The sequence below is a fragment of the Atractosteus spatula genome, chromosome 14 (genome assembly GCF_055471065.1).
Source record: "Atractosteus spatula isolate fAtrSpa1 chromosome 14, fAtrSpa1.hap1, whole genome shotgun sequence".
Classification (NCBI taxonomy): domain Eukaryota; kingdom Metazoa; phylum Chordata; class Actinopteri; order Semionotiformes; family Lepisosteidae; genus Atractosteus; species Atractosteus spatula.
Window position 1 is genome coordinate 28,910,538 of NC_142719.1, and position 72,089 is coordinate 28,982,626.

A 72,089-nucleotide genomic window follows, 5' to 3' on the forward strand; every position below is an offset into this window, starting at 1 on the left:
GTTGATGTAACAGAGCTATAACAACTACACCAGCTGTGCACATTTCAAGTCCTCTGAAATCCAAAAACAGCAAGAGCTGCTGCTTGCAGACAGTGCTGACTATTAGTATTCAAATAAGAGCAGGACACTGTTTAGAAGAGAATATCAAACACAAAATGAAAGAACATTGCTGTGTCCAGACTGAATTCTTTTGTACTACCCTTAGCAAAATTATATATTCAGTTTTCCCTTTGCCATAACAAATTGGTCTTACCTCAGTTTTCTGAGTATTTGTTCAGAATCTAAACTAGACATTCAAGGGCAGGCTAGGCTACCTCAGATAGGCAGCCCATTCATATTACAGTGTGATGAAACAAAAAAACAATCTTCCGTAACAACAGCAAAATAGTGACATGCACTGTAGCTTTTATTTAAGGACGAAGAACTATTTCTATTCTAGGAGGGAGAAAATTTGTATACATTCAGATAAAATCATGATGGCAAACTAAGAAAAGAGTTCACTTTTATAGGTTAAAAAACCTAAATGTTCCCATTTTGAATTTTAATTATATTAAATGCTGCATCGACTAAAAATAAAAATATTAATTATGCTTAATTTCTTTTTTATTTGCCTTTGTCTTAACACATTCTGTTGTCTGGTTCAAACACAGAATAACCCAGATAGGTTTTCTGCCTGTAAGGAGGAATGATGTTTTATTTAATTAAACTTTGTAGCTCATCTTGCTTCTGAAAGATTCCCCTGCACTGAAGGTCATTCAATAAATTACATGATCAGACCTGAATCTAATTTTTAGGATATGATCACACATTGGTAAATAAAAACAGGTACAATAATAAAAACCTTAGGGCAATTGATTCTGCACACCAAAATCATGTAGAACGTACTTTAAAAGGTGAAACTCTATACTTAAAACTTTATGTGGAAATTACCCAGAATAGGATCTTTCCAACCATATAATTACAAACTGGCCTTGGGTGCACAAGCTGTACATTTAATTAACCAATCAATTTAAATCAATGCCTGCTGTTTCACTCAGTCAGAACAGCTCAGAATTAAAACAAAGAGGTGCTGGGTGATGTCCTTTATTTCCAGAGCTTTGCTGAAAAATAAATTCATATTGCAGAGAGAGCTGTCATACTTAATAGATAAAAATGCAAGTGTTTTTTGTTGTCTATCACTGAATGTTCTGATTGATTGGAGTCACATGCTGATCAATTTTAACAGGGTCTCTGTGTTCAAATTACTGTGAATAGCTGGGAATCTGGATTATTGGTTGGGCCACCTGTATAAAAGGTTTTATAAACCTCCAGACTGGATGGGCATGCTGAGAGGTTAATTGAACCTCCACTGCGAATGAAGCAATGAGAGTGGTGCAAGCACTGAGCACTGACAATTTGTGAAATACCATTTGGACAAAGCAGAAGCTGACTGTGTCACCTTCACCGTAGAACCCGACTTTAACTGTAGTGGCAGTTAGTTCAGTTAGACCTACTGAAGAGATGTTATGAATACAGTACATATGTGTCTGAGAATTAAGTATGGCCTCCTTAGTGAAACAACCAATAAAAGCAGTCGCCCAAGTGTAGGTTGAGGTTTATGATTCAGCTGTTACGTGTTGGAGATTAGGTTATGTCATTGGCCTGTTATTGTTGTTTTATTTGGTTGAGCAGTTTCAAATATTTTTGAGTTGTGTGGAGTTCTCTGTTTCAGTGTGTGGATGGGTTTACGCTGATGTGACTTGTTGTGTTTTCTGATTGGTTACGGGGACAGTGTGACTGGAAAAGAGGAAAGTTCAGGTAGAGAGAGAGGGAGAATGCAGCAGGTGTAATGTGACTGTTCAGTAAAAAACTGTAAAAGAATATCCATCTCCATACATTTCCCATCCTCACAGAGTGTTTAATCACCAACACGCATGAACCCTACAGTTACACCAGGATTTTCCAAACAGCAGTGCACGATTGGCTGAGTTCTGCCAAAAGAGGAGGGTGGGATTTGTTGGCCAGGGCTGTCTGTCTTGAAGGGCAGAAGTGCTCTCAGTGAGGGACGAAGAACCATCTGTACAGGGCTGCGATTTCTGTGACGTGTTAAAAGACAAATGACTCAAAGCTGGGCCAATCAGGAATTCAATCAGGATTTTTTGCCCTCATTGGGAAGAAATGATGAGGAAAGAAAGAAAAAGAAAAGAAAGAAAGGAGGAAGAATATTTCGTCATACTCCTTTGTATACAGTTACTGCACTGCAAACTGAGATGTGAAAAAACATTATTAGGTACTCAATTCACAATTGGCAATTATGTGTGTAAAATGTAATAGGATGTACATGTAAGTTCTGTTTAGTCATGAGATGTTGTACATACAGTAGGTTGTGCATCTGGAGACTGTCACACACTCACATAATCAACTGCATAATTCGGATAAATGCTGGCACATTCCCACAACCTCTGTCAATCAGACATCAGCCCGATCCAATTCCCAAAAACGACAATGTACAGGCTAATCATCCCATCACGTCTCTCACTTCCCACTGCACCTGCTTATAATTGTCTTCTGTTTTCATAGCTCCTACCTTTTGAAAGCTTGCGATTCCCTTTTCCTTCAAGCCTCCTGGAAACAACACTGATTGCCTACCCGACTACGTCTTTGTCTCCCCCTTTGGATTTGTCGCACTCTCTTGACAGCCTCTTGGATAACGACCCCGCCTGCTTACCCGACTACGTCTTCATCTTGCTCTTTGGATTTGATCACACTCTCTTACTGCCTCTTGGATACAACCTTGCCTGCATGCTTGACTCTGTCTTCACCTTGCCGTGACAGAGACATTGTTGATCTACTGTATGCATTTTTCTTGCACGTGCATGACTATAATTTACTTACTGTATCCATTATCCCTTGGAAGGTAATACTGGTTTTAAAATACATCTTGCACAGTAAACTCATAAATAAGATTCACAACTGGGGCATTACACATACTTTCCGTAGTAAACTGAAGTGTTGGAATTTAGACATTGTGGCAGCAGCTGCCAGAAGGGAATTGCAGTTCCTAGACACCTCAGAGGTCACCTGATCCAACATAAAGAAAGAAAATTCATACAGGCATTAAAAAAGGAAGTGAAATATTTTCAGATGCTGTCATGGGCATGGAGGAAGCCCTCAATCAATGTTTGGGTTCAAAGAGAGAGACTGAACGTCTTACTTAAGGCCTGGGGAGGGGGATCTCTGCAACAGCTGTCAAAAGATGAAAATGAGGGAAACACACCCCACTGAAAGAAGACTGGGAACAGAGAACGCAACAGACGAAAAAACAAACAGGTAAAGTGCTGGCAAAAAATGTCTAAAATGCTATTTTGTTATGAAGCAGAATAGCTGCCCACCTATGATATAGAGAGAAATGCTAGCACTCAAATAGTCCATGTTTTTTTGTTTTATTTATTTTTGTATAATTACTACTTGTAAACAAACACAGTTTTAGTAGTTCATGCCTATGTTAGCATGCCTTAGGTACATTAGACCATGTCTTATATCACTATTATCATCATCAGCCCAGATGTTTGGGATGGCTTATTGTAGAGTTGGAAAACAAAGTACATAAGAAGTAGATGAAACTGCAGAGATTTGATTCTCCCAGGCTAGGACTGACAGAGCTGCTCAGGGAGAACAGACAGAAGTAGTGGGAGCCATGCTGGTAGGTGACAGGAGACTAAAGCAGAACGGAACAAGACAGCCAGCAGCAGGACACGACGGGACTCAGGATAGGGATGGAACACAAAACTTTCATGTCAGAACAGAGCATTGCTAAGAGCAGCTCAATATCCGAGCCTCTAGCAGAGGTGCTGTGGCGGTTAAATACAGTGTTAATTAAAAGAAGTTTTTGAGCGGCAGGGCTGCTAAATCTGGAGCCTGGAGCACTGGGTGGTGTCGAGCTCTTCGTACGAAAGTGACTTGTCTGGAGTTAAGTCCAACCCTGGGTGTAATAGTGCAGTATACATGTATGGTGCAGAATGTGGGTACAGGCAGTGATGTCAGGTCCACAGTTAAACCAGTTGTGGAGAAACTACTGTAACAGCTGAGACAGCAGCAAGAGAAGAGGCGGTGCGGTGGATCTGCGTTTGTGGCTGGAAGGTTTTGCTGGTTCATATCCTGCGGCCAGTAGAGGAATGCTACTCTGTTGGAGCCCCTAAGCAAAGCCCTTAACCCCAACTGCTCCAGGGGTGCCGTATAAATGGCTGACCCTCTGCTCTGACCCCAAACTTTTCTCCTTCTTACTGTGTCTCAAGGAATGGGGTATGTGAAAAAAGACAAATTCCTTATACAAGAAATTGTATATGGCTAATAAAGTGGTCTTATCTTATCTAGAAACATCCCTGCTCTTGCAGAGATTGGGCTAAATGAGAGTACGTGTTTTATCTGGGAGAAATAGTGCTTACTATAAATAAATTATTTTTTTAGTGGTTTATGCCTGAGTCAGCATGCTCTCACATTAGATCCTGCCTGATACTAACAGACTCAGACATCCTTTATCCTACGGACACATGCATACCACTTTCTTCTAATTCTGTGTTTTTATTAACTCATGAAAGAAACAGCATTAAATGACAAATCAAGAAATATATTTTCAGGTATTTAGTTAGCACATGTTCAAGTAGGTAGTTGTGTCTGCATGCATAGGCTGCATACAGTAGGAACAGATAAAGGTTTATTCCATACTGAAGGGAAAAGAAAATAAATGCTTTTATTCAAGATTTGAATACAATATTAATTAAAAAATGTACAGGTTTCTGTATATCATTCTGTAAATTCACAAAATGGAACACTATAGGAAGGGTCTTAATAGTTTTGCAAGGCATTGTACCCATTTATATAACATCTTGGTCTAGTCAAAGGTGCATGTCCTGTTGTAACGAAGGCCAATGTATGACGGACCATTATCAAGGACTAACAAATTATTTTGGAGTAGAGAAAGTGTGTGCCCTGTTGAATTAGTTACTTTTAGAAATTTTCAGTGCAGGGTGTGAATTATTTCTTTGTTTTGTTAAATGTCCTGTACAAACAGCATTAGTGCATTGTATATTTTAAATGCTTTGAAAAACTACCTAAGCACAAGCAAGCACAAATAAAAGCATTAGTACTTGATTATGTTATTAAAAGGACATGGGGACAAGCCATGCTTAGCATCATTAACAGATGTATAATATTTTCATAATTACTTCAGTCATCAAAAATTTACTTGTTGTTTGAATTCTCAAAGGGAATGCATGCACATAATACTGCTGGAAAGGGAAAAAACTATGCCCGATATTTATTCATCTCTGTGATGACTTAATTTTATTTTGATGTCAGAGAAGGACTTTATTTCTGTCAGAAAAACTGTTGAAACTGTTGATCAAAATACTGAAAAAACACAAGTCATGGTTAGTTAATGTCATGGGAAACCAGTTCTCTTCACATAGGAAACACAGGGAAAAAATATTGAAAAACATGTCATAAGTACGAGAATCAGCTCACTTAAGCCTGTTCATGCAAAAAGGTTTACTTAAGGCACAGGGAACCAAAAATGCCAAAGAAATGTGGGGAAGTTCCTGGATTAATGAAGACTTGTGCAATCCCTGCCCAGCTGTATTGCAAGCTGTTATAACACATGGAGAAGGATTTGAATTAACAATGCTGCCCATTTCCTTGCTTGTTTATCTCTCTCATTGCAGCTTTAGCAGGGCACTGTTAGGTTTATCGTTTCTGGGCTTTAACAGCCATGTGACCTCAGGAAAACCATTCTTTATTAATCCACGAGCTTCTTCTATTTCGATGCAGTGCATTGGGAGGATGGAGTCACCACTAACCTTCCCCCTTCTGGTATCACTTGTATTGAAGAGTCTTCTGCTATAATCATTCTTGAAAGTTTACATTGTACTGAAGATAAACGTAGTGTTTTCACATGTGTTCACAATGGCTTGTTTTGCACACACAAGCCAAGAAAATCAGCAGATCTCCAAGACTCTCCCACTATTTTGCTGTGGTTTGTCCTTGGATGTTCTGTAGTTTCCTATGGTTGTGTGATGTCAGCCGGCAGCCATATCTCCCAGCAACTCACTATTGGCAACCCACTGAAGCTAAGCAGGTGTGAGCCAGGTCGGTACCTGGATGGAAGACCTACTGGGAAAAACTAAGGTTGCTTCTGGAAGAGGTGTTAGTGGGTCCAGCAGTGTGCCCTCACTCTGCGGTCTATGCGGGTCCTAATACCCCAGTATGGTGACGAGGACACTATACTGTAAAAAGGCGCAGTCCTTCGGATGAGACGTAAAACCAAGGTACTGACTCTCTTCGGTCATTTAAAATCCCAGGGTGTCTCTCGAAAAGAGTAGGAGTGTAACCCTGGCATCCTAGCCAAATGTCTCATTACCCATTCCCTTACCAATCATGGCTTCCAAATAATCCCCATCTATGAATTAGCTTCATTACTCTGTTCTCCTCCCCACTAATAGCTGACAAATGGTGAGTGTTCTGGCGCACTATGGTTGCTGTCGCATCATCCAGATGGAGGTGCACATTGGTGGTGGTGGAGGAGTCCCCATTACCTGTAAAGCACTTTGAGTGAAGTGTCCAGAAAAGTGCTATATAACTGTAAGCATTTATTATTATTATTATTATTATTATTATTATTATTATTAAATATGTCTTACTACATAACAAGCGACAGAACTAATGGCATGGGAAACATGCTGAATCACAAGGTAAATATCATGACAAACTGTAAGAGAAGCTAGGAAGACCTATGCTTTGTAACACTCTATATATCAAGTTAACACATTATTATTATTATTATTATTATTATTATTATTATTATTATTATTGCATGGCAAGGTGAGGTACTGGTTAGCCCTGCTCCTCCATAGCTGCTAGTTTCCATATTCAACATTCAATATATTCAACATCATCCATGCTCATTCCGTGTTTTTGCGTGTGTGTGTATACACCGCTTGCATCCCACCAGAGACAGTACAGGTTCGGTGTGATTAGCTTCTCTAATACCTTGGCTATTCTCCATACTCTGTTTAACCTCACTTCATCATCTGACTATGAGTGGAGTAACTGTGGTCATCTGTCTCTTACAAGAAGTTCTGATTATGACACTACACAGTCACACTTTTTTTTATTCTTCATTTTCAAGCGAAGCCCAGGAGTTGAAGTGTACCCTTCAGTTTGTCATTTGGATCAGCTACAAAAAGGTACTGATAAAGCCTGAGACATGGCTGAAGGACAGAGTGGCTCCGGGTTGTCTCTTCCTCTGAGTGCCGGTGTGCCATCAGATGGAAGGTATGATATATTGTGGCTGCATTCCTCTCAGGGGTGACCTGGAGAACAGATGGACTCACACTCAGGAGTTGAGATATTCATTTAGCACAAAGCATCTGAGTCTTTATAGACATCCGAATGTCATCAAGCAGGTCAGAGAGAAGGACACAGAGAAGGATTAAGCATTCTGCCAAGATATTGTTACCTCTGTTGTCACTGTATGTTCAGGTACAACTTCTAACACATATCTATCCCACACACTCAATTTGAAATCCATTAGGAGAGGCTGCAGAGTGCTTATCAGTTACATTTCTCCCTGCACTCCTCTCTGGGTGCCTGTGCTCCAATTTGCTTGAGGGTATTTTTTCACATTGTTGTCGAGTGTAATTTTAAATGAAAGACACTCAACACATAAAATTGAAACATGTTTTTGTATGACTTTAGAAACAAAAAGGAGGTTAAGCAATAAAAACCATTGTCAGTAGATTGACAAGCTATAATCGGGTGAGCAGCACTCCATCCCTTTCAGAGTTTTTACTATATGTATAGAAAAAAAAGGAGACTGAAATTGTGGGTGGAAGTTGATTTATGTCATAAATTATCAGACTGGAGTTTATTACTCACTTTGTCTATGAGAGAAGTCCTCAGCACAATGACCATTTATTTCAGTACCTTGACTGTACAATCAATCAGTTTTTGTAGCATCCTATTGCAGCAGTTCTGGAAAATCAGTTCCACTTTATGGACAGCTGTATTGGGTTGTGCTGGCATTTAAGAAACCTTAAGAAAAAGGACTTCAGATTACTAATTTGCTTGTGTTTTTAAAGGAGTACTGTTATGTCCTCTAGTTTTGTGTGGCAGAATGGTATAGCAGAAATATTGTTGTTGTGCAGTAATTGAATTAATCCATTTCCCATATGCTGAATGTCCTTAAATCAATTTTAAAGATACTAAAGTTCTAGGTCTTCTCTTGCAATTTACTGTAACTGTTAGAAAAAGGTTGAGTTAAGGATACAAGGAAAAGAATAACACGATTCTTCATGCTAAGTACTGAGAAAAGCAGCGTTTTTTCATCTTTATTTTATAGTGTGAACTCTCAAGACTCATTAAATCCAAACTTTAGTAGTTTGGTTAAATTCTAATAAAGTTACAACAAGCTGATGAATATAATAGGACAACATACCTAATTATTTGGCATTAACTGGCATTAACATTAACCAAGCTATGGAAAATAACCTACCTCACAAAGAATGAACCAGGGAGGCAGCTGCAAAGGTTAAGGGAGGAGAGCTGGAAAGATCCATGCAGCGTTGTGGACAGGCAGTGAACATTTATACATACAACAGGAGAACAAGATTACAATTTGACCTCCGGAACTCAGTCCCCACTCCCCTGACCAAGGATCCATGCCTATTTTGCTGACTTATCCTTGGTTAAGCATTATCCTTGCTGGAGTCTTTTCCACTCAAACTTGTCTGGTAACTAGGTGAGAGCCGTAACTACAACAGTCCTCATTGCAAATGCTTCTGTTCCGAGTTAAGCATGTGAAGCTGTGAGATTTTGTTATATTGGAAGCTTTTATTGCCCCTTTAACTATAAGTCATTATTATGGGACTGGCTGAATTATTGATGCATCTTGTTAAATCCTCTCATTGGAAGGTGTTTTATAGTTTTTCCTCCTGGCTGATTTTCTTCATATAACTTCCATGGAAATGCAGAAAAAGATCCAGAAGGCAAATTATAATAAGGCATGCTTACTAGTGTGTTGTTTTTATTTATGTGGATGAGGAGTGGGTTACGTTTTACATTGACTGTAAAATTTATTGTGCTTGGTTTTCTTTTTAATATGTTGCAGTGACTCTACAATGAAAAGAGTGAACAATTTGTTCAATTAAGTTTTTTCAGCAGTAGAAAGCTAGTGAAAAGTAGAGATCTCTACCAGTTGCAATGTAGCAGATAAGCATTAGCTCCTGCTTGTGTGAATTAAAGGTTATTGGCATTTTTTCTGTTGTAACAATAAAGGCCTTCAAGAACTTGCTCTTGCCCAGGCAAGATTATACTTGTCGCCTGAAATATGTTACTGATGAACTTCCATAAATTGACAAGCCAGTTTTATTCACATGGAATCCTTCCAATAACTGAATGGCACTTTGGTTGACATAAATAAAACATATGGAACCAACACTGAATAAAATGTTGTTTTTCATATGCTCCTATGTGTGTTATATTTTAAAGATATTGAGTTCTGTTGTCTGTTGTGTGTGGCATATATATAAAGTGTTTTTTGTTAAATAAATTATTGCAAAAGCATTATTTTTATTTAATTTAGAAATAACTGGAAATCATGAAAGATTTTTTTTTATAAAATCATAAAACTGACACATAAGTGTATTCTGTGGCTCTGCTGTCTCACAGAAACATAGAAAATGGTTTTAGTGATGCTGTTGGGCTTTCATTAGACTGTCTGCCTAGATCAATTTTAACAGCTCAGCCTGAAGCTCCTGTATGAAACCCAGACACATTCCTAAATAATTCAGTCTTTCTTTGTTCTTTAAATATTGCACACACTGAAATAAAAATGTGTTCCTCAGCACGTTAGAAAGGATTAGTGCCAGTCCAGCAAGGCAACACTCATAACTGGTCTTGTGAAAGTAGGCCATACTTAAATTACTTCCAACTGACTAATGTTCCTGAAGGGATTCAACAAGCCCCATGCTAAAAAAAAGACAGATCTCCTTAGTAGAACTGATAAACCTGTAGCCTTTCAATCCCCAGTTGGTAATAGCCAAAAGTCTTTTGCTCCGACTGCTACATATGCCATTTGCTTAGGAAGTGGAACACTACTCTTGTGCCAAAGAAAAGGCGAAGGAGCAGCGGATGGCCAAGTCGCGAGGAGATACTTAAAGGTATGAACTGTAATTCAGACAAGTGTCTGTGCACCCGGTGTGCAAATGTGAATTATACGACAAAGAACACTTACTGTAAACAACAAAAGAAAAATCATCCTGGAGTTGCTTAATTGCATAAAATTGTTTGGTTTGTAACACTTGGATACCAAAAAAGAGGCATCCCCACTTAAAATACTTCATATTATACAGAAAAGGTATTGTCTAGCTAACTCTTACACATCACTCTCAAATCTGTGTAAGTTACAGTGTCAGCTGAAAAAGGTGAAGTCAGTAGAATGTGTTTCAAACCAATTAAAATTCACTTGCTGTTGTCTGCTTCTGTGCCCGGATTTCATATCAGAATGATATTTAGTCAATTTATTCAGCAGCACATTCGATGGCAGGTTATATTTGCAAAGAAATACATTTGGGGATTTGCTTACTCGACTGTGCTAATGCTAGAGCTCTCTTAACAGGATGGGGGGAAAGGGAGAATGCATATCTCTTCCAGGACAAAACAAATGCAAAGTACAGTACATACTGCATATTGTGCATCTGCTGGTGTAGTCTAAACTCCCATGATCCACATTAAATGGAGTTTGTAACAAACGTTAAGGGGGTGTAGCTGTTGGCAACCAAATTACACTATATCTTTACTGGTCTTATTTGTAATAATTCATGGCGCTGATTCCCGAAATGCTATACAAAAAGTCACAGTAAGCCCCTCTCTTCCTCACATTAATTTTGTTTGATTTCCTCCTCCACTGCTCATCTCCACTTAAGCAGCTGCCCCTGGTTAATTTCCGCCTCTGGGGGGTACGATTTCCTTGTCCTATGGCCAGGTGATGGGCACTCAGCCAAGCCCGTTAGCCAGAATTCTTTATGCCTAGCTTTTTCAATAAACATTCGTAACACATTTTTCTGATTGCATGTGGTTATGCCGCTTGGACTATGTGATCTGACCGCAGCAATGGTATGAGTTTAGTCTCCCCTAAGACCACATCCCCTTTCTAAAACGGTCATACAGTTTTCCCCATTTTAATCACTTGGCCTGACCTTCATAGGGGAGAAACAGGAATTTGCATACGTGTCTGACTCCATCTCACCATTCAGATGCTTAAAATGCATAGAAAGTGAAACATATGAACCTGGAAGTGGATTTTGATTCTCAGGTGATGATTATGAGCAAATGTTTTTACCAGACATGGAAGGCCAAGTAGCTGAAGGATTCGGGATATAGAGCAAACTGAGGAACTGAAGGATTTGAGATATGGAGCAAACCAAGTGTGGCACAGTGTCAGAGCATCACCATAGCACCCTGGGAGAATGACTGAGGCCTGCCCTCTCAAGATGGGTGTATGTAATACTGCAGACTAAATGTTTTATTCCAGACACGTGCTACGCTGCACTAGAACAAAATCAGCCCTGGAGAAGAGATTCTCTGAAGCTGAAATATCGGTACTGGAGTCTCAGATCTTGCAATGCATTATGTAAGCTGACATGCAGAGAAGACAGTGTCATAAGGAAGAGAAAGGGCAGCAGCAGAATTATTGCACTAGCCATTTGCAGACATGCATCAGTGTGAGCAGTGCTCGCTGCAGTAAGGGTGTCACCACATATCACTGAAGAAACTCATAAAATAAATCTCATGACAAAAGGGAAAATTCTTGGACCAAAATAACCACATTAAACAATTCATTCTTATTTAAAATGCAGGAGACAAAGATCTTCCTTTTTTTGTAGAGGGTTTAAAGGTATTAGCCATGTACTTACTTTCACTGTACTTGTGTTTGTTTTACTGTACTGTCTGTACACCTGTAATTCACAGTGCAAGCTGATGTGATGATTACATTTTTTTTTTAGTCTTAATAAACTCTCATGCTCACCAGGTTCAAGAATAACTTGCCCTGGCAAAAAAGCAATTGAGTCAATTAACAGTGCCTATAGGACCATGCCTTGCTAATTTTGAATTAAAATGTCAGGTTCCTGAAAAGATACTGGACTTGGAGGGAAAAAAATGTTTTTTTTCTTATAACTAGGAAAATAATGGAATAACTAACAATGACTCTTAGCACAGAGACAAAAGCCCATACATTCTCATTACCTCTCAGCTGTCTGGAGAAGGCAATAGTTTTCCTATTAAAAATAATCATTTTTGCATGTTTTATTCTGATAATTAATTTAAGAGCATTTCCACTATGAAGGAAACAGAAAATGACCCTGACACATTATAGAGATATAATTCTCCTTCACCTAAGGGCTTTTGTCATATTTGCTCATTTTCAAATTGCAAACCCATATGCACACTGCCTGACACAGCATGTCAAATTTGTTGAGTCGTGCCTTCACTGACATAATGTTGCTGCCTCTGATTAGACTAAAGCATAATAATATATGAGCTCTTTTTTGAGCATGATTAATCACATGAAATAGATACAATCAAACTTGTGAAATGGAACAGAATATAATGCAAGACAGATCAGTAGAGTTTTAATTAAGAAACATACATTGTTCATTCTGTGAAAAGGGCAATGTCAGCATGCTTCAAACTGATTTGTTCATGTTTGTGTAAAAAACATTTGACTTCTGGATAGTGTTTCGTCTATAAAAACAGGAACCATATTATTCAATAAAAACAGGAAATTATGATGTTATTGCAGTGAATAGAATCACACATTTTTTTGCCTTTCTTTGTGTGAAAATGTCAGTAAACCTTTTAAACCCATATTAAAACAAGCTTAGAAAACAAAAGTCAGACACAACTTGCTTTATTTTAGTTTTGTCCAAAAACTAATCGAAGCACACTCAAAAATACTCTAGGTTTTGCTAACTATTGACAAAATACACCACAAAGATGTAAAAAGTATGTTGTTTTTACAACTGATGAAAAAAAGACATTCTGAAGGCTTTTCATTATATTTCTTTTTAAAAAAAACAACAACAAAGAGTTTGGCTGCAATGGAGACTAATGAAAAAGTGTATCTACACATCACATATACAGTGCTTTGGCAAAGCCTGGGGAACAAGATGTCCACTGAAATCCATATTGCCATCTTATTTTTTTAGATTTTTCAAGTATCCATATGAACTTCAGCAGGTCTCAAAATGGCAACATAAAAAATTACTTATTTTGTGAATGGATCTGGCAGCTCTAGTCACACAAATTCCTCCAGAAATAGATAATATTTTAAGATAAACTTCAACGGTAGCTTTATGGAATGTATACAAGTTGGCTTTAAATCAGTTGAAAATGAGAATTTCATCCTTTCATTATTGTATAAAGTACAAGAAATCAAGTGCTTCTTTTTTCAACTGATCATTACCTGACTTACTATACCAAGGTATATTTCAGAGTGTAGTAATTTTATGTAGTGTATAACATCTTAATTTTCTTGCATATTTGTAAAAAATGATAGTAAATGATTCTGAACCAGTCTTGCTTTTAAATTACAGACAGCTTTTCAGCAGGACATTTATGCACAGCGAATTGACACAAACTGCACCAATATAATGAGCATTTTTTTCCTGAATCCAAATATCTTTTTTTATCATTAGTGCATTCCTTTAAAGCATGTACAGTAAAACCGTCAAATCATGAGTAAGTCAGCACTTGCAGACTCAGTCTAAATTGTATCCAAAAAATGGTTTTAGAACATGAATTTCACCTACATTGATCATGCCTTTGTACAAATGCTTTTGATCATCTCAAATACAAAACAGCAATAACAAGGAAACTGAAAACATGTGTCAGACGATCTACGAGATCATCTCACTTCTTTTTGCCGCTAGAGCGCTGTGGATATGAAATAAGAAGCGGGATTTTTTTAAAAAGAGTATCTTTCGGGTTGACTCAGTGGCCCTCGGTGTTGGGAGGCTTGGCATCATGGTCCACAGTTCCTGCGGGGAGCCAAGGCGAGACGGAGCGAGAGGTGGTCTGCTTGGCCATGCTGTAGTGGCTGATGACAGTGTAGAAACGCCCCCGTGAGCTGGAGTCCTGGGCTGAGTAATACGCTTCGAAGGAGGCAGGCATACAGCGCTTGTGCTGAGAGGCAAAAATTAAGAAAAATAATACTGTGGTGCAGGAGTTTCTAACAGAAGTTTGGAAGGAAGGTTAGATCCTAATCTTACACATATCAACTAGGTCTATAAGTCTAACACTCGGGTCTTCTCTTCACATATCTTTCTTGCATCCTGCCCTCTCCCCATCTACACTCTTGCAGCAGCTCCCTGGCTCATTCCTCACAATAGTGATGGGAGTTTGGGGCAACATGTCCTCAAAGCCCGGCTGCCAACCACTCAGCTAGGGGAGTCTCTATACATATTTCATCTCTCTATCACATTCATTACTGTTTTAGGGGGATTCTGGTTTACAGGAGTTCAGTCATAATACCCCTGGTGGTAGTAATTTTGGTGGTACCAAATTACCACCATTTTGATGGTAGTAATGAATGTGTTTGGATCTAACCAATTCATTGTTTGTGTAACCAGCATACTACAATTAGTATGATTTTTATACAGAAACAGAAGTATGGGGGGTATCATTCAAAGTAAAACCTTGTTTCCTACAAGTCTTTCCTTTGATGACACCTCATTTTGTGATTTGTTGCCACCATTTAACAATCTAAATGTTTCTAACTATCCATTTTGACATTGTATGCTCTACCAAGATTTTAGGTTTTCTTCCAACAATAGTCTTTAACTTGAACTGTGTTGGTACCCTTCTGCGGCCCAGCTTTGGAAAACATGGCTGCTCACCTACCTTGTACACAAATCCATCTGGGCAGCTGTGGTCATAGGTGAAGGCCTTGTATACCACCAAGAACACTATACAGGCAAGGAATGCAAGGGCCAAGAAAATAAGAATAGTGACCTGTGAATGAAAGAGAGAAACAGTCATTCAGCAATCATAAACCCGAGGGGAAACTGAGTTCCAAGTTTTAGAACTTGTATTTTCTACTAATATCTTAACTGCTTCATTGTCCTTTTACAGTTACCTTGTTCTTGCAGAGCAGCTCCTATACCAGGTTGTCTTTTTATTTTAACAAGCAAGTACACGATGGCAAAGCTGTCTTCTCTGCTCTCTCCATTTGAGCTCAGTTCTTTCACACAGAGAAAAACACTGGATTTGACAAACATATTTATAAATAATTCCCAGTGTTTTAAAATGCAGAGCAGGATGGAAACAGTAATTTTTCTAGTACAGTCTATTAAAACAAACAATTATACTGTATACCATTTCTGTGTCCCAGCCCTTGTTTAAATATGAAATGCTTTGACTTTCAAAGGGTCTCTTTATTTGGATTTCACTGTACTAATTACAATTTTCTAGGTATTTTCTCCAGAAGGACACTGCATTAAATATTTTGAACAGGATTAATATCCATTTCTCTCATTGTGTTTTGGGCTACACAGTGACTAAATATTACAGGTGGAAACGATTCCTTCCAGCTGCTCCTTGGTAAAGTGCCTCCCTGGGGAACAGAGCTGAAAGATTTTTAAATTGCACTAGAGAGTTACTGTAAGCATGGCAACACCACTGTGGCCTCTTTCCTAATGTGTTGAGACAAGAAAGGCAATTGCGATACAAGCAATCATTTATTTGGTGATCACTCTAAAGTGTTTAATCTATATAAGCCAGGGGAGCCAAATCTATTTCTTGAAGACCAGAAAGTCATCACGTGCCCTCAGAACGAGCTGCATGCAATTACTATAAGAATAAGAACTATGCCCTTCCTATTCACAATGTCAGAAGTGAATATAATCCAATACAAAACTCTTGTTTGAATGTTGTACTTAAAGTAAGTGAACATGTCAGCATTTTTAGGTATTAACTGGCAGAGCCAGACTCATTTGCTGTCTTATCCTGTTTCACAGCAGCTGGCATGACACGGCCGCTGGGGTGTTGCTTTTTAGCTTTCCTATCTTGTGTGAGCTGAGCGAGGGTTGATTTCGGACAGCTCAGTGCAAAGCGGACCTTGACACAGGCTGTATAAATGGGATATCAGGTGACGCCCTTTCGTTTCTCATTCCCACTGTTCCTTGTGCATGATCTTTAGCTAAAATGTAAATCTAAATTCGAGGCACAGTGCCACACTACACCCAGATTATACTCTTCTCACTGAGGGATGATTTTCTGAGGAACATTATTTCTGCTTTGAGATTTTTAGAATTAAAATAAAATAAAAAAGAGAACAAAGAAAAAGAACAGTTGTTGCATCACACAAAAACCAAACAGTTAAATGTTTTTCAGGATAAAATGAATACTTCGCCCTATTTTTACTCTCTATCAATCGATAAAGCTCTTTCATTGCCAAGACCTCCAAGGGCAAGACATAGGCTAGTAATTGCTTTAAAAGCCCATAGAGAAGCTTCTCAAAGGCAAATACATGTTATTTTAACACCATTAGAAATCTTGCTCCAGTCTCTTGCAACATTTTTTTTACATCATTAATGTGTTTTTTTTTTCTGTTTAGGCCACAGAAGAAATTATCTGGGAACAGGTCCCGGTGACCTTGAGAGGATAATACAGCTTCTTCTTCTTGTTTTTTTTCTTTTCCTGTTGTAAAATCAGACAGTAGCTACTGTTTCTTCTTTTTAAAATGACTGAAGATTTAACATATGAGGACCAAGGCTCAGAAGTGTTTTTTTTCTCTCATCTTTTTGATTATAACAAAAAAAACTCTTAGCTTGCCTTTCTTTATATGCGAATGAAACAAAAACTTCTGGAGGTACAGATGGTCTTTCATGATGTCTAAAGCACAAGGGCATCTTAAAGGCTTTAGAAATTATGTTTTGCGTTTATCTCTGAGAACATGTCTCCGTTTTTGGCTGCCACTGCATTTTAGGACACAAAAGTGCAGTTTTTGAACAGGAACTCAAAGAATTCTACATATTTTCTGGAACCACAAATACAACAGCATATGAAGTACTTATTTTATTAACAGTGTAGATCTTGGCCTAAGACAACAAGTTCAGCAGAATAAGTTTTCCAAAGAAATCCTCTTTAATGATACTAATGTATTTAAATTTTGTAACACCTACCTGACCCCCTTTAGGAAATATAGCAGTTTCAACTGCAACAAGACATTCTGCTAATCCAAAACTGAAGCATAAAAAATAAAAAGAAGAATAGAAATCCCCTCTTTTTACATTAAGTAAAACTCTTAATATTAATTTAGAGCTTGAAGATATGAACTGCCACATTAGTAACAATCTTCCCCAGAGGATTGCACAGAGTTTTCTTCAGAATAATTTCAAAGATCAAAGGACAGATTACTAATCTTTCCTCCAAGACCAGATTTTAGTTCAATTTTTTTTAGAAAATTAATACCTACATACAGTACTCTTCAGCACTGAATAAAATGTTAATTTAAAAGAACTGCATACTCTGATTGAGATTTAAAGCTCTTTATCTGCGGATTTTGAGCTTCATAGCACGTTTTTCTCACAAAAGTTGGTTGCAGAATTGTCTTTTTTCTGTATAACCTATAACCCAGCTTTTACCAGCCACTCTTTAAGCAGACTCTTTGCTACATATTCTGATAAGGCTCTCTAAAACTGGAATTATTTGGAAATAGCACAGTGAAGCCAGAATATTTAAATATGAAATAACTGACTGAGAAGAGCAAAGAGAGTTATAAGAGTAAAAGCCTCGTACAGTAGAAGTAATAGAGAAATCCAGTTTTAAATCCTAAATATAAGGACCTGGGCATGGTATGGGGCACAGGCACAGGCTGGAGTATGGGGCACAGGCAGAACCGCTGAAAAAGCAGAAACTAAAGCAAAGATCCCTGACGTCCGGTATTTGCTGAGACTGAATGAATGAGGAATGATTCCAGGTGGGGGTGAAAGCTGGGTGTAAGGACTGGTTGGAATGTTATTGGATGGGAGGTGAGACTCATCGTGACCAAACCGCTCTGTAAGTTGGTAGTGACCACCAGGGGTGGTGCAGGCTGCGAACGAGTCCACAAGTCAAAACGCAGCACAGACTGATGCTGTGTGCTCGTGTCTATGGAAAGAGTGAACCTCTGCAGCTGGTTTGTTTTGTTCAGGGACAACAGGAATGAAGTATTGAGGAAGAGAGAGCAACAAAGCACCAGAGGCAGACTGGGGCCAACAGTGCTGTGGGTTGGACACCCAATGGTGAGATGGAGCTGAAAGAGGGGAGAGCAGAACAGGGAATTCAGGAAGGGGGTGAGAGGAGGAAGGAGTGGCCACAGTTTTTCTGGAGCTGGCATCATGGAGGCTGTGGAGAGCCTGTTGTTGGAAAAAAGTGACTCCAAACCCTGCTTGGAGAAGGAGAACAGTGGTCGAAGCACAGAGACCAGTTTGGCTGGAAGCTGACGAGCATGAGGAGAAAATGGGGTGGGAGTGTGGGGGATACACAAGACTGGCATACAATGAAAGGTCTGGCCTCTCCCTGGCAAGAGCTAGCACAGAGAAGGAAGTGCAAGGGGGTGCTCAGCAGGCAAGATTTGTATGCATAGGAAACTTGATGCAGACAAGAACAGACATTTGACATTCTCCTGAAATTCTGTTTAAAAACACCTGGAAATGGAAGTATATACTGTATATGAGTATTTTGCAAGAAATAGCCAGTATGGCAATAGTTTTCTAACCGTTTCGTTCAATTCAGGGTCGCAAGGGAGCTGGAGCCCATCCTGGCAAGCAATAGGACAGACAGATAGACACATGCACATGCTCACACCTAGGGACAGTTTTCCCAAAAGCCAGTTTGCCTTCGGACTGTGGGAGGAAACCGGAGCACCCGGAGGAATCCTGTGTGAACATGGGGAGAACACATAAAACCTACACACAAAGAGCACCTCAGGTCTGGAAATGATCCCAGGTCCTCATTGCTGCAAGACAGCAATGCTAACCACTGCGCCACTGTACTTCTTGAAGATTTTTTGTAAATTCGGTGAGTGAAGGTCAATTTAATTTTTTTAATTTAATCCTCCTATTTTTTGGGTTTTATTTTTCTTATTTTGTCATAAAAAGGACAAAAAACCTTAATGGTGACTGGTGAGGAAGGCCCAGCTTGGCTAATGTGCAGGGGAATTAGATTATCCCCATATTGCTGCTGTTGTTTTTCTCTTTCTCTCAAAGGTACAGGCTGAGGTGTTTACGAAGTGTACAGCCAAAAAGTAAGCCATTTGTCTTTTTAATGGAGATCAACACCTCTCACCAGGTAATGTGTGAAAGATGAGCTAACACCATAGTGAAAGATCCCTGCTGTAATTGCTCTGAAAGCTCCAGAGTGCAATATGTCTCATCTATATCACTCTAATGCACTTTAACAAGTGTGAATTGCACAGCCTCAAAGGTGTGCCGAAGGAGAAGTATTATAAGTAATATGAGTGAGGTTCCATTCTTCTATATGACAGCAAGTCAGTCCTCTCCTCAGCGCTGCACTTTATAAATTACATGCACTTTTAAATGCATAGGGAAAATATAACAAAATAGTGTCCAAATAATTTAACATTCTTTTCTACACCCATTCTTCTACACAGAATGTCAGCAAATTGCAGGATGTAGACACATGGTCAATTTTAGGCATCTGAAAATCGATGCACATGGAGAAAACCCTTATAGGCACAGGAATAACATACAAAACCCCTCACCGAAGGTTTGGAATTAACCCACGAGCTACAGTAGCCGGTGGCGTTGCTCACTGCCAGGCCGCCACACTGATTCAACCGTTCTTTGGTTCAAAACTGGAAAACGTTTTTTTTAAAGATTTAAAATATGTTTTGCAGTTAGGCAAAATTTAATTTGAATGAAATACCTTTGTCTTTTGTTAAGGGTGGTATTTTTCTTTTGATGTAAATACAATTTTGCATTATTAAGTACAATACTTTTATGTATATATTTCCATAGATTTATCTTTGATATCCATTCCATTTTCTAAGAGCTTCATCCAATCCATGGGTCGTGGAGGATCTCAACAAGCAAAGGCACAAGGCAGAGTACTGTACACACTGGACAGGAAGCCAGTCTATCGCAGGGCATTGTCTTTGATATGTACTGTATTACTAGAATGTTTTGCCATTGTTTTTATTTTGTTTCTATTTTGGTATTTGGAAACCAAGCAGCTGCCAAGCCTCTGCTTTGTGGCACTATATCAGAAAAGGAGCACAATTCATATTCATGATGTACAGCTAACAAGACTACAGCATATTTGTAATACCTTAAGCTGCCTCTGCAGGAAAGCACTGTCATTTATAATTCTACAAGCAAAATGGCTTAAAGAGGAGAATTCTGGTCTGAATCTGGAGTTTAGAGGGACGCAATACTGATTGGTAAGTTGTGTAGTATTAGAAATTCCAATACAGTGCAAGTCTGCTACAAATTGGGCAACATGCATTTGTGATTTATATTTATACAATGAGTGTTTGTAGACCTCAGTATTACATATTGAAGCCACTGTCCTGTTAGACAAAAGAACAGAAAAGTGGATCTTAATAATTTACTTTAAAACAAGGCAAACTGAAATGGTACAGTTCATAGAGTGTGCATACAGAGATCTATTACATATAGTTACAGACTTAACCACTGTAACTACTGAAAAAAAACATGCTTTTCAGTACAATAGACTGATTTCTTAAAATAGATCTCATGTCAGCTTTCACAAGCTGTAAAAGCGACATGCTTTTCATTGCAACTGTATCCGAACTGAGCACAGTCACTTTTCTTTATCAACTCACTTGCCACAAAAAGGCCGCTGAACATTAGATGTCATTTCAATATGCCACGCAATAGAAAATGGCACCCCTAAAGGTAAACTGGCTTTGTCTGTAAACACATCGGTTGCTCACAGACCAGAAACAAATACAAACACACACACAAAAAAGAGTCCAGGCTTTACATAATATTTACATTTCCAAGAGGAGCTGTAAAGCTTTTTGAGTTTCTCATGTCTTCCAAAAGTGAGAGCCAGTAAAAATATTTTAATAAAATGTCAACCATACCTTCTAATAGATGGTTGTGTAATTAATCATTTCAAATGGCAAGTTAAGCTACTTACTGTACCTTGTTAAACCTCCAACTTTGAGTATTGCTAGCACAAATGACTATTGCTGAATGTTATTTTTTTCCCTCATCATCTCTGCTGTGACAAAAGTGTGTTTATATCTATTGCAATTAATCTGCACACTTCATAGAACCAATTTTTCATTTGGGGCTGCCTGTAGCAAAGATCTGCTGCCTCAGACTCAACTGCTGAATTCTGAGCCACTTCAGATAAACAAATCTGGTACAATGCAGGGAGTGTCTGGTGTGGGGGGCGGAGCCCCGGATTAAGGGAGACGCGTTGCCGTGGAAACCACACCTGACGTGAATAAATGAATGAACTGCAGGTTTAGAAGTGGTTTAAAACTAGCCTGAATCCGGAGGGGGATTCAGCTGGACCTCGGTCTTGCGGTCGCTGTAGTGGTGAGAGAGAGGACAAATGCGGAGTCTCTGCTATGAGAGAGCCGGTTGAAGCATGACAGTAGCGGGTGTGAGACGCTACTAGTCGGGGCGATGTTGGAAGAGCGTGTCGCAGTGCATGAGTGAGCAAAGACTTGATTAGCCGCTGTAGAAACCCCGTGAAGGGGTGGAGAAGAACGACAGTTCCGGAGGGGATTGTGAGAAGAATAGCCTGCGAGGAAAGTGTGAGAACGTCAGTCTGGGAGGAGACTGACAGAAGAAATGGTGCTTTATGAGATCGTCGAAAGACTTAAAGGGACAGATTCGTACTAGGGTGTGAGAGCAGGGCTGTCGTGTCCGCTGTGTGTGAGTGTGAGTGTGAGTGTGAGTGTGAGTGTGAGTGTGAGTGGACCAGAATGGGTTGTGTGGTAGAGGGACCCTTCCCCTGGCAATACATGGTATTGGGGAAGTGAGTGGGGTCTATCTAAAGTAGCCACACCCTCTGGGAGATGCAGTGGTGGCTGGGCACACTGAGGTGTGCTAGCAGCTGTGAGTTTACAACCTAAAGGTGTGTGAGAGTGTGGCGCCAGAAAGGTTGTGTGTGTGTTAGAGAGGGACAGTGTGTTGGGTCTCGGCATGGTGTGTAGTGCAGAAGAGACTCGGTGATGTAGGTAGTGCATTTGTGTAACCCAACCTGGTGGCGTCGGAAGAGGACGTCAGGGCTGGAGGTGGACCTGGGAGTCTGAGGCACTGGTTGTGTGTGAAAGACTGGCCTGATGGAGTAGGAGCAGGAGGCTCTGTGTTGGTGTTTGAGCACAGGAGATTGTTCCTAGCAGTGAGGACAACAGGATGAACTTGAGAGTACTTGAGAGTAATGGAATATGGAGTTATGTATCCTGTTACCCCCGGTGAGTGGGTTAATGTGATCACCACTCTTGGAGGAGAGTGTGTGTAAGATAAAGAAAAGGAACCCAAAAGAGCTTATAAAGGGGTGTGACAGGGGAGAATGAGAGCCTGACCATGCCCAATGTGGCGTCAACTACCCCATGGCACCACACAATATACTGTACTTATATTTTATTGTCCTTTTTGCTGTAATGTTATTTTTGCAGTGGAAATAGGAAACTTTCTCTTGGAAGTTGAAGAATTTTAAAAATGAATTATTTCTGACTTCTTACATACTGTATTTTGAATATTATTCAGTTTTCCACTTTTTTTTTTTAGAATTCAAAATGTAAATGGTGCCAAGCTGCATCAAGTGATGATACACTAACATGCATAAGCATGGAAATTATTAAATTTATTTAGTTTAGAATGTTGGTGTCAATCATATTTAGAAAAGATTATATTTTAAGCTGAGAGCTAAAGAAAACTATTAATATTTCATTATCCTATCAAATCTTCTTTATTTTATTCATCATAAACACTGAACTAGGTCTACAACTTGGATTCTGAACATCATACTAAAGACTGATAAGCTTCAAAATGAGGTTTTGCACAAGGAGGTTCACACTGGATGTGTGATGTGTGGATGATTATGGAAATGTGAATAATTAGCTCTTGGCTATTTCAAAACTGAATTTAATTTTGCTTCTATTAAATAAAATCTAATGGAGCAGCCCTTCCTAGGGCTCATCAACATAATATACAGCTCCTTGTGAATGTATTCAGACCCTTCATACTGTGTCAGATCTACAAAATGAGGTGGAATGATTTCAGTGAAAACCAAGCAATATACAGTATATCTTCCAAGGAATAGTTTTCATGGGTATGGTGAGTTTTATTAAAAGCAACAAACTTGCACTAGTAAAGAAATTACCTGAGCATTCACATACTTCATAGTGACTTTCTTGTTCTTAATAACAGCATAACCCTGAGATGCATTCTTTGTATCAGAAACATACACTTTTGTATATTAAGGATGGATAAATTCAGTCCTGCAGGTTTTTCAGGTTCTTGTCAGTTACCTACTGAGACCTAAATAAAACAAATAATTTGTCCAATTTATGTCGTATAATTAGTCCAACGATGTAAGAGGTACAGAACACCAGCAAAAAACATGACAGAATCACAATGTGGTAAAGCAATTCCATTTAGAGCAATTAAAGACAGACAAAACTGCACCTGTCACTCCTACATCTTCAATAAACATTGACCCTAAGGTCACAATCATGTGATGGACATGGCTGTAAATCTCAAGGGTGGTGAGATTGTGGAACAAGCTGCCATTTTGTTGAAGTCCTTAGCTTGACTTCTTTCTAGAAAAGGATAAATACAATGTTTGGAACAACTAGCTAATAGCTAACTAGTTAATAACTAATAGCTAGATAAGTCCCCCTCACCATTTTTAATTGTTCTTATGATTTTAAGAATGTTGGGATGGTTCTTGTTGTTTGCATGTCACCTTGGTACAGAGCGAAAAATAAACAGCACCAGCCCTGAAAGTTGGTATCATTATTATTCTTTTGTTTTCCAGCACTGATAACAGATGTTTGGAAATCTGACTTTAGAAAGGTCTAGCCAATCTAAAATCACCTCTAGGCATTCTCCCTTGTATGGCAACACTAACCCACTAGGGATACACCCCCCTCAAAAAAAAAACTCGGATGAAAACCACCTTCCTTTGTTTTGCAAGCTTCTCCCTCCTGCAGACTGCATTACTCCCACAGCGTTCATCTTCAGATCGTTGGCAGATCTTGATTGTTTTTCCTTGTTGGGCAGAAGCCAGAGGCTTTTTTTCCCCTTACTTTCTAACAATTAAGCAAATCTCATGGCAGCGATAGGGAACATGGAGGGCAGCCGAGGAGCAAGGAATGCAGGCAACTTGTAGTGAACGCAAGTGTACAGTATGGAGGTTTAAAGCCAAGCATGGAGTTGTGTTTTGTTTCCCATAAACAGACAAAACACCTCCATTATAAATCTGAAAGCCGCCTGGACTTTGTTTACTTTTGTGTTTCAGACTAATTTCAACAGGTGCAGTTCTCAGGATGTGTAGTAAATTTACCATTTCTGCTGTGCTTTTGTCTAAGGGCCTGATTTTCCAGTGTTGGAGAGGCGCTTACTTATGATTACAGGATGCAAAGTTAAAAATTAAGTTCAAAATTCAGAATATCTGTCAAGACTCGCAGGTTTTTCTTTGTTAAATGAAACTTTTAGCATGTGTATAATTCAATACAGATGTTTGATTTGCTAAGGCATAAATGAGTAGGTGTTCTCGCATTGTTACCACCTTTTGAAAATTCAGTTGCTTTTTTATGGAGGCGTAAATTAAATTGAAAAAATAACATTTCAGCAGTTTTAGGTTGAAGGTGTCCAAAGTTATCACTTTTTATCTTTTTTTGTGTAATAATAATAATAATAATAATAATAATAATAATAATGTTGCTTTATTAGCCCTATACAATTTCTTGCATTAGGAATTCATCTTTTCACATACCCCAGTTTGCTCTCCATGAGACACAGACACACAGACAGGGAGAGAGAAGCTTGGGGTCAGAGTGCAGGGTCAGCCATTGTACAGTGCCCCTGGAGCAGTTGGGGTTAAGGGCCTTGCTCAGGGGCCCAACGGAGTAGGATTCCTCTGCTGGCTGCGGCAATCTTCCAGTTACAGGCACAGATCCTTAGCCACAGAGCCACCGCTCTGCCCAGGGGGTTTGGTACTAAATTTAAAGAAACAAAGAATGTTTTCAATATTTAAACTCCAAAATATTATAGTAATGACTGGTGTCCTGTCCAGGGTGCATCCCAGTTTACAGCTGTTGTCTGCCTGGATAGGCCCTGGCTTACCCATGACTCTGAATTGGAGAAAGTGTTTTTTTTTGTGTGGACATGTGTGTCAGATTACACCTACTTAGACAAGAAACTATTACAATACTCCATACATCTATTTTCAAACCACTTTATCCAATTCAGAGTCATGGGGAAGCCAGGGCCTATCCAGGCAGACAACAGCTGTAAAGTGGGATGCACCCTGGACAGGACACCAGTCATTAATATAATATTTTGGAGTTTAAATATTGAAAACATTCTTTGTTTCTCTAAATTTAGTACCAAACCCCCTGCTTGAACCCCAGGGTTTAAGGGCCTAAGGCCCTCAAAAAGAAATAAGGAACTTCAAAATAAAATTGTGATAATTTACTGCAGAAAAAGAATAGGTAGCAAGTATACTGTAGCAACGGGTCTCATAAAGCAGTATAGTAACCAGAACCTACCACTAGAGGCCGCCAAAGAGGCCATCAAAGACGTGTAGAAATAGTTTCACCCGCTGTGTTAAAGTCATTGATTGGACAATTGAGTAATGGTTTGGAATGGGTGGATGTTTTTACATGGGTTTGTGTATATACAGTAAGTGTGTGTGTGTGTGTGTCAAGTGAGTAGTGTTGGGAGATTGGTTATAGGTGGTGGTTGTCTGTGTAGTTGAGGAGGAGAGAGAAAAATTGTTTGGTTTGCTGTATTGTTCTGTACATCAAAAACATAAAGCCAGAAAAGCTTAAGGACTTTCATTTCTGTCTTTTATTTTCAAGTTTTACATGTAAAGGTCCCCTGAGCCTTGCTACCCAAACTGAGGATTTCTAGCATGAGGAACAAAAGCAAAGAAAAATGATGTAGGAATACCACAACTATTTACAGGTGAAATAAAAAAGGAAAAAGTTATATTAAATAAACCCAACTGAATCTAACATTCCAATGAGAAGGGGATACACCTACACATTCTACCTGCCCTTTAAGTTCTTTAGGTGCATTCAACCAACATAGAAAAACATCTAGCCTTCTTAAATATATAAAACTAAATTGATCTCTGCTGAAAATAATAATTTATTTTCCTTTTAAAATAAGAATAAGGTTTAAAAAATATCAAAAATAACAGCTGCCTAAATACAGGTCTCCTTGCTGGCTGTTTTTGTTGCCACTCAATCAAGAATAACAATTAGTTGTAACACTTAAGAGTAACAATTAAGAGTAAAGCCTGTAAGCTCTCTCACTGGCCTGACTTGTCTATTGCTGTGTGTCTGCGTCCAAGTATTTCTTTAACACATTGTCGAATGGAACAGTTTAGTTACAAAGTGGAAAGAATAAAAAAATGAATAACCATGGAATTATACCCCAATAGGACATTCTCATATACAGTACAATCTCTTCAGATTCACTTAGACACACTAATCTAAGTTTTGTTTTGTTTAAAAAGGGAGGAATAACAACACTCAAGAATTAAGTGTACTGAAAAAAATGTTTGAGTGTTTTAGTCAAACTACATTTGCCTTAACCAGCTTGTCTGAGGGTTGACCCCCTTGCCACGGGACAAGTAGGCCTAGGCCCCCTTGCAGTGACCAAGGGAGAGCTACAGGAGGTGGAGGGGTGGAAAGGATGGAAAAGACCAAGGAGAAGGAGAAAAGACTCACGTATGGTATTTATGGTATAGTCTTTTTTTTTTTAGTTTAGGAAATTGTATTAGAAATGATTAGGAGATTGGAAATCTGAGACCAATTGAAATTGCCTGCTGTCACCCATCCCAATTTTTTGTTGTAATCCCTATTTAGCACTTTAAGTTTTGTTCTGTGACATTCGAGTACTATAAAAACTTGGCTCTATATTTAAATTAGCCATGTATCTAGGGAGCTTGAGAGCTGGTGAGAAAGTACGGAGCTGTTTTCTCACCAAGACAGAAGCAGAGAGATGTGTCAGAAGGGAGAGATGTCTATCTTCAGAGGAAGGTGTCTGTCTCATTAGTAAGCAAGCCTCTGAAATTATCCTGAAAATCCCCAACTCCATATATAGTACTGTACGTTTCAGTCAAAAACAAGCGTTCCTAAAGAAAAGACTTCATTTTAAAGTCTGTCAAATCCTTCTTCGTTTTCCTTTAAAGTGTCCATAATATAGTGTTTTACTGGTATGCTGACTCTGGGTCAGAACTTTAGAAAGGTTTTAGATGAGAGGAGGCCATTCCAGCACATCTAGTAGCTCATTGATCCAAGGATCTCATCCAACTGTTTCTTGAAATTACCATCTGTAACTTGAGAAGTAATCCTTTATGACGAATGTTATTAAAAGCCCTCTGAAAACCTAATTACACCATATTGTAAGCTCTGTGTGTGTCCACTACTGTTGTTACTTGTTCAAAGAGCTCAAACAAGTTGGAAAAATCTTTTCTAAATTCATGTTGACAACCCTCAAGGTTCTCATTTAATATACATTAGTTGGTCTTCTAGGGTAGTTTAATGAAAATAAAAACACAAGAGAGGTTAAAAATAAATGGAGCTATCTGGCCCGTTAGGTACTTATTGTTTCCATAACCTTACATGTATCAGAAGTCAGACTTTGCTGATTTGTAATGATTCAATTCTTATGATTAGGCACCACATTAGCAATTCCCTGCCCATGAGTACTCACCCTCTCTTGAGTGACTGCTGGAAAGGCTGCGTCAGTGGTTTCTGAATAACATCTGTTTCCTTGGTACAACTACTGTAGCATCATACCCTGGGGATTTATTCATCTTAAGAGTTTCTAGCACCCTAGATATTTCTATGCCAATAGTATAAAACGCTGAGGTTTGTTCTGTAGCCTGAGACATGCTGTTGACTTCTTCTTGTTAACATGTTACTGAACACCTGAGGGAAATATTCATGTAGTACTTCAGCCATTTCCTCCTCTAACTTTCTAGAAGTTTTCATTTTTTCCTGAAGACATCTTACTTCTCCCCCTTACTGTAGCTGTTGTAGTAGTGAACGATCCTAGGTTTTATTTTGGCCTCCAATGCAATATTCCTTCCCCTCTTTCTCTTGTACTTTCTAAAATCCTTTTTTTACTTGTGCTTACAATTCATTGTACACTATTTCCTTAAAAGGATCATCCATCCATTTCTAACCACTTTTTCCAATTCTGGGTATCAGGTGAACCAGAGCCTATCCTGTCAAGCAATGAGGACAATGAGCACACCCTGAACGGGATGCCAGTCCATCACAGGGCACATACAGACACACACACTCACACCAGAGCCAATTTTCTCAGAAGTAAATGAACCTACCAGAATGTCCTTAGCACCTGGAGGAAATACCATGAGAAAATGGGTAAAACATAAAAACTCACGCAGATAGTACCCCAGCTCCGAAACTGAATCCAGAGCCCCAGTGCTGTGTGGTGGCAATGCTAACCACTGCACCACTGTGCCACTCTTAACTGGATTGTGTTGTTTTTTTAATCATTTTTATCTGTCTATAAACTCTTTAGAAAGTGCTTTATTTTCCCTAATATTTCTCCAAATTTATTTCTCGAACTTTTTTCACTGCGTTTGTGTTACTCTTGGGATAAATCTGTTTTGTGCTTCAAGCAGAATCTTTTTAGAGTGTTGCCAGCCATTGTCATAGTTGTTGTTTTTTTCCTTTCTCTTGTGACAACAGTGTTTTGAATTCTGTACCATATCTATCCACAGCTTTCATATACGTCCTTCCCAAGAGCCCTGGATACTATGTTCTGTTCAGATTATTTTAATCATGGTACAATTGATTAAAAAATGTCCCATATAAGTGGATTCGGGAGGCAACTCATCCTTTGTGGTTTTATGTTTATTTTTTTCCTTCAGACATGCGTCCCCTCAGATGAGGAGAGCTCAGTTCTAAAACCATATGTGTGCTGCCATCTCTGAAGAGCAGTTCAAAAGGCATTTGCAACTCTGTTTTTAAAAGAACCCTGTAGAGACACATACTGTACTTGCACCAGCGGGAACAGACAGATGACCAGTAAATAAACTTTAAAAGAAAAATTCTTCAAGAGAGTCCTCCATAAGATTTATTTTTTCATATTTGCTCACCGAGAAACAGTAACGCAAAGAAATGTATGCGCAAAAGTTATCCCATTCAGAATGCTTTAAATTACCCTAAACCTCATCACATTTTAGGCATGATAACAGATTAGTGGTGAAGTAAAAGGAATGGAGCCACGGTTTCTGTAGTGTGGCATTTAAAATGTTTCATTATGAATTATGGATGCACTATACAGGAAATAGATCTATATAAATACTATCTTCTCAAGAAAAATAGGGAATACCCTTAATAGCTGTTTGGTCGATTGCCAGAAGCAATTACAGCTGCAAAAAGTCACAGCATCTGTTACACTCTAAGTTCACAGATGTCCATATATAGTAGATGTGGACGCGCTCGGCCGACAGCAGTTGTTGAAGCTCTATACAAGATGTGGATAGCAGAATAATAGCTGCTTGCAGACTGAATTGTGATTTATGTTCGTGTCTTAGTTTTTTTATGTATCGGCCACCGCCAGTAAAAATTTCAGTCTGTGTGAATTGACACAGTACCACGGTCTGCTGTTGCCTTCACTTAATCAGCAGAGGCACACACTAAAAAACATGCCTCTTGTTAGGACACAAACATCGGCTTTCTCTCCCAAAGCCAAGCAGAATGAAAACCTTGGGCTGGTCTAACTTTGTCATTCTCAGGAAAAGTGAAAATACCATATGCTGGATGGTAACAGGATGGGTCACAGATACATTGTACATACTGTATAGACACACAAACATCCATATTAATGAAAATCTAGAATTGCATTTCAAAGCAAGCTAATTATATCTAATTAGGCCAAACGTATCTGAAAATTACACACTAAGAGGATGCAAACACATTTTCACTTGTAATTAAGAAGCCATAATTCAGATTCTTATGATGCTTTAGGAAGACAGTCTGCCAACTAATTATGGATAACACATTAAAGAGCTATGGTAATTAGGAATATCAGAAAGCGGGAAGGTGGCTAGTGGATGAAGGATACCACAGAAGCCAAGAAACTCAGCCATGCTAAGCTAAATCTCTATGGTGCTATCTGTGAAGCCTTATAACATTTGTTTCGTGACCAATATAAATGAGTGGAAACCTGGGCTCTTTCCTCTAATGAGAAAAGAAGCCACTAATGAGGCTCTGAGGGTATGCTAATGAAGCAAACAATAATTAACTGAGATAATTAGGTTTATTATTAAGAATGATGTTATATGGAAAAAGAAAATCCCTCAGAAGTGAAACAATTCTAACAGATCAGAAGCTTGAGAAAAAGAGTTGGAATCGGCATTAAGAGAATTTCTGTTTGTCTTTTAAAAAAGTAATAATAAACAAGGAGCTGCTATTAAATCCTTCGTGATGACATTTCAGCAATATAAACACAGGTTCTATTGTACCACTAACATGTAATTACTTGACAAAAGCTAATGTTTTATATAGCCCATGCAGTTCACCTGCAATATTGTGTCATATTATAATACACAGCTGTTGATTATAAACAGGGGTGGCCAGAAAAATTGAGTTTTTGACAAGAGATAAGATCACTACAGTATATTGGCCATATACTATTTCTTGTATTAGGAATTTGTCTTTTTACATACCCCAACTTGCTCTCTATGAGACACACAGACAGGATGAGAAGCTTGGGGTCAGAGTGTAGGGCCAGCCATTTATACAGCACCCCTAGAGCAGTTGATGTTAAGGGCCTTGCTCAGGGGCCCAATGGAGTAGGATTCCTCTGCCAACTGCAGGATATGAACCAGCAACCATCGAGCCACAGGTGCAGATCCTTAGCCACAGAGCCGCCCCAAAGAGAAGGAGTTTACCTGGCCCGTACAGGGACTGAACCCACGACCTTGGCATTATTAGCACCACGCTCTAACCTACTGAGCTAACCGGCCTCATATGAAAAGAAGTCTTGTTTTTAAGCAGTGATTTCATTAGTTCATCCAGCTGCTGTACACTTTATTATTCTGGTGGTTATTACAGTGCAACATTTTTTTTAAAAAACTGTCCCTTTTGTGTTTCCTCTTGGAGACCCTAGACATTGTGTAAGTCCTATTTCTGTGACTCTATCATAGGCAGTCCTGTATAGTATGACACCCAGTGAAAAAAGCATGAACAAACAGCACATTACTGATTAATTGCTTTTACTATTCCCTGAATGAAGCCAGTGCAGACCAGCAGTGGTAAAACCACCAGCCAAGTGGTAGGAGTATTGCTGTGTATTAATACCTTCTCAAAATCTTATTCAGAGTTTCCTCACCACTTGGAGGGACCACATGACTCATTTTGTATGTGATGATGTCTCCCAGAAGACCAAGAATTCTAAAAGTACAGAGATGGGCTAGCCTGTGCCATCACATTTCATGTCTGCCAGTCTAAAAGTTGCCTGTGGGTCATTAACACTGAGCTGTCTTGTAAAGAATACCATGCAGTGTTTCTCCAGCTATTGTATGCTGTTGTAGCTTGGTAAATTTTATTGTGTTTTATCTCTCTATGCTGCTTGCTTGGAATATTCATCTCAACTCTAAAAGAAAAATTAGAAAAGGTTTCATTTACAGTTCTTCTAGAACCATACAAACCTCACCAATAGAATATCATCTAAAATCACAGTTTCACACTATGGAGTGGTGCAAAATGGCAACAGCAAAGTATTAAAGAATGCTTTCATGTTGTGTTGCATACCTAGTTTGATAGTTTCAGTTGTATAAGGCATCTTGTAATGTCTTAAAACTGCTTTGGTTTAGATCCTGTACTGTCATTCAGTTTGTTGCTTTTTGCCTCTCAATTTGATTACAGGATTGATCTGGCAATATGTACAAACAGCTCCGCTACTGTGAGCCATTGATTAGCATTTTCAGTGGGCGGAATACCGTCGGTGTGTTGATTGAGTAACAAAAGGTGGGCTGCACCAAAACGCAAGAGGTAGATATTAATCTTTCATGCAGATGACTGACCTGCTAGAAATCAGATTTTCTACCAAGTTATATAATAAAATGCAAAGAAAATACACCTCATTACAGAGAAAGTTTTCAGTAACGTTTCTTTTCTAACTCTATTATCTTATTGCAGTAATATTTTACATTTACTCCCAGACAAAGCAGTCCCTATGCTGTTGTATTGTGCCACTAATCAACAGCACAGTTATTCTGTCATGGTTCTCTACCTTTGCCTGTACCATGAGCGAAGAAAGGGCTGTCCTCTTAATTAAAAATAATCTTAATGCAGTCTGCTGAAGATTAGGACTGTGATTGCAGAATGGAAAATTAACTTTCAGAGCAAATGAAGAAAAATCCATTTTGTGCTATAAATCATTTTTGGTGACTCACAGTGAATGCAGCCTGCACTTATCACAGCATAATTATTAGGTTTCTTTTATGACAAGAATAATTTCTGGTAGGATTTCAGCAAGTCACTCATTCTTCACACATTGCACCGATTTTATGCAAAGGCACAGTACAAACTGCCTTTCTGACATTTGCCCTGCAGCACTCTCGAAAATCAAAGATGTCAGGCAGCCAGAAGAAGACCACAGTATTTCAGCATACGAATATAGATGCCCTTATTTATTACTCTTACATGAGCATAAATTCAAGGAAATATTAAATCCTTTAATTACAGGATTTTTTTGTTTGTTAATTTAGTATACATTGTGACTTGTAAGCAGCTGGGGGTCTCTTTTATAATGATGGTCTGCAGGTATTTCTTTTTAGATTTTCATGCTAGCATGTCCATTAAAATATACATCTGTCAACTCTGTGTCAGTGAAATGTATAAAATTGTAAATGCAAATGTATTACAACACAATACATCAGATACTGTAGTCTAATTGTGTTTTAGAAATCTGGAAACTATCTTTTTAGAACCATGTGTTTGTTATCAGGATGATAATGTTCCATGGAGATCCATAAAATATCTTTTCATACAAACATAAATTAATAGAAGCAAAGCTGGATTTGATGATAAAGTCACAGTTTTCACAACTAAAAAGAAAATAGATGAATTCAAATACAATTTCTAATTTATCAGCAGTGATGTGTGGATAGTATCTGAAACTGACCGTAACAATGGTACTACAGCAAAGAAATTTCATACTCTTATTATTGAGAAACATTTTTAATTTGATTCTAATCAGAAAGATGAATGGCTTATCATAAATCATAACTACTACAGCAATAACCTTTGCATTATTAAATTTCACAAATCTTTACACTAGCTGAACAATGAAGATATGTGTGTTCTGAAACATTAGCAAATATACCCCTTGCTCCTACATGTTCATATTCAATATTCATACAGAGCATAAAAGACGATAAAGTAAAATAAAAAGTCCACGCATTTCAGAATTGCGGGTCACAGTTGAATGAAAAAAAATCTCAACTATCTCAACACAGCCAACATACTCTAACACCTTCACAGAGGCTACATCTCCTTGTTCAAATAACATCCACAATACTTTATAATAATTATTCCAAAAGAACAATTAGAAAAGTATCCCATGTAAACCCATTCCTATTCCAAACTCTAACCCCTCAACACTGTGACAGATATGTATTATTTTTAACATTTATTATGGAACAATGGTACTAAATGATCATGAATGTTGTTATAGTATCATAGGTAGCCTCTATGAAGACACATCCTGTTTTCTCTTGCCTGTGTTTACATCAGGAGATTAATCAGCAATTCAGATCTGAATGCAGTAATGTAAACAGGGCTGTTGCATGACTTGAAGGTGGAAAACATTTGAAAAGTAGGAGCTCAAAACTTTTTCGTGTGCTGCATAGAAAGTGGTCAGGTCTTCACAACAGCAATTTGAGAGCTTCCGAGTCATTGTTATTCAGTCAGAACAAGCAATTGCAGATTTGCATTTGGAAATCTGATCCAGTCACGATGAGAGGCATGTGTGAAAACAGATACAGAAAAGAAAACAGACAGTCTGGAAAGAAAGCAATGTCGACACCTCAGCCCTCTCCTCATTCCCTGCCATCACCAGACCCCCTTACCATCACTCCAAAAGGTTGGTTAGAATAAAAAACAGCACTGCACCGATCTGGACGTATGGTTTTGTTAGATCTATCAGCTAGGTTGCCTATAGCAGCACAATCAAGTCCCCTAAGGTAAGAATCCAACGCCCACTCAACAAGACTCTCTTGTGGGAATAGCAGAAAACATGCAAGTCTTTTTATTGAAATGATTTTCAGGATTATTTTCTGGGTTATTAGAAAGCCGTCTGGAACATCTTGTTGCAGTGTTTTTTTCCCTTTCAGTACTGTCTGTCCACTCAGCTTTATAGTCCCTGGCAATTAAAAGCTCTCAGTCAGTCATAGTTTCTAGTCTGCAACACCCACTGTATGGGCTCAGGCTTTTATGAGGAATGAATTGTCTTTGAACTGAATACATTCCAAATGAAAACAACCCCTTAAAGAAAGAATTTTAGGGCTTTCTGATGTGCAGTAGACAAAAAAGGTTAGGAAAAAACAAAACACATGAAGTACACAAGTACACTTAAAGTACACAAGATTCAGGCATCATATCCTTGCGTCCACAGCGGAGTGGCAGACCATTGAACCACCAGAGGAAAGCCAGCTGGCCAATGAGAGCCCAGGGTTCTCAGAAAGAGAAGTAGGCCACTATTATGGATGCCAGACAGCATGGGAGACTGATTACCAGAAGAGCAGTTATACATCTGTTCATGAGGTGGGACTATAGGCTCAAAGTGGAAAGTCACATAACCTTTTAATGCCTTTGTGATACACCTGACAGCTAAAACAGTTACTGTACATTAACAAAATAGGGAAGAATTTAAAAAATGCATAGTGCTCCTCAGCAGTTCTGCCTCTCAGCCAGCCTCCCTGCGATCCCCAGTATTCTGCACCTCACCTTGTCTCATTTTTGCCATGCTACTCCAGCACTTCCGTTAGATGCCTATTGAGGCACACAACCAGCTCAGGCTCTTGCCTACTGTTGTTTCCAGCACTTTGCCCCTGCCCACCTTCAACCTCTTATCTCATCACCCACCCCCTCTCACCTCTCCTGCCAGGTTATGTGTTCTCCCTCTCTGTTCTCCCACTTCCAGGGTCCCTTCTTTTTCCACCCTCACTTCTCGGAGGCAGAATGAACTTACCACAGTAATCACGCCCATTCACCTTCCAGCGTCACTGAGAGACTCGCCTGTTCACACAGCACCTGTGACCTCCCTGCTCTTCACCACCTCCTTCAAACCTCTTACACTCTAAAACACCGATATCTGAATTCTCAGTGTGATAGCCGGCTGAAACAGGTGTCTCCACCCAGCTGCTCTTGCCTATTTTCAGCCTCTCATCTCCTCCTGTATACCTCTCTCCGCCCTATCTCTTCCACCAGATTATCTTTCCCCCTCCTCTCGTTTGTCCATTTCCAGAGCCTGATCATTCTCCATCCTCTCTCTGCGGAGGAGGAATAAACGACCTGCTGCAGCCAGGACTGCTCAGACCCTGAGCAGAATCACCGGTCACGCAGCACCTGTGACCTCTCAGCTCTTCACCACTTCCTTCAGGAACCTGTGTACTCTGTTGCACTGATGTTTTTCATTCCCATACTGGCAGGGTCAATAGGTACACCTATTAACTTTAAACATGGGATACATACCAAAAGAGTAATACCGTTACTGCATCCACACTGTCTGGACACTGTTTCAGTTCTAATTATTTGCTTTTGCTTGTGCGGCAGTTGATTTTCTCTTTCTGCTTCGTCTACCCCAATTATCATCTAATTAATTTATTTTAACCTATTGTGCCTGCACAATCTTATTTGTTAATCTCCCTTCGTAACATCATCTGCTAAGTGCCCAAATAACAATAAGAATAATAACAAATATAGAAGTACAAATAATGTACTTTTATACATTTGACTCCTGCTAAATGTCTAAATAATAATAAAATACAAGCTATACAAGAAGACATTTTTTTTAATCTTGTGGTTTTTTAATCTTTTTTTAAAGACTTGTGGTACTTCAAATGTTTTTTTTTCTGAGAATGTATCAGAAATACATCTGGGCACTTACTGAATAATTGCTTTAAAAGGCACTTCTCTGAATACTTTTTATTCCAAATTGCATCTCAGAAATTCCAACATGTTTTGAAAGAGGCAATGCATATGTAATTTATTTTAAGAAGATCCACATATCATTCTAACTGGATCATATCCTAAGCCCAGACAAATGACTTTCCCAGGTAAACAATACTTTGGTAGCAAACAAATCCATCACTTCCTGGTTCAATTATGTTATTTTTTGCCGTATGTAAATTAGTTCTGTGACTCTGCATCAGATATCATGATACATTTTTTCTCTTTTGTAAAAAACGTTAAAAGAAGGCAGTGAAGCAGAGAATATAAAAGTGAATTTTTAAGGATCATCTATACATTCCCTTAATAAAGCAGAAAGCCAAAAAAGAATACCTATACATGTACATATACCGTATATATATTGTACCATACATTTTCATATCACATCATACTGTACATTCTCATTCTGGTTTAATTTCTTAGAGCCTCTTCACAGGGGCCTATAGGGATGTAAACAGACTATAAATCTGTATCTTAAATTATTTCATTATATTTAATAAATCAGTAAATAACGTTGTTTTATACTATATAATTGGCATATTTATTTTAGGTCTCCATTATCTTCTGCTTTCACATAAGAATTAAGACAAATAATGGAACTAAGATTTTCCTGACAGGTACTGTAGTCTTCAGGTGCATCCTGCTGGTGATGTGACACAGTGGCACATGAATCCATAAAGTTTCCTAATTAAAGAAGGTGGCACTCTCTCAGAACAGGTTAACACCATACAGTGGCCTTTTCTTTCTTTGTGGTTTCTATCAGAATTCTGCATTGTTTATTAAAATCAGCTGTGCAGCCATCCGAAAAGATGTTAGGACCTGTGGAGTTGGAATAATCAAGATTTGCAAACTTTCTAATATATTTAGATTATTGGAAAAAAGGTTTTCTTGATAAAACTGTGATATAGAGAAGGAGCTGGAGCTTTCCTCTTGCCAAGAAATGTACCACAATAACATACCCTGTACTACAGGTTTTGCATTAGTTGAATAGACCTATTATCCAGCTTGAATGCACTGTTGTAACATTATTCTAATACTGATCTGCCTTTTGCAATGTTCTGTGAGAACCCATGGATTTTCTAGTCTCAATATTTATTTATTCACTATTCTTGCTCACAAACCAGAGAGCCGGAAACCATTGGTCTAAATTTCAGTTGTGTAAAGAATGGATGGGGAGACCACTTAATTCCTGAGCCTCGTCTCCACCAGTCGATTTGTTCCAGTGGTACTCTGGAATCTGTTCAATGTGGTTCAGTCAGATTCTTACCCTTGTTATACAGCGTGGTAAAGTCATATAAAAAGTAAAAGAATGGTAAAGTAGAATTTCTGTGTGTGTTATTTGTAAAATTTGCTTAGTTTTATGTACTATTAGGACTTGATGAAGACTAAGTGATGGTCAATAATATCTAAGTATGTTAAAGCATAAAATGTTAAGGGGGTGTACTTAATTTTTCACTACATTGTAACTGCTGCTGTTCTGTGGCAGGGAAAATAAGACACCAGCAAAACAGGTTCTGAGAATGGAGCTCATGAATCCTGTAACATGAACAGATCATCTTTGAAATGATACCTCCTTACAGGCAAAATAACAAACAATCCAAGCACTGTTTTCCAAACAGTGCAAGCCTGATCATATTTTATTTTGTTTTTAATTTTAGGCTTGTTCATAAAATGCATACAGGTCATCGAACTTTGATAGATGTGACACATTTTAATCCATTAATTAAATCCTTTTATTTTTTCAGTACTTTTCACCCTAAACTAGATTACACACAGGAGAGGAGCCACTCCATCCCCCACTGAAGTGTAGCTCTACCTGGGTGATGTGTGGCAGTCACTATGTTCCAGCAGTCACACTACATGGATGAGGTAGGGAAGTGTGAAATTGCTTCTCCGATTGCATTAAGTGGGAACATTAGGGAGACCAGACTGTGCAAGTCCAAAGTGGAGTTGAGCTAGGACACTGGGGTTAACACCCCTACTCTTTCAACAAGTGCCACGGGGCACTTAATGACCAATTTCCCAAGACATTGCTTTAATGTCTCCTTCCAAAGGATGACACAACACAGAGTCTCCAGTCTCTATACCAATGCAGACAAGCAACCACGTTTTATTTTGCTGTTTTTAGAAAAAAAGCAACCCTACCTTGAGTCTTTCTGAAACACCATCATTAAAGCTGATGGTGAACTCCTCAATCTTTGGCACCTTCAGCTTCCCCTTGCTTTTTTGATCCGACTGGTATTCAGTTCTTGTCTTAACCACAACCTGCAAGGCAAACAAACAAGGCGCATGCTGAATCAAGAGTGCATGAGCAAACAGCTGCTGTTGAACTTCCCGTCATTCACACTGTTCAAGAGGAATGAGTGCCTGAGGCAATGAGAATTAAAAGTAGAACCAATTGGCACATTATGAGGACAGTCTTAAGCGTGCATTAAACATATGTGTATATATATATAGTATGTTCTCCGTATTGTAATTGCATTGCTCTAATTACATTTTTTTTCATTTGTATTCTTTTAACTGATAAAGACACAAAGGGGAATACAACTTACAAGGAACACTTTTCAGGGTTATGGTGAGAATTTATATCATGCTATGAATAATGTATATGAATAATGCTATGCTATGAATAATGTATATTAACTAGCTCTCAGAATTTAAAGGGAGCACATAACAGTCCAAATGACTTCTAATTCATTTGTGTGCATACAGACGACTAACCCTGCCTTCTCCTTACACCATAAGCCTGAAAGGCGTCCTAATAAGATACATACTAACGGTGAAATATCTCTTCAGCGCTGGTTCCTTTGAATTTATGTATGCAAAAGGCAAGATGAGAAGTCTCTCTAAATGGTTTCACCCCCTCAGCATTGTAAGTGGCAAGACCTAATTAACATTTCTATCCATACTTCAGAATAGCATAGACATTTTAAATAAATGACATTAAGCCACAATTTTAGTTCAATTTATCTGTAAACCTAGAATTACAAAGGTACTATATTTAAGTATTCAAAAAACATATTTCATTAGCCTTTTATATTTTTCATTGCCTTATTGCTGTATTATATTTCATTCAAAATTATACAGTTTAAGAGCACATTTGCAGGAGTCTCTGTGTAGAGGTGTTTCAGAGCCATGTCTTAATTGCCTTTGGTTAAGAATAAATGTCAGTATCATGCCCTGTATGGTGTTTAGTAATGATTTTCAGTCATCAGTGTAGCAAAATCCAGTTCATCTCATTACAGAAGTTTGATGTTTTACTCAGAGTCAGAGATGCATATACAGTAATTATCAATCAAAAGAATATTTATTCCATGTCTAATTTTAAAGCAAGCTCTGGATTTTTCATTTACCAGGAAATGTGGAATCAATTCAATAGTCAATAAATGATTTCCCTAAACCCATTTGATGAATTCCACCCTCTTGACCTAATCCTAAAAATCACTACATTTAATCTGCAGCGAATCATCCCATACTCACAGCAAATTACATACAGTAGGTGGTCATTTCATTTCATTTTACTGTTCTGTGTCTCAGAAAATTGCAAAGTGCTTTTATTATTAATGTCATTACACATTTTAACTATCATGAAAGGGTCTGGGTGATGTGGATCATTTTATTGATCAATTTTGCTAAATTACATATGACACGTAACACAGACAGCTACCAGCAAATAAATTTGGAAGGCTTTTCATGCAGATGTCTCTCTCAGTATAGTTATTGCAGCCTGATGGGTCATGTGCTTAAATGGATCATCTCTCTGAAAGAGTGCTGTAAGGGGCAGTATTTTCAGGTGCATTGTGCCTCCAACAGGATTAAGTAGTATTGTTCATTATCTACTAAACTAGAAGTACCAGCACCCTAAGGCAGGCAACTGTTCTTTTCCTGGAAAATCAATTTTCCACCAAAAGTATCCATCCATGTATTCATCTGATCTAAAATTTACAGGAGGTACAGTAACACTGTAAACTCTGCTCCACTGTGACAAAATGAACGCATGCTGGATCCAAATTAAACATGTGTTCATGTTTGGGTGTATGTGTAATAGATGGTCCAAGCCTTCAAGAACATTTATTTAAGACTCACAGAACTATAAAAGATCTCCATTTGTGCCACAGTTTGCAGATAACACAAAGTGACCTTTATCCTCCACCTAAAACACAACCGTCTTTTTTTCCACTACAAATTAATGGCATTTATCAGAACATGTAAAATATACGTATCTTATACATATATATTCTATATACTGGGCTCCATTATACTGAGCAAATTAAGGAGTCCTACTAAATGACCTTGAAGTATTCCAGGAATCTGGTTGGAAGATACTTTGTCCAAACACACTAGGAGTTCGGAGAATGAGTCTTAGACCTGTAATTTCAGGGAATAAGAAACTTTTTTGCCTAAAAAGTGTTGGAAAGTGTGATTTTCAGTTCAAAAGTATAGCCTGCTTTTCACAAACATAGGCTTCATGATAGATGAGGCAGTTAAGAAACCTGCAAGCTGCCCACTGCAATACACAGTTTCTGCCAAAAGCCTCAAAGAATCATAATTTTGCTGGATTGAAAGCAATGCTTCCAAGAACTGCAAGTTCATATTTCAGCTGAAAGTAAAAAAATAACTGTCATATCTAAAAATTAATTGAAGGATGTTGAAAAATGCAACAGTCTTCCTTTAGCTTATAAAAAATGACCTGGGTAGGTGGTAGCAGGGAGACAGCTGTGATATTTTTTTTCCAATTTTCTGTTGCCTCTTGACATCAGCTGTCCGATGAATGATCATTTATTCTATCACACTGGCAAACATTCACCAGCAAGGTTGAACTTTGGTTATTCCTAATCTCATGTGGAAATCCAGCTACAATCCAATGAGGAATGTTATTTATTTTAATTAGTAAATTAAAGATTCATTATTTCATTTTATTTTTTTAGTTAAATTGAAACAACTATCATGTTGAGGTGAAGTGAGTGCTGCTGTATGACAGTGACAGTCAGATTCAAATTTGCATTCAAAGAGCTTTATTGGCTTGACTGATGAATTACAGTGTTGCCAAAGCAAATACAATTAACAGACGTTTACAAAAAAAAAACATCTAATTGATCCTGCCAGGCAGTTCACTTGCTGGGTTCGTGAACCTGAGTTTCCAGACTGGGGAACATTCCGTGTGGAGCTTGCATGGTTTCCCTCTCTCTCCCTAGGTTTCCCAGGTATGTGTGCCCTAATATAGACTGGTATCCTGTCCACAGTCTAGTTCCACCTTGCGCCCTGTTTTTCTAAAGTTCTCTATAAAACAGAAATCCAAGGCTGATGATGTTCCAACACATTCTTAAAAGAACTATAATTTTACTTGCTCAATTCTTTTGTTATTGACCACTCAACACCAGAACTAACCAGCCTACTGGAATATGGTGATTTTCCTTGATGGGATTTAGCGGACTCGTACTAGTCCCCTAGTCAGTCAGATTTTAAAGCCAAAGGCTCCTCAGATTAATGCTCTTAATGCTTTATTATAACCTACAATTACATGCTCCATTTTTTTCATGACAAAAAGACACTGATTTTCTCTAGAGATTTGTTTGTTTGGCAATGTTAGAATGTGCACCGTGTGAAAGCCGCACATTTTCCAGAACAAGCCACTTCCATTGAGGTAGCTAGACAATAGCTTTGCTCGCTGCCAAATGGAGACAGGTTTAAGACTTGACAGCAGGGATTATTTTGATAAGACTCTTCCAAATGCAAAGCTGGTGGCCATTTATCATAACATAAAATAAACAGCTATACAAAAAATGCAATTCCAGTAACCTCTGTTTAATAAACATCACAGTACATCTGTAACAGCTTTTTGTAATCTGAACACAACAGACTAATAGCCTTTTGCTTATTATGGTGTGATACAAAAGAATCCTTGCTATAAGAGGCATTTTGTACATTACGAATAATGTTTCTCTATTCCTTGTTTAAAGCCCTTCTATAGGTAAAATAAGACAAGTACAAAATGCACGGATGTTTAATTCTGATACCGTGGGGCGAGATTATAGTAAACCTTAAGATAAACAAGTGCATTGGTTTAAATGACCTTTTTTTAAATAACATGAATACAGATGAGTGGCAGAATGGAATTAAGGTATGAATCGCCAACAAATGTAGCAGATTCCCCTTTTATAAGCACTGCATCACAAAAAAGTACCTCATATACAGTACAAGCTCACATCTCTAAACATGCACTGTGAAAGACATTTTGTCATGAACTATAGCTTCAATGTACTAGGTCCAAATAAACTCAAAATTAAAAATAGTTTCATTTCACTATTTTCTAACTATACGAATCTTTGTCTTTTTGGTAGTCCGCCTTCAACATGTCAAATTATTTTCACAACGCATTTGCAGGCGGACATTATGCTGCTGGAAAGATGTTTACTGAGACCAAATGTTTTCTACACATACATTTTCTGTTTTGTTTAGACAATTCCCATCTCTCCTGTCCCAGAAAGCCGGTTTTGGTCTATGACGACCCCGTTAATCACTTTAAGTCCCCTGAGAAAAGCTTCAGGTCACATACAAGGGGTTGATTTAAACCCATTTAGATGGGGGGATATTTCTCAGAAAGACATCTAGCCACAGTCGGGTTGTTCACATCCAAACCGTCCAGCGTTAAATTTGTAATTTCAGCGAGGCTTTAAAAGAAAAATGAATAAATGATAAGCAAGCTGGGTTTTTATGCTATAAATAATAGAAGCGCCAGACGTTTCACTCGACGATAAGCAGAGGAGCAAGCCGAGAGTTTTACCTTGTCAGGAGCAGGATACTGCAGGTGATTAACATCCAGGGGTGTGATCAGCGGAACGTTTTGAAACCCGTCCTCAGCACTGGCCGGTTTGGTGCCTTTGTCATTAAAGTAACCCCCTAATTTAACCATCTTTAGCAAAACCCAAGCACTTCGCTCTTCACCCTTAAAGGAAAAAAGCAAAAAAAAAACCCCAGTAAAATCGGGTATCATTGTTGCAATAGTCTACAAATTGTTATTTTTTAACAATTTCCAAACATTGTTCAGAAAAAAGACATACTAATTATCTTTTCTTGATCGCATTTTAATACACCTCGTTCAGAAATGTTTTATTGATAGGATGGGCAACAATAAGTAACGAACGTACTTCATTCTATGAAGAATACATAATCATTTGCCGTTTATAGTCAAACTGTCCCATTTTAATTTAAAAAAAAGACAAAGACAATGAAGCGAAGATGAACATCAGCCGATAAGCGAAACTTTAGATCAAGAAGAGCGTTTTAAAATATCTTGCAAATCACACTCATTAATTTATTTATAATTTGCAATTTAATTTGTAATTCTCATTGTAGAATTAATATCATGCGATTGTCAAACAGGAGTAGTTCCCACATTATTGAGCGCATATTCATGTAATCGAACTTCTCAGATACACTGCGAAACATTTTAGTGACCTGTTAACTAAAGTCCCTCAGAAAAGCAGTGGATTACAAGCCAGGTTGCAACAGCATTGAAGAACACCGCTATTTCTATAGAACTACACTTGCTACACTCAGCCGGTGTCACACGGAGACACTAAACATTAAAAATGAAAATCCAAATTTACTTACAGGAACTGAACGTCTGTAGTGTTATTCCTTTCTGATATTCCTCTCACAGTGTATATATTTCTTGTATATAGCAGCCAGCAAATGATGGAACCGGCTGCAGCCCGGTATAGTGTAGATGATGGTAAAACAAGGAGTCCAGCAGGGACGAGAAAGACTGAGGCTGAGGCAGAGGGATGCTGAAAAGGACAATTCACGCACGCCGCGCCACCAAGCAAATGTTTAATGCGATTTCAGCTTGTAATTCACAACTATCACCACTAGGGGTGGTAAACACATGACGAAAATTCCTCGTTTTTATTTTCTGAATGCAACACTGCAATTGGAATGTTTTTCTCTCCATTCACTCTACAGTTTATATATAGATTGTCTTTTCCGCCACCTGCTGGTTTAGGGCTTGAATTGTATGCAGCATTCAAGAATATTCCCAGCATGTTAAATCGTCAGACTTTCAGTCATATTCTACGTTTTGATGATTCATATTGAAGATGGATGCTGAAGAACATCTTCGAGAACAATTTCAATGCTGACTAATCATGGATAATTAATCCACTAATGACCCAAAAATTAGTATAACTTTGTATTTATAGTTTGAATATATCACCATCTACAAGGAACGCTGAATTAAAATATTTAAAATCTGACAACATAAATCTATCACAAAGAAAAAAACCTGATTAAAATTACTAACTTACTAATTAAATAAAAAAAACTAATATTTAAAAAGCACCTCATTTGAATGTCTGGAAATGCCAAATGGGCTTCAATAAGTTTAATAACTGCTGCGTGCTGGCTTACCTTCACTGTCCTACTGCTTTTTATTTCTCCTCCAGCACCTTTGTAGCACAAGTGGTTACCTGTGGACATCATTATCATCATCCCTGATGGCTTTTCAATGCCTTATCAAAAGTCAGCTGTGCAGTAATTTTGGAGATATAACTTGGAAACTTTATCCAGTTGTTTATCTTTTTTTTTCCCTTGTAAAACTTTAGTGAACATGACACTTACACTGACATTTGAACTAAAAGCCAGCTTTATAGACAGCGCCTATGCCTTTCTTAAGTTCCTGTTCACCCTGATGCTCACAATTTGTCACGGTCACCAGCACTGTACTGCTGTGGATAGTAACTACTACAGAAGCATCTTTCATGCCTTTTTTTACCATGATTTCCCTTAAGCCCTAGTACTGACAATGCTTTCCTTTTTGCTTTTTCATACAATTCCTCTGCCTTACAACCCATTCTGTAACTTGTACTCTACAGTATAGTCTTATTTTTAAAGGTAGTAATAGTAACTACTGGATCACCTTACGTGTTGCACCTTGTGACTTTACAGATGACTATGAAAGTGTCATCTTTTTGTTTACCAAAAAGCAACAGCTAGATCAATCAACAACAACTTTTTTTCTGGATCTAGAAATATTAGCTACACACTTAGCATAAGTCTCCCTGTAGGCAAAAGGTGTGTAAATGATATCTGCTGTGGAGTGAACAGTGTGCCTGAAAGGGAAATTTATAATTACACACCAGAGCTGACTGAAAACATACTGTATACATACCATTTCAAATTTGCAAAACAATAATAAAAATGATCAATTTTTATTTGTTTTTGTGTCACTTAAAACTTCACTGCCTCTCGGCTTTTTGCCTTGGGATTCTTTACCAAGACTTTACTGTGCTTCACAGCATAAGCATAATCATGGAAGATGTTAGATCTAGCACAGAAATGGAAATATCAGGTTGACACATCATGCCGACTGTTATATGTTTGTATACACTTTTGTATACACTGACTTTTGTATTTTACCACTACATACTGTAGCTGACAAAGACTGAGTCATATACAGTACTGTACATGAAATCACAGTGGCACCAGGAGTAAATCACACTGTAGTAAAATGTTAGGATGTTCCAAGAGACCCGATCAATAGTCTTTTCCTAATACACTTCTTTTCCTACAATATTTTAGAGTTGATATTGAGAACACTACATTTCATTAAGAAGTGCAAAGAAGAAATCAAATTAGGAGAATGCACCGCATATAGTTGTTTACGTTTTTATACAATTCATGACTGCTACATCAGAGACAAAACCTTAGATTTCAAAACAGATAAAATTTTGATACAGCGATTTGTTCATCGAAGTGAAATTTGAGTTTATTAAAAGACTAAAACAGTGATGATTGAACCTAACACAAGAGGCAGAAGCCACTTTGGAAGGCTTTGACATTGAAGTATTTTCGGTTTGTGAGAAGCAAAGGAAGAAAAAAGGTACATTTTAAACTAAGAGTCTACATGTACAGGACAGTCGGTCTTTAATAATAATAAAATTTAGTTTATATAACACCTTTAAAATGAGCTTCTCAAATCGCTTTACAGTAAGAAATAGAGTTAACAAAGATATGACATAAAATTATCACAATTAAAGACAAGGATTTAGAATGCAAGGACCAGACACACCAATAAAATAAATTTAGAGGGGTTTTCGACTGTAACCCCAGTTAAGCTTGAAACTATGCTCACTGAGATCACCATCCAAAACAACATTTCCAATAGTAGAATACTTGTTCCAACATAGAATTTTACCATTGTTGGTACGTTTTCTTTAGTATGGTGTGCTTGCTTTACCACTTTTGACAAATATTTTCTTTCAGTGAAGTATATTTTGCACTCAAATGAGTGGAATATTGGATTAATTCTTTGAAGGAGATCTGAACCCTAACCCTAACCTAGTACAAACCCAAAGCTAAGGTTAGGGTTAGAATTCCAGCAAAACATAGATACTTTTTGATGGCATGGCTGTGTTTTAGGACAAAAATGATATTTAGGAAAAGCGTTATTTCAATGATATCTTCAAAAAAAATTTCTTCCATATATTGATACTCTGCATTGCTCAAAGAGGAAATTTGGCAAAATTGTGCTGAAGGCAAAAGTCTGAAAAAACTGTTAAAACATTTCACTATCTTACTGCTGGCTTTGAACACACATGCATATTAACACAGAAAGACCAAATTTAGAGGGATTTTTGACTCTAACCCCAGTTAAGCTTGAAACTATGCTCATTGAGATCACCATCCAACACATTTCGGATAGTAGAATACATGTTCCAAATTAGAATATTACCCTTCTTAGTAAGTTCTTCTTAGTATGGTGTGCTTCCTTAACCGTTTTTGTCAAATACTGTCTATCAGTGAAGTATATTTTGCACTCAAGTGAGTGGAATATTGCATTAATTCCTTGAAGGAGATTTTTACCCTAACCTAGTGCAAAGCCAAAGCAAGGGTTATGGTTAGGATTCCAGTAAAACGTAGATACTTTTTGATGGCACGGCTATGTTTTAGGACAGAAATGATATTTAGGAAAAGCATTATTTCAATGATATCTTCAAAACAATTTTCTTCCATATATTGGTACTCTGCATTGCTCAAAAAGTAAATGTTTACAAAATTACGCAGAAGGCAAAAAAACTTTTATTACATCTCACTATCTTACCGTTGGCTTTGAACACACATGCATATTAACACAGAAAGACCAAATTTAGGGGGCTTTTCGACTCTAACCCCAGTTTAGCCTGAAACTATGCTCATTGAGATCACCATCATACCCCACATTTCCGATTGTAGAATACCTGTTCCAACATAGAATTTTTCCCTTGTTGGTACGTTCTCTTTAGCATGGTGTGCTTGCTTAACCATTTTTGACAAATATTTTCTGTCAGTGAAGTATATTTTGCACTCAAGTGAGTGGAATATTACATTAGTTCTTTGAAGGAGATCTGAACCCTAACCCTAACCAGTGCAAACCCAAAGCTAGGGTTAGGGTTAGGATTCCAGCAAAAGGTAGGTACTTTTTGATGGTATGGCTGTGTTTTAGGACAGAAATTATATTTAGGAAAAGCGTTATTTTAATGATATCTCCAAAAAAAAATTCTTCCATATATTGGTACTCTGCATTGCTCAAAAAGGAAATTTGACAAAACTGCCCTGAAGGCAAAAGTTTGAAAAAACTGTTATTACATCTCACTATCTTACCGTTGGCTTTGAACACACATGCATATTTACACAAAAAGACCAAATTTAGGGGGCTTTTCGACTCTAACCCCAGTTTAGCCTGACACTATGCTCATTGATATCACCATCAGACACCACATTTCCTATTGTAGAATACTTGTTCAAACATAGAATTTTTCCCTTGCTGGTACGTTCTCTTTAGCATGGTGTGCTTGCTTAACCATTTTTGTCAAATATTTTCTATCAGTGAAGCATATTTTGCACTCAAGTGAGTGGAATATTGCATTATTTCTTTGACGGGGATCTGAACCCTAACCCTAACCAGTGCAAACCCAAAGCTAGGATTAGGGTTAGGATTCCAGCAAAACGTAGGTACTTTTTGATGGTATGGCTGTGTTTTAGGACAGAAATGATATTTAGGAAAAGCGTTATTTTAATGATATCTTCAAAAAAATTTATTCCATATATTGGTACTCTGCTTTGCTCAAAAAGGAAATTTGACAAAATTGCCCTGAAGGCAAAAGTTTGAAAAAACTGTTCTTACATCTCACTATCTTACCGTTGGCTTTGAACACACATGCATATTTACACAGAAATACCAAATTTAGGGGGGGTTTCGACTCTAACCCCAGTAAAGCCTGAAACTATGCTCATTGAGACCACCATCCAACACAACATTTCCGATGGTAGAATACTTGTTCCAACATAGAATTTTTCCTTTCTTGGTACGTTCTCCTTAGTATGGTGTGCTTGCTTAACCATTTGTGACAAATATTTTCTATCAGTGAAGTATATTTTGCACTCAAGTGAGTGGAATATTACATTAGTTCTTTGAAGGAGATCTGAACCCTAACCCTAACCAGTGCAAACCCAAAGCTAGGATTAGGGTTAGGATTCCAGCAAAAGGTAGGTACTTTTTGATGGCATGGCTGTGTTTTAGGACAGAAATGAAATTTAGGAAAAGCGTTATTTTAATGATATCTTCAAAAAAATTTCTTCCATATATTGGTACTCTGCTTTGCTCAAAAAGGAAATTTGACAAAATTGCCCTGAAGGCAAAAGTTTGAAAAAACTGTTATTACATCTCACTATCTCACCGTTGGCTTTGAACACACATGCATATTTACACAGAAATACCAAATTTAGGGGGGGTTTCAACTCTAACCCCAGTTAAGCCTGAAACTATGCTCATTGAGACCACCATCCAACACAACATTTCCGATAGTAGAATACTTGTTCCAACATAGAATTTTTCCTTTCTTGGTACGTTCTCCTTAGTATGGTGTGCTTGCTTAACCATTTTTGTCAAATATTTTCTATCAGTGAAGTATATTTTGCACTCAAGTGAGTGGAATATTACATTAGTTCTTTGAAGGAGATCTGAACCCTAACCCTAACCAGTGCAAACCCAAAGCTAGGGTTAGGGTTAGGATTCCAGCAAAAGGTAGGTACTTTTTGATGGCATGGCTCTGTTTTAGGACAGAAATGATATTTAGGAAAAGGGTTATTTTAATGATATCTTTAAAAAAAAATTTCTTCCATATATTGGTACTCTGCATTGCTCAAAAAGGAAATTTGACAAAATTGCCCTGAAGGTAAAAGTTTGAAAAAACTGTTAGTACATCTCACTATCTTACCGTTGGCTTTGAACGCACATGCATATTTACACAGAAATACCAAATTTAGGGGGGTTTCGACTCTAACCCCAGTTAAGCCTGTAACTATGCTCATTGAGACCACCATCCAACACAACATTTCCGATAGTAGAATACTTGTTCCAACATAGAATTTTTCCTTTCTTGGTACGTTCTCCTTAGTATGGTGTGCTTGCTTAACCATTTTTGACAAATATTTTCTATCAGTGAAGTATATTTTGCACTCAAGTGAGTGGAATATTACATTAGTTCTTTGAAGGAGATATGAACCCTAACCCTAACCAGTGCAAACCCAATGCTAGGGTTAGGGTTAGGATTCCAGCAAAAGGTAGGTACTTTTTGATGGCATGACTGTGTTTTAGGACAGAAATGATATTTAGGAAAACCGTTATTTTAATGATATCTTCAAAAAAATTTTCTTCCATATATTGGTACTCTGCATTGCTCAAAAAGGAAATTTGACAAAATTGCTCTGAAGGTAAAAGTTTGAAAAAACTGTTATTACATCTCACTATCTTACCGTTGGCTTTGAACACACATGCATATTTACACAGAAATACCAAATTTAGGGGGGGTTTCGACTCTAACCCCAGTTAAGCCTGAAACTATGCTCATTGAGACCACCATCCAACACAACATTTCCGATAGTAGAATAATTGTTCCAACATAGAATTTTTCCTTTCTTGGTACGTTCTCCTTAGTATGGTGTGCTTGCTTAACCATTATTGACAAATATTTTCTATCAGTGAAGTATATTTTGCACTCAAGTGAGTGGAATATTACATTAGTTCTTTGAAGGAGATCTGAACCCTAACCCTAACCAGTGCAAACCCAAAGCTAGGGTTAGGGTTAGGATTCCAGCAAAAGGTAGGTACTTTTTGATGGCATGGCTGTGTTTTAGGACAGAAATGAAATTTAGGAAAAGCGTTATTTTAATGATATCTTCAAAAAAATTTCTTCCATATATTGGTACTCTGCATTGCTCAAAAAGGAAATTTGACAAAATTGCCCTGAAGGCAAAAGTTTGAAAAAACTGTTATTACATCTCACTATCTTACCGTTGGCTTTGAACACACATGCATATTTACACAGAAATACCAAATTTAGGGGGGGTTTCAACTCTAACCCCAGTTAAGCCTGAAACTATGCTCATTGAGACCACCATCCAACACAACATTTCCGATAGTAGAATACTTGTTCCAACATAGAATTTTTCCTTTCTTGGTACGTTCTCCTTAGTATGGTGTGCTTGCTTAACCATTTTTGTCAAATATTTTCTATCAGTGAAGTATATTTTGCACTCAAGTGAGTGGAATATTACATTAGTTCTTTGAGGGAGATCTGAACCCTAACCCTAACCAGTGCAAACCCAAAGCTAAGGTTAGGGTTAGGATTCCAGCAAAAGGTAGGTACTTTTTGATGGCATGGCTGTGTTTTATAACAGAAATGATATTTAGGAAAAGCGTTATTTTAATGATATTTTCAAAAAAATTTTCATCCATATATTGGTACTCTGCATTGCTCAAAAAGGAAATTTGACAAAATTGCCCTGAAGGCAAAAGTTTGAAAAAACTGTTATTACATCTCACTATCTTACCGTTGGCTTTGAACGCACATGCATATTTACACAGAAATACCAAATTTAGGGGGGGTTTCGACTCTAACCCCAGTTAAGCCTGAAACTATGCTCATTGAGACCACCATCCAACACAACATTTCCGATAGTAGAATACTTGTTCCAACATAGAATTTTTCCTTTCTTGGTACGTTCTCCTTAGTATGGTGTGCTTGCTTAACCATTTTTGACAAATATTTTCTATCAGTGAAGTATATTTTGCACTCAAGTGAGTGGAATATTACATTAGTTCTTTGAAGGAGATCTGAACCCTAACCCTAACCAGTGCAAACCCAAAGCTAGGGTTAGGGTTAGGATTCCAGCAAAAGGTAGGTACTTTTTGATGGCATGGCTGTGTTTTAGGACAGAAATGATATTTAGGAAAAGCGTTATTTTAATGATATCTTCAAAAAAATTTTCTTCCATATACTGGTACTCTGCATTGCTCAAAAAGGAAATTTGACAAAATTGCCCTGAAGGTAAAAGTTTGAAAAAACTGTTAGTACATCTCACTATCTTACCGTTGGCTTTGAACGCACATGCATATTTACACAGAAATACCAAATTTAGGTGGGGTTTCGACTCTAACCCCAGTTAAGCCTGTAACTATGCTCATTGAGACCACCATCCAACACAACATTTCCGATAGTAGAATACTTGTTCCAACATAGAATTTTTCCTTTCTTGGTACGTTCTCCTTAGTATGGTGTGCTTGCTTAACCATTTTTGACAAATATTTTCTATCAGTGAAGTATATTTTGCACTCAAGTGAGTATGAATATTACATTAGTTCTTTGAAGGAGATATGAACCTTAACACTAACCAGTGCAAACCCAATGCTAGGGTTAGGGTTAGGATTCCAGCAAAAGGTAGGTACTTTTTGATGGCATGGCTGTGTTTTAGGACAGAAATGATATTTAGGAAAAGCGTTATTTTAATGATATCTTCAAAAAAATTTTCTTCCATATATTGGTACTCTGCATTGCTCAAAAAGGAAATTTGACAAAATTGCCCTAAAGGTAAAAGTTTGAAAAAACTGTTATTACATCTCACTATCTTACCGTTGGCTTTGAACACACATGCATATTTACACAGAAATACCAAATTTAGCGGGGGTTTCGACTCTAACCCCAGTTAAGCCTGAAACTATGCTCATTGAGACCACCATCCAACACAACATTTCCGATAGTAGAATACTTGTTCCAACATAGAATTTTTCCTTTCTTGGTACGTTCTCCTTAGTATGGTGTGCTTGCTTAACCATTTTTGACAAATATTTTCTATCAGTGAAGTATATTTTGCACTCAAGTGAGTGGAATATTACATTAGTTCTTTGAAGGAGATCTGAACCCTAACCCTAACCAGTGCAAACCCAAAGCTAGGGTTAGGGTTAGGATACCAGCAAAAGGTAGGTACTTTTTGATGGCATGGCTGTGTTTTAGGACAGAAATGAAATTTAGGAAAAGCGTTATTTTAATGATATCTTCAAAAAAAATTTCTTCCATATATTGGTACTCTGCATTGCTCAAAAAGGAAATTTGACAAAATTGCCCTGAAGGCAAAAGTTTGAAAAAACTGTTATTACATCTCACTATCTTACCGTTGGCTTTGAACACACATGCATATTTACAGAGAAATACCAAATTTAGGGGGGGTTTCGACTCTAACCCCAGTTGAGCCTGAAACTATGCTCATTGAGACCACCATCCAACACAACATTTCCGAAAGTAGAATACTTGTTCCAACATAGAATTTTTCCTTTCTTGGTACGTTCTCCTTAGTATGGTGTGCTTGCTTAACCATTTTTGACAAATATTTTCTGTCAGTGAAGTATATTTTGCACTCAAGTGAGTGGAATATTACATTAGTTCTTTGAAGGAGATCTGAACCCTAACCCTAACCAGTGCAAACCCAAAGCTAGGGTTAGGGTTAGGATTCCAGCAAAAGGTTGGTACTTTTAGATGGCATGGCTGTGTTTTAGGACAGAAATGAAATTTAGGAAAAGCGTTATTTTAATGATATCTTCAAAAAAAATTTCTTCCATATATTGGTACTCTGCATTGCTCAAAAAGGAAATTTGACAAAATTGCCCTGAAGGCAAAAGTTTGAAAAAACTGTTATTACATCTCACTATCTTACCGTTGGCTTTGAACACACATGCATATTTACAGAGAAATACCAAATTTAGGGGGGGTTTCGACTCTAACCCCAGTTGAGCCTGAAACTATGCTCATTGAGACCACCATCCAACACAACATTTCCGATAGTAGAATACTTGTTCCAATATAGAATTTTTCCTTTCTTGGTACGTTCTCCTTAGTATGGTGTGCTTGCTTAACCATTTTTGACAAATATTTTCTATCAGTGAAGTATTTTTTGCACTCAAGTGAGTGGAATATTACATTAGTTCTTTGAAGGAGATCTGAACCCTAACCCTAACCAGTGCAAACCCAAAGCTAGGGTTAGGGTTAGGATTCCAGCAAAAGGTAGGTACTTTTTGATGGCATGGCTGTGTTTTAGGACAGAAATGATATTTAGGAAAAGCGTTATTTTAATGATATCTTCAAAAAAATTTTCTTCCATATATTGGTACTCTGCATTGCTCAAAAAGGAAATTTGACAAAATTGCCCTGAAGGCAAAAGTTTGAAAAAACTGTTATTACATCTCACTATCTTACCGTTGGCTTTGAACGCACATGCATATTTACACAGAAATACCAAATTTAGGGGGGGTTTCGACTCTAACCCCAGTTAAGCCTGTAACTATGCTCATTGAGACCACCATCCAACACAACATTTCCGATAGTAGAATACTTGTTCCAACATAGAATTTTTCCTTTCTTGGTACGTTCTCCTTAGTATGGTGTGCTTGCTTAACCATTTTTGACAAATATTTTCTATCAGTGAAGTATATTTTGCACTCAAGTGAGTGGAATATTACATTAGTTCTTTGAAGGAGATATGAACCTTAACCCTAACCAGTGCAAACCCAATGCTAGGGTTAGGGTTAGGATTCCAGCAAAAGGTAGGTACTTTTTGATGGCATGGCTGTGTTTTAGGACAGAAATGATATTTAGGAAAAGCGTTATTTTAATGATATCTTCAAAAAAATTTCCTTCCATATATTGGTACTCTGCATTGCTCAAAAAGGAAATTTGACAAAATTGCCCTGAAGGCAAAAGTTTGAAAAAACTGTTATTACATCTCACTATCTTACCGTTGGCTTTGAACACACATGCATATTTACACAGAAATACCAAATTTAGGGGGGGTTTCAACTCTAACCCCAGTTAAGCCTGAAACTATGCTCATTGAGACCACCATCCAACACAACATTTCCGATAGTAGAATACTTGTTCCAATATAGAATTTTTCCTTTCTTGGTACGTTCTCCTTAGTATGGTGTGCTTGCTTAACCATTTTTGACAAATATTTTCTATCAGTGAAGTATTTTTTGCACTCAAGTGAGTGGAATATTACATTAGTTCTTTAAAGGAGATCTGAACCCTATCCCTAACCAGTGCAAACCCAAAGCTAGGGTTAGGGTTAGGATTCCAGCAAAAGGTAGGTACTTTTTGATGGCATGGCTGTGTTTTAGGACAGAAATGATATTTAGGAAAAGGGTTATTTTAATGATATCTTCAAAAAAATTTTCTTCCATATATTGGTACTCTGCATTGCTCAAAAAGGAAATTTGACAAAATTGCCCTGAAGGTAAAAGTTTGAAAAAACTGTTAGTACATCTCACTATCTTACCGTTGGCTTTGAACGCACATGCATATTTACACAGAAATACCAAATTTAGGGGGGGTTTCGACTCTAACCCCAGTTAAGCCTGTAACTATGCTCATTGAGACCACCATCCAACACAACATTTCCGATAGTAGAATGCTTGTTCCAACATAGAATTTTTCCTTTCTTGGTACGTTCTCCTTAGTATGGTGTGCTTGCTTAACCATTTTTGACAAATATTTTCTGTCAGTGAAGTATATTTTGCACTCAAGTGAGTGGAATATTACATTAGTTCTTTGAAGGAGATATGAACCCTAACCCTAACCAGTGCAAACCCAATGCTAGGGTTAGGGTTAGGATTCCAGCAAAAGGTAGGTACTTTTTGATGGCATGGCTGTGTTTTAGGACAGAAATGATATTTAGGAAAAGCGTTATTTTAATGATATCTTCAAAAAAATTTTCTTCCATATATTGGTACTCTGCATTGCTCAAAAAGGAAATTTGACAAAATTGCCCTGAAGGTAAAAGTTTGAAAAAACTGTTATTACATCTCACTATCTTACCGTTGGCTTTGAACACACATGCATATTTACACAGAAATACCAAATTTAGGGGGGGTTTCGACTCTAACCCCAGTTAAGCCTGAAACTATGCTCATTGAGACCACCATCCAACACAACATATCCGATAGTAAAATACTTGTTCCAACATAGAATTTTTCCTTTCTTGGTACGTTCTCCTTAGTATGGTGTGCTTGCTTAACCATTTTTGACAAATATTTTCTATCAGTGAAGTATATTTTGCACTCAAGTGAGTGGAATATTACATTAGTTCTTTGAAGGAGATCTGAACCCTAACCCTAACCAGTGCAAACCCAAAGCTAGGGTTAGGGTTAGGATTCCAGCAAAAGGTAGGTACTCTTTGATGGCATGGCTGTGTTTTAGGACAGAAATGATATTTAGGAAAAGCGTTATTTTAATGATATCTTCAAAAAAATTTTCTTCCATATATTGGTACTCTGCATTGCTCAAAAAGGAAATTTGACAAAATTGCCCTGAAGGCAAAAGATTGAAAAAACTGTTATTACATCTCACTATCTTACCGTTGGCTTTGAACACACATGCATATTTACACAGAAATACCAAATTTAGGGGGGGTTTCGACTCTAACCCCAGTTAAGCCTGAAACTATGCTCATTGAGACCACCATCCAACACAACATTTCCGATAGTAGAATACTTGTTCCAATATAGAATTTTTCCTTTCTTGGTACGTTCTCCTTAGTATGGTGTGCTTGCTTAACCATTTTTGACAAATATTTTCTATCAGTGAAGTATTTTTTGCACTCAAGTGAGTGGAATATTACATTAGTTCTTTGAAGGAGATCTGAACCCTAACCCTAACCAGTGCAAACCCAAAGCTAGGGTTAGGGTTAGGATTCCAGCAAAAGGTAGGTACTTTTTGATGGCATGGCTGTGTTTTAGGACAGAAATGATATTTAGGAAAAGGGTTATTTTAATGATATCTTCAAAAAAATTTTCTTCCATATATTGGTACTCTGCATTGCTCAAAAAGGAAATTTGACAAAATTGCCCTGAAGGTAAAAGTTTGAAAAAACTGTTAGTACATCTCACTATCTTACCGTTGGCTTTGAACGCACATGCATATTTACACAGAAATACCAAATTTAGGGGAGGTTTCGACTCTAACCCCAGTTAAGCCTGTAACTATGCTCATTGAGACCACCATCCAACACAACATTTCCGATAGTATAATACTTGTTCCAACATAGAATTTTTCCTTTCTTGGTACGTTCTCCTTAGTATGGTGTGCTTCCTTAACCATTTCTGACAAATATTTTCTATCAGTGAAGTATATTTTGCACTCAAGTGAGTGGAATATTACATTAGTTCTTTGAAGGAGATCTGAACCCTAACCCTAACCAGTGCAAACCCAAAGCTAGGGTTAGGATTAGGATTCCAGCAAAAGGTAGGTACTCTTTGATGGCATGGCTGTGTTTTAGGACAGAAATGATATTTAGGAAAAGCGTTATTTTAATGATATCTTCAAAAAAAATTTCTTCCATATATTGGTACTCTGCATTGCTCAAAAAGGAAATTTGACAAAATTGCCCTGAAGGCAAAAGTTTGAAAAAACTGTTAGTACATCTCACTATCTTACCGTTGGCTTTGAACGCACATGCATATTTACACAGAAATACCAAATTTAGAGGGGGTTTCAACTCTAACCAGTTAAGCCTGAAACTATGCTCATTGAGACCACCATCCAACACAACATTTCCGATAGTAGAATACTTGTTCCAACATAGAATTTTTCCTTTCTTGGTACGTTCTCCTTAGTATGGTGTGCTTGCTTAACCATTTTTGACAAATATTTTCTATCAGTGAAGTATATTTTGCACTCAAGTGAGTGGAATATTACATTAGTTCTTTGAAGGAGATCTGAACCCTAACCCTAACCAGTGCAAACCCAAAGCTAGGGTTAGGGTTAGGATTCCAGCAAAAGGTAGGTACTTTTTGATGGCATGGCTGTGTTTTAGGACAGAAATGATATTTAGGAAAAGCGTTATTTTAATGATATCTTCAAAAAAATTTTCTTCCATATATTGGTACTCTGCATTGCTCAAATAGGAAATTTGACAAAATTGCCCTAAAGGTAAAAGTTTGAAAAAACTGTTATTACATCTCACTATCTTACCGTTGGCTTTGAACACACATGCATATTTACACAGAAATACCAAATTTAGGGGGGGTTTCAACTCTAACCCCAGTTAAGCCTGAAACTATGCTTATTGAGACCACCATCCAACACAACATTTCCGATAGTAGAATACTTGTTCCAACATAGAATTTTTCCTTTCTTGGTACGTTCTCCTTAGTATGGTGTGCTTGCTTAACCATTGTTGACAAATATTTTCTATCAGTGAAGTATATTTTGCACTCAAGTGAGTGGAATATTACATTAGTTCTTTGAAGGAGATCTGAACCCTAACCCTAACCAGTGGAAACCCAAATCTAGGGTTAGGGTTAGGATTCCAGCAAAAGGTAGGTACTTTTTGATGGCATGGCTGTGTTTTAGGACAGAAATGATATTTAGGAAAAGCGTTATTTTAGTGATATCTTCAAAAAAATTTTCTTCCATATATTGGTACTCTGCATTGCTCAAAAAGGAAATTTGACAAAATTGCCCTGAAGGTAAAAGTTTGAAAAAACTGTTATTACATCTCACTATATTACCGTTGGCTTTGAACACACATGCATATTTACACAGAAATACCAAATTTAGGGGGGGTTTCGACTCTAACCCCAGTTAAGCCTGAAACTATGCTCATTGAGACCACCATCCAACACAACATTTCCGATAGTAGAATACTTGTTCCAACATAGAATTTTTCCTTTCTTGGTACGTTCTCCTTAGTATGGTGTGCTTGCTTAACCATTTTTGACAAATATTTTCTATCAGTGAAGTATATTTTGCACTCGAATGAAATATTACATTAGTTCTTTGAAGGAGATCTGAACCCTAACCCTAACCAGTGCAAACCCAATGCTAGGGTTAGAGTTAGGATTCCAGCAAAAGGTAGGTACTTTTTGATGACATGGCTGTGTTTTAGGACAGAAATGAAATTTAGGAAAAGCGTTATTTTAATGATATCTTCAAAAAAATTTTCTTCCATATATTGGTACTCTGCATTGCTCAAAAAGGAAATTTGACAAAACTGCCATGAAGGCAAAAGTTTGAAAAAACTGATATTACATCTCACTATCTTACCGTTGGCTTTGAACGCACATGCATATTTACAGAGAAATACCAAATTTAGGGGGGGTTTCAACTCTAACCCCAGTTAAGCCTGAAACTATGCTCATTGAGACCACCATCCAACACAACATTTCCGATAGTAGAATACTTGTTCCAACATAGAATTTTTCCTTTCTTGGTACGTTCTCCTTAGTATGGTGTGCTTGCTTAACCATTTTTGACAAATATTTTCTATCAGTGAAGTATATTTTGCACTCAAGTGAGTGGAATATTACATTAGTTCTTTGAAGGAGATCTGAACCCTAACCCTAACCAGTGCAAACCCAAAGCTAGGGTTAGGGTTAGGATTCCAGCAAAAGGTAGGTACTTTTTCATGGCATGGCTGTGTTTTAGGACAGAAATGAAATTTAGGAAAAGCGTTATTTTAATGATATCTTCAAAAAATTTTCTTCCATATATTGGTACTCTGCATTGCTCAAAAAGGAAATTTGACAAAATTGCCATGAAGGCAAAAGTTTGAAAAAACTGTTAGTACATCTCACTATCTTACCGTTGGCTTTGAACGCACATGCATATTTACACAGAAATACCAAATTTAGGGGGGGTTTCAACTCTAACCCCAGTTAAGCCTGAAACTATGCTCATTGAGACCACCATCCAACACAACATTTCAGATAGTAGAATACTTGTTACAACATAGAATTTTTCCTTTCTTGGTACGTTCTCCTTACTATGGTGTGCTTGCTTAACCATTTTTGACAAATATTTTCTATCAGTGAAGTATATTTTGCACTCAAGTGAGTGGAATATTACATTAGTTCTTTGAAGGAGATCTGAACCCTAACCCTAACCAGTGCAAACCCAAAGCTAGGGTTAGGGTTAGGATTCCAGCAAAAGGTAAGTACTATTTGATGGCATGGCTGTGTTTTAGGACAGAAATGAAATTTAGGAAAAGCGTTATTTTAATGATATCTTCAAAAAAATTTTCTTCCATATATTGGTACTCTGCATTGCTCAAAAAGGAAATTTGACAAAATTGCCATGAAGGCAAAAGTTTGAAAAAACTGTTAGTACATCTCACTATCTTACCGTTGGCTTTGAACGCACATGCATATTTACACAGAAATACCAAATTTAGGGGGGGTTTCAACTCTAACCCCAGTTAAGCCTGAAACTATGCTTATTGAGACCACCATCCAACACAACATTTCCGATAGTAGAATGCTTGTTCCAACATAGAATTTTTCCTTTCTTGGTACGTTCTCCTTACTATGGTGTGCTTGCTTAACCATTTTTGACAAATATTTTCTATCAGTGAAGTATATTTTGCACTCAAGTGAGTGGAATATTACATTAGTTCTTTGAAGGAGATCTGAACCCTAACCCTAACCAGTGCAAACCCAAAGCTAGGGTTAGGGTTAGGATTCCAGCAAAAGGTAGGTACTTTTTGATGGCATGGCTGTGTTTTAGGACAGAAATGAAATTTAGGAAAAGCGTTATTTTAATGATATCTTCAAAAAAAATTTCTTCCATATATTGGTACTCTGCATTGCTCAAAAAGGAAATTTGACAAAATTGCCATGAAGGCAAAAGTTTGAAAAAACTGTTATTACATCTCACTATCTTACCGTTGGCTTTGAACGCACATGCATATTTACACAGAAATACCAAATTTAGGGGGGGTTTCGACTCTAACCCCAGTTAAGCCTGAAACTATGCTCATTGAGACCACCATCCAACACAACATTTCCGATAGTAGAATACTTGTTCCAACATAGAATTTTTCCTTTCTTGGTACGTTCTCCTTACTATGGTGTGCTTGCTTAACCATTTTTGACAAATATTTTCTATCAGTGAAGTATATTTTGCACTCAAGTGAGTGGAATATTACATTAGTTCTTTGAAGGAGATCTGAACCCTAACCCTAACCAGTGCAAACCCAAAGCTAGGGTTAGGGTTAGGATTCCAGCAAAAGGTAGGTACTTTTTGATGGCATGGCTGTGTTTTAGGACAGAAATGAAATTTAGGAAAAGCGTTATTTTAATGATATCTTCAAAAAATTTTCTTCCATATATTGGTACTCTGCATTGCTCAAAAAGGAAATTTGACAAAATTGCCATGAAGGCAAAAGTTTGAAAAAACTGTTAGTACATCTCACTATCTTACCGTTGGCTTTGAACGCACATGCATATTTACACAGAAATACCAAATTTAGGGGGGGTTTCAACTCTAACCCCAGTTAAGCCTGAAACTATGCTCATTGAGACCACCATCCAACACAACATTTCAGATAGTACAATACTTGTTCCAACATAGAATTTTTCCTTTCTTGGTACGTTCTCCTTACTATGGTGTGCTTGCTTAACCATTTTTGACAAATATTTTCTATCAGTGAAGTATATTTTGCACTCAAGTGAGTGGAATATTACATTAGTTCTTTGAAGGAGATCTGAACCCTAACCCTAACCAGTGCAAACCCAAAGCTAGGGTTAGGGTTAGGATTCCAGCAAAAGGTAAGTACTATTTGATGGCATGGCTGTGTTTTAGGACAGAAATGAAATTTAGGAAAAGCGTTATTTTAATGATATCTTCAAAAAAATTTTCTTCCATATATTGGTACTCTGCATTGCTCAAAAAGGAAATTTGACAAAATTGCCATGAAGGCAAAAGTTTGAAAAAACTGTTAGTACATCTCACTATCTTACCGTTGGCTTTGAACGCACATGCATATTTACACAGAAATACCAAATTTAGGGGGGGTTTCAACTCTAACCCCAGTTAAGCCTGAAACTATGCTCATTGAGACCACCATCCAACACAACATTTCCGATAGTAGAATACTTGTTCCAACATAGAATTTTTCCTTTCTTGGTACGTTCTCCTTACTATGGTGTGCTTGCTTAACCATTTTTGACAAATATTTTCTATCAGTGAAGTATATTTTGCACTCAAGTGAGTGGAATATTACATTAGTTCTTTGAAGGAGATCTGAACCCTAACCCTAACCAGTGCAAACCCAATACTAGGGTTAGAGTTAGGATTCCAGCAAAAGGTAGGTACTTTTTGATGACATGGCTGTGTTTTAGGACAGAAATGAAATTTAGGAAAAGCGTTATTTTAATGATATCTTCAAAAAAATTTTCTTCCATATATTGGTACTCTGCATTGCTCAAAAAGGAAATTTGACAAAACTGCCATGAAGGCAAAAGTTTGAAAAAACTGATATTACATCTCACTATCTTACCGTTGGCTTTGAACGCACATGCATATTTACAGAGAAATACCAAATTTAGGGGGGTTTCAACTCTAACCCCAGTTAAGCCTGAAACTATGCTCATTGAGACCACCATCCAACACAACATTTCCGATAGTAGAAAACTTGTTCCAACATAGAATTTTTCCTTTCTTGGTACGTTCTCCTTAGTATGGTGTGCTTGCTTAACCATTTTTGACAAATATTTTCTATCAGTGAAGTATATTTTGCACTCAAGTGAGTGGAATATTACATTAGTTCTTTGAAGGAGATATGAACCCTAACCCTAACCAGTGCAAACCCAAAGCTAGGGTTAGGGTTAGGATTCCAGCAAAAGGTAGGTACTTTTTGATGGCATGGCTGTGTTTTAGGACAGAAATGAAATTTAGGAAAAGCGTTATTTTAATGATATCTTCAAAAAATTTTCTTCCATATATTGGTACTCTGCATTGCTCAAAAAGGAAATTTGACAAAATTGCCATGAAGGCAAAAGTTTGAAAAAACTGTTAGTACATCTCACTATCTTACCGTTGGCTTTGAACGCACATGCATATTTACACAGAAATACCAAATTTAGGGGGGGTTTCAACTCTAACCCCAGTTAAGCCTGAAACTATGCTCATTGAGACCACCATCCAACACAACATTTCAGATAGTAGAATACTTGTTCCAACATAGAATTTTTCCTTTCTTGGTACGTTCTCCTTACTATGGTGTGCTTGCTTAACCATTTTTGACAAATATTTTCTATCAGTGAAGTATATTTTGCACTCAAGTGAGTGGAATATTACATTAGTTCTTTGAAGGAGATCTGAACCCTAACCCTAACCAGTGCAAACCCAAAGCTAGGGTTAGGGTTAGGATTCCAGCAAAAGGTAAGTACTATTTGATGGCATGGCTGTGTTTTAGGACAGAAATGAAATTTAGGAAAAGCGTTATTTTAATGATATCTTCAAAAAAATTTTCTTCCATATATTGGTACTCTGCATTGCTCAAAAAGGAAATTTGACAAAATTGCCATGAAGGCAAAAGTTTGAAAAAACTGTTAGTACATCTCACTATCTTACCGTTGGCTTTGAACGCACATGCATATTTACACAGAAATACCAAATTTAGGGGGGGTTTCAACTCTAACCCCAGTTAAGCCTGAAACTATGCTTATTGAGACCACCATCCAACACAACATTTCCGATAGTAGAATACTTGTTCCAACATAGAATTTTTCCTTTCTTGGTACGTTCTCCTTACTATGGTGTGCTTGCTTAACCATTTTTGACAAATATTTTCTATCAGTGAAGTATATTTTGCACTCAAGTGAGTGGAATATTACATTAGTTCTTTGAAGGAGATCTGAACCCTAACCCTAACCAGTGCAAACCCAAAGCTAGGGTTAGGGTTAGGATTCCAGCAAAAGGTAGGTACTTTTTGATGGCATGGCTGTGTTTTAGGACAGAAATGAAATTTAGGAAAAGCGTTATTTTAATGATATCTTCAAAAAAATTTTCTTCCATATATTGGTACTCTGCATTGCTCAAAAAGGAAATTTGACAAAATTGCCATGAAGGCAAAAGTTTGAAAAAACTGTTATTACATCTCACTATCTTACCGTTGGCTTTGAACGCACATGCATATTTACACAGAAATACCAAATTTAGGGGGGGTTTCAACTCTAACCCCAGTTAAGCCTGAAACTATGCTTATTGAGACCACCATCCAACACAACATTTCCGATAGTAGAATACTTGTTCCAACATAGAATTTTTCCTTTCTTGGTACGTTCTCCTTAGCATGGTGTGCTTGCTTAACCATTTTTGACAAATATTTTCTATCAGTGAAGTATATTTTGCACTCAAGTGAGTGGAATATTACATTAGTTCTTTGAAGGAGATCTGAACCCTAACCCTAAACAGTGCAAACCCAAAGCTAGGGTTAGGGTTAGGATTCCAGCAAAAGGTAGGTACTCTTTGATGGCATGGCTGTGTTTTAGGACAGAAATGAAATTTAGGAAAAGCGTTATTTTAATGATATCTTCAAAAAAATTTTCTTCCATATATTGGTACTCTGCATTGCTCAAAAAGGAAATTTGACAAAATTGCCATGAAGGCAAAAGTTTGAAAAAACTGTTATTACATCTCACTATCTTACCGTTGGCTTTGAACGCACATGCATATTTACACAGAAATACCAAATTTAGGGGGGGTTTCAACTCTAACCCCAGTTAAGCCTGAAACTATGCTCATTGAGACCACCATCCAACACAACATTTCCGATAGTAGAATGCTTGTTCCAACATAGAATTTTTCCTTTCTTGGTACGTTCTCCTTAGTATGGTGTGCTTGCTTAACCATTTTTGACAAATATTTTCTATCAGTGAAGTATATTTTGCACTCAAGTGAGTGGAATATTACATTAGTTCTTTGAAGGAGATCTGAACCCTAACCCTAACCAGTGCAAACCCAAAGCTAGGGTTAGGGTTAGGATTCCAGCAAAAGGTAGGTACTTTTTGATGGCATGGCTGTGTTTTAGGACAGAAATGAAATTTAGGAAAAGCGTTATTTTAATGATATCTTCAAAAAATTTTCTTCCATATATTGGTACTCTGCATTGCTCAAAAAGGAAATTTGACAAAATTGCCATGAAGGCAAAAGTTTGAAAAAACTGTTATTACAGCTCACTATCTTACCGTTGGCTTTGAACACACATGCATATTTACACAGAAATACCAAATTTAGGGGGGGTTTCGACTCTAACCCCAGTTAAGCCTGAAACTATGCTTATTGAGACCACCATCCAACACAACATTTCCGATAGTAGAATACTTGTTCCAACATAGAATTTTTCCTTTCTTGGTACGTTCTCCTTAGTATGGTGTGCTTGCTTAACCATTGTTGACAAATATTTTCTATCAGTGAAGTATATTTTGCACTCAAGTGAGTGGAATATTACATTAGTTCTTTGAAGGAGATCTGAACCCTAACCCTAACCAGTGCAAACCCAAAGCTAGGGTTAGGGTTAGGATTCCAGCAAAAGGTAGGTACTTTTTGATGGCATGGCTGTGTTTTAGGACAGAAATGATATTTAGGAAAAGCGTTATTTTAGTGAAATCTTCAAAAAAATTTTCTTCCATATAATGGTACTCTGCATTGCTCAAAAAGGAAATTTGACAAAATTGCCCTGAAGGTAAAAGTTTGAAAAAACTGTTATTACATCTCACTATATTACCGTTGGCTTTGAACGCACATGCATATTTACACAGAAATACCAAATTTAGGGGGGGTTTCGACTCTAACCCCAGTTAAGCCTGAAACTATGCTCATTGAGACCACCATCCAACACAACATTTCCGATAGTAGAATACTTGTTCCAACATAGAATTTTTCCTTTCTTGGTACGTTCTCCTTAGTATGGTGTGCTTGCTTAACCATTTTTGACAAATATTTTCTATCAGTGAAGTATATTTTGCACTCGAATGAAATATTACATTAGTTCTTTGAAGGAGATCTGAACCCTAACCCTAACCAGTGCAAACCCAAAGCTAGGGTTAGGGTTAGGATTCCAGCAAAAGGTAGGTACTCCTTGATGGCATGGCTGTGTTTTAGGACAGAAATGAAATTTAGGAAAAGCGTTATTTTAATGATATCTTCAAAAAAAATTTCTTCCATATATTGGTACTCTGCATTGCTCAAAAAGGAAATTTGACAAAATTGCCATGAAGGCAAAAGTTTGAAAAAATGTTATTACATCTCACTATCTTACCGTTGGCTTTGAACACACATGCATATTTACACAGAAATACCAAATTTAAGGGGGGTTTCAACTCTAACCCCAGTTAAGCCTGAAACTATGCTCATTGAGACCACCATCCAACACAACATTTCCGATAGTAGAATACTTGTTCCAACATAGAATTTTTCCTTTCTTGGTACGTTCTCCTTAGTATGGTGTGCTTGCTTAACCATTTTTGACAAATATTTTCTATCAGTGAAGTATATTTTGCACTCAAGTGAGTGGAATATTACATTAGTTCTTTGAAGGAGATCTGAACCCTAACCCTAACCAGTTCAAACCCAAAGCTAGGGTTAAGGTTAGGATTCCAGCAAAAGGTAGGTACTTTTTGATGGCATGGCTGTGTTTTAGGACAGAAATGATATTTAGGAAAAGCGTTATTTTAGTGATATCGTCAAAAAAATTTTCTTCCATATATTGGTACTCTGCATTGCTCAAAAAGGAAATTTGACAAAATTGCCCTGAAGGTAAAAGTTTGAAAAAACTGTTAGTACATCTCACTATCTTACCGTTGGCTTTGAACGCACATGCATATTTACACAGAAATACCAAATTTAAGGGGGGTTTCGACTCTAACCCCAGTTAAGCCTGTAACTATGCTCATTGAGACCACCATCCAACACAACATTTCCGATAGTAGAATACTTGTTCCAACATAGAATTTTTCCTTTCTTGGTACGTTCTCCTTAGTATGGTGTGCTTGCTTAACCATTGTTGACAAATATTTTCTATCAGTGAAGTATATTTTGCACTCAAGTGAGTGGAATATTACATTAGTTCTTTGAAGGAGATCTGAACCCTAACCCTAACCAGTGCAAACCCAAAGCTAGGGTTAGGGTTAGGATTCCAGCAAAAGGTAGGTACTCTTTGATGGCATGGCTGTGTTTTAGGACAGAAATGAAATTTAGGAAAAGCGTTATTTTAATGATATCTTCAAAAAAATTTTCTTCCATATATTGGTACTCTGCATTGCTCAAAAAGGAAATTTGACAAAATTGCCCTGAAGGTAAAAGTTTGAAAAAACTGTTAGTACATCTCACTACTGTATCTTACCGTTGGCTTTGAACGCACATGCATATTTACACAGAAATACCAAATTTAAGGGGGGTTTCGACTCTAACCCCAGTTAAGCCTGTAACTATGCTCATTGAGACCACCATCCAACACAACATTTCCGATAGTAGAATACTTGTTCCAACATAGAATTTTTCCGTTCTTGGTACGTTCTCCTTAGTATGGTGTGCTTGCTTAACCATTTTTGACAAATATTTTCTATCAGTGAAGTATATTTTGCACTCAAGTGAGTGGAATATTACATTAGTTCTTTGAAGGAGATCTGAACCCTAACCCTAACCAGTGCAAACCCAAAGCTAGGGTTAGGGTTAGGATTCCAGCAAAAGGTAGGTACTTTTTGATGGCATGGCTGTGTTTTAGGACAGAAATGATATTTAGGAAAAGCGTTATTTTAGTGCTATCTTCAAAAAAATTTTCTTCCATATATTGGTACTCTGCATTGCTCAAATAGGAAATTTGACAAAATTGCCCTAAAGGTAAAAGTTTGAAAAAACTGTTATTACATCTCACTATCTTACCGTTGGCTTTGAACACACATGCATATTTACACAGAAATACCAAATTTAGGGGGGGTTTCGACTCTAACCCCAGTTAAGCCGGAAACTATGCTCATTGAGACCACCATCCAACACAACATTTCCGATAGTAGAATACTTGTTCCAACATAGAATTTTTCCTTTCTTGGTACGTTCTCCTTAGTATGGTGTGCTTGCTTAACCATTTTTGACAAATATTTTCTATCAGTGAAGTATATTTTGCACTAAAGTGAGTGGAATATTACATTAGTTCTTTGAAGGAGATCTAACCCTAACCCTAACCAGTGGAAACCCAAATCTAGGGTTAGGGTTAGGATTCCAGCAAAAGGTAGGTACTTTTTGATGGCATGGCTGTGTTTTAGGACAGAAATGATATTTAGGAAAAGCGTTATTTTAGTGATATCTTCAAAAAAATTTTCTTCCATATATTGGTACTCTGCATTGCTCAAAAAGGAAATTTGACAAAATTGCCCTGAAGGTAAAAGTTTGAAAAAACTGTTATTACATCTCACTATATTACCGTTGGCTTTGAACACACATGCATATTTACACAGAAATACCAAATTTAGGGGGGGTTTCGACTCTAACCCCAGTTAAGCCTGAAACTATGCTCATTGAGACCACCATCCAACACAACATTTCCGATAGTAGAATACTTGTTCCAACATAGAATTTTTCCTTTCTTGGTACATTCTCCTTAGTATGGTGTGCTTGCTTAACCATTTTTGACAAATATTTTCTATCAGTGAAGTATATTTTGCACTCGAATGAAATATTACATTAGTTCTTTGAAGGAGATCTGAACCCTATCCCTAACCAGTGCAAACCCAAAGCTAGGGTTAGGGTTAGGATTCCAGCAAAAGGTAGGTACTCTTTGATGGCATGGCTGTGTTTTAGGACAGAAATGAAATTTAGGAAAAGCGTTATTTTAATGATTTCTTCAAAAAAATTTTCTTCCATATATTGGTACTCTGCATTGCTCAAAAAGGAAATTTGACAAAATTGCCATGAAGGCAAAAGTTTGAAAAAATGTTATTACATCTCACTATCTTACCGTTGGCTTTGAACACACATGCATATTTACACAGAAATACCAAATTTAAGGGGGGTTTCAACTCTAACCCCAGTTAAGCCTGAAACTATGCTCATTGAGACCACCATCCAACACACCATTTCCGATAGTAGAATACTTGTTCCAACATAGAATTTTTCCTTTCTTGGTACGTTCTCCTTAGTATGGTGTGCTTGCTTAACCATTTTTGACAAATATTTTCTATCAGTGAAGTATATTTTGCACTCAAGTGAGTGGAATATTACATTAGTTCTTTGAAGGAGATCTGAACCCTAACCCTAACCAGTTCAAACCCAAAGCTAGGGTTAAGGTTAGGATTCCAGCAAAAGGTAGGTACTTTTTGATGGCATGGCTGTGTTTTAGGACAGAAATGATATTTAGGAAAAGCGTTATTTTAGTGATATCTTCAAAAAAATTTTCTTCCATATATTGGTACTCTGCATTGCTCAAAAAGGAAATTTGACAAAATTGCCCTGAAGGTAAAAGTTTGAAAAAACTGTTAGTACATCTCACTATCTTACCGTTGGCTTTGAACGCACATGCATATTTACACAGAAATACCAAATTTAAGGGGGGTTTCGACTCTAACCCCAGTTAAGCCTGTAACTATGCTCATTGAGACCACCATCCAACACAACATTTCCGATAGTAGAATACTTGTTCCAACATAGAATTTTTCCTTTCTTGGTACGTTCTCCTTAGTATGGTGTGCTTGCTTAACCATTGTTGACAAATATTTTCTATCAGTGAAGTATATATTGCACTCAAGTGAGTGGAATATTACATTAGTTCTTTGAAGGAGATCTGAACCCTAACCCTAACCAGTGCAAACCCAAAGCTAGGGTTAGGGTTAGGATTCCAGCAAAAGGTAGGTACTCTTTGATGGCATGGCTGTGTTTTAGGACAGAAATGAAATTTAGGAAAAGCGTTATTTTAATGATATCTTCAAAAAAATTTTCTTCCATATATTTTTACTCTGCATTGCTCAAAAAGGAAATTTGACAAAATTGCCCTGAAGGTAAAAGTTTGAAAAAACTGTTAGTACATCTCACTACTGTATCTTACCGTTAGCTTTGAACGCACATGCATATTTACACAGAAATACCAAATTTAAGGGAGGTTTCGACTCTAACCCCAGTTAAGCCTGTAACTATGCTCATTGAGACCACCATCCAACACAACATTTCCGATAGTAGAATACTTGTTCCAACATAGAATTTTTCCGTTCTTGGTACGTTCTCCTTAGTATGGTGTGCTTGCTTAACCATTATTGACAAATATTTTCTATCAGTGAAGTATATTTTGCACTCAAGTGAGTGGAATATTACATTAGTTCTTTGAAGGAGATCTGAACCCTAACCCTAACCAGTGCAAACCCAAAGCTAGGGTTAGGGTTAGGATTCCAGCAAAAGGTAGGTACTTTTTGATGGCATGGCTGTGTTTTAGGACAGAAATGATATTTAGGAAAAGCGTTATTTTAGTGATATCTTCAAAAAAATTTTCTTCCATATATTGGTACTCTGCATTGCTCAAAAAGGAAATTTGACAAAATTGCCCTGAAGGTAAAAGTTTGAAAAAACTGTTATTACATCTCACTATCTTACCGTTGGCTTTGAACACACATGCATATTTACACAGAAATACCAAATTTAGGGGGGGTTTCGACTCTAACCCCAGTTAAGCCTGAAACTATGCTCATTGAGACCACCATCCAACACAACATTTCCGATAGTAGAATATTTGTTCCAACATAGAATTTTTCCTTTCTTGGTACGTTCTCCTTAGTATGGTGTGCTTGCTTAACCATTTTTGACAAATATTTTCTATCAGTGAAGTATATTTTGCACTCGATTGAAATATTACATTAGTTCTTTGAAGGAGATCTGAACCCTAACCCTAACCAGTGCAAACCCAAAGCTAGGGTTAGGGTTAGGATTCCAGCAAAAGGTAGGTACTCTTTGATGGCATGGCTGTGTTTTAGGACAGAAATGAAATTTAGGAAAAGCGTTATTTTAATGATATCTTCAAAAAAATTTTCTTCCATATATTGGTACTCTGCATTGCTCAAAAAGGAAATTTGACAAAATTGCCATGAAGGCAAAAGTTTGAAAAAACTGTTATTACATCTCACTATCTTACCGTTGGCTTTGAACACACATGCATATTTACACAGAAATACCAAATTTAGGGGGGGTTTCAACTCTAACCCCAGTTAAGCCTGAAACTATGCTTATTGAGACCACCATCCAACACAACATTTCCGATAGTAGAATACTTGTTCCAACATAGAATTTTTCCTTTCTTAGTACGTTCTCCTTAGTATGGTGTGCTTGCTTAACCATTTTTGACAAATATTTTCTATCAGTGAAGTATATTTTGCACACAAGTGAGTGGAATATTACATTAGTTCTTTGAAGGAGATCTGAACCCTAACCCTAACCAGTGCAAACCCAAAGCTAGGGTTAGGGTTAGGATTCCAGCAAAAGGTAGGTACTTTTTGATGGCATGGCTGTGTTTTAGGACAGAAATGATATTTAGGAAAAGCGTTATTTTAATGATATCTTCAAAAAAGTTTTCTTCCATATATTGGTACTCTGCATTGCTCAAATAGGAAATTTGACAAAATTGCCCTAAAGGTAAAAGTTTGAAAAAACTGTTATTACATCTCACTATCTTACCGTTGGCTTTGAACACACATGCATATTTACACAGAAATACCAAATTTAGGGGGGGTTTCAACTCTAACCCCAGTTAAGCCTGAAACTATGCTTATTGAGACCACCATCCAACACAACATTTCCGATAGTAGAATACTTGTTCCAACATAGAATTTTTCCTTTCTTGGTACGTTCTCCTTAGTATGGTGTGCTTGCTTAACCATTGTTGACAAATATTTTCTATCAGTGAAGTATATTTTGCACTCAAGTGAGTGGAATATTACATTAGTTCTTTGAAGGAGATCTGAACCCTAACCCTAACCAGTGGAAACCCAAATCTAGGGTTAGGGTTAGGATTCCAGCAAAAGGTAGGTACTTTTTGATGGCATGGCTGTGTTTTAGGACAGAAATGATATTTAGGAAAAGCGTTATTTTAGTGATATCTTCAAAAAAATTTTCTTCCATATATTGGTACTCTGCATTGCTCAAAAAGGAAATTTGACAAAATTGCCCTGAAGGTAAAAGTTTGAAAAAACTGTTATTACATCTCACTATATTACCGTTGGCTTTGAACACACATGCATATTTACACAGAAATACCAAATTTAGGGGGGGTTTCGACTCTAACCCCAGTTAAGCCTGAAACTATGCTCATTGAGACCACCATCCAACACAACATTTCCGATAGTAGAATACTTGTTCCAACATAGAATTTTTCCTTTCTTGGTACGTTCTCCTTAGTATGGTGTGCTTGCTTAACCATTTTTGACAAATATTTTCTATCAGTGAAGTATATTTTGCACTCGAATGAAATATTACATTAGTTCTTTGAAGGAGAT

General features: G+C 37.5%; 1 protein-coding gene across 1 annotated transcript; it reads right to left on the reverse strand.

Moving 5' to 3' along the window:
* Nucleotides 1-12,926: 12,926 nt before the first annotated feature.
* nsg2 (neuronal vesicle trafficking associated 2) lies at nt 12,927-44,305 on the reverse strand. Its single transcript, XM_088931831.1, has 5 exons — nt 44,087-44,305; nt 43,257-43,418; nt 38,618-38,737; nt 14,935-15,045; nt 12,927-14,217 (listed from the first exon to the last, which is right to left on the reverse strand). The coding sequence occupies exons 2-5, from the start codon at nt 43,383-43,385 to the stop codon at nt 14,026-14,028; spliced, it is 552 nt and encodes a 183-aa protein (XP_088787957.1). The 5' UTR covers nt 43,386-43,418; nt 44,087-44,305; the 3' UTR covers nt 12,927-14,025.
* Nucleotides 44,306-72,089: the final 27,784 nt, after the last annotated feature.

Excerpts from the sequence above, each read along its gene's own strand:
- nsg2 (XM_088931831.1), bottom strand. The coding sequence starts at position 43,385 with ATGGTTAAATTAGGGGGTTACTTTAATGACAAAGGCACCAAACCGGCC. Across the intron at positions 38,738-43,256 it reads AGTATCCTGCTCCTGACAAG|GTTGTGGTTAAGACAAGAAC; the intron begins GTAAAACTCTCG and ends TTTGCCTTGCAG. Across the intron at positions 15,046-38,617 it reads GTGTTTCAGAAAGACTCAAG|GTCACTATTCTTATTTTCTT; the intron begins GTAGGGTTGCTT and ends TTTCATTCACAG.